The sequence below is a fragment of the Micrasema longulum genome, unplaced genomic scaffold, assembly GCF_059751315.1.
Source record: "Micrasema longulum isolate JH-2025_06_02 unplaced genomic scaffold, ASM5975131v1 h1tg001857l, whole genome shotgun sequence".
In the NCBI taxonomy this organism is placed as follows: Eukaryota; Metazoa; Arthropoda; class Insecta; order Trichoptera; family Brachycentridae; genus Micrasema; species Micrasema longulum.
The window spans coordinates 29,286-101,374 of record NW_028279031.1 but is presented as its reverse complement, the minus strand read 5'-3'; the positions used below and the strand labels follow the sequence as shown (position 1 = coordinate 101,374).

The 72,089-nt window shown below is 34.3% G+C and overlaps 1 protein-coding gene across 1 annotated transcript; it reads right to left on the bottom strand.

Moving 5' to 3' along the window:
• Positions 1-26,823: 26,823 nt before the first annotated feature.
• Positions 26,824-65,426, bottom strand: mahj (LisH and WD40 domain-containing protein mahjong). Its single transcript, XM_088238308.1, has 29 exons — positions 65,086-65,426; positions 62,193-62,343; positions 60,134-60,271; positions 58,548-58,672; positions 57,806-57,987; positions 56,099-56,281; positions 55,158-55,280; positions 54,096-54,181; positions 51,962-52,129; positions 49,821-50,066; positions 48,813-49,037; positions 47,871-48,031; positions 47,303-47,525; positions 46,007-46,129; positions 44,679-44,832; positions 41,731-41,876; positions 41,425-41,616; positions 40,627-40,769; positions 39,932-40,135; positions 39,019-39,208; positions 37,424-37,543; positions 34,989-35,080; positions 34,504-34,700; positions 33,961-34,058; positions 33,612-33,689; positions 32,276-32,399; positions 30,580-30,737; positions 29,188-29,257; positions 26,824-28,470 (listed from the first exon to the last, which is right to left on the bottom strand). Exons 1-29 carry the CDS (start codon positions 65,181-65,183, stop codon positions 28,034-28,036), a joined length of 4,635 nt encoding a protein of 1,544 aa, XP_088094434.1. The 5' UTR covers positions 65,184-65,426; the 3' UTR covers positions 26,824-28,033.
• Positions 65,427-72,089: the final 6,663 nt, after the last annotated feature.

The window sequence follows — 72,089 nt, the reverse complement described above, 5'->3', positions numbered from 1 at the left end:
GGATCTCGACATTTGTGCACCTATCATACATCGTTTTACCACACATTCGCCTGAGGGGTCGCATTTCAACAGCATTTAACCTACTTTCATCATCATTTTTCCAATTCCATACTTTGCTCCCATAAATTAGAGTTGGCACTAGAACTCCACTGTGAACTGCTGGTTTAGCCTCCTGCGATAAACATCTTTTGGCAAAGTAGATTTCAGTGCACCGTTCACCCTGTTCCCGGCACTCACCCTCCTTTCCATCCCAGATACACAAATTCTTCTACCTGATTCAGAATATCTCCGTTCACACTGATTTCACATTTAGTTGTACATATTTTCAAACCTTTCGAAAACCATCACTTTGGATTTATCAACATTCATAAGCAAATGGCTTTTCTTGCATACATCGTAGACTTTTGTTACCAAGAATTACGGGTCTCCTTTGCTGCTAGCAAGAAGCACGGCATCGTCAGCATACAGAAGACAGTTAACAGTTTTACCACTCATTTTTGCTCCCATTCTTAAATATTTCAGGTCTTTCATACAGTTATCGATGTATATGTTGAACAACCATGGTGACATTACACATCCTTGAAATAATTAATGAGAATAATGTTCCGGCGCCCTCCAACATACCCGTTAGAACAGTTGTTCCAATACATGGAGGTGCTGGATATGAGACAACTGTACCTAAAAGAAGCACACACTTCTGGTCGAACAATAAGGAGAGATCTCAGCCAAATATTCGTAGAGATGAGTTAAGAACTGGATTTTCCTTGGTAGGATTTGAGTGGGAAACTCCTTGATGATTTTCCGAATGTTTGATTTTACTGTTTACCATATTGATGTGCCATATATTTGTTTTAATTAAAATATATTTGTGTTTCTGATCCTATATTTGTGATGGTATACTCACGTGTCTGCGTCAACTGATTGCTCGTCCTAACTCAACACAGGACTTTTAGTCCCATGGAGTTGGGACTTGTCTGACAAATTTATAAAGTACCTAAAATACAAAACCGGTATTTCTTATGTATCAACTCTCGCTGCCTTCACCTACCATGGAATCACTTCTCTACAATGCCACAGAGTGTGTGCGGACCAACTACTGCTTCAGAAAATTATGTCAGGAATATTTGACTGTGCAGAACTACTTAGTTTAATATCAATACATGTGCCAGCCAGGATTTGTAGACGGTACCACCTGTTTCATGTACCAATATATAAAACATCGTATGGTAAAAATGATGTATTTCGTAGGACTTTTTCAGTGTATAATACAAAATTTAAAGATATAGATTACACAACATCACTCGGTCAGATTTAAAATTTGCACTAAAAATGCATTATGTAACTTAGTAGACATTATAATAATAAATATGCACATCTCCCCTCCTTATCCTCTCCTCAAGCATCCTTATCCTAATCCCGCCTAATCTACAATATCTTACTGTTTTTAAAAAATAAAATAAAAATTGATCATTGAAAAATATTTACGAGTACATGAAAATAACATTTTTATATGTATAAACTTATATGTATTTAATATGTAATATATTTTCTTTACTAACTTTGTGGAAATCTGTTATTGGTTCTGAGTTTACACTATATCTGTTGGTTTACTATAAATATGTATTTTTTTATATATTTTTTTTTATTTTTCTTTTATTCAGGAAACATACAGTACAGTTACAAAGTTTAATATTTTACACAATTGGACTTAATTCTAATGGACCAGTGAAGTTTCCATATTAAAAAGCAATTAAATCTAATGTTAATTATGAAAGTATAAAAAAGAGAAGGAAAAAGAAAACATAAATGAAAGTTGTTTAAAAATTTAAATTTAAGTGAAAAAAATATATTTTAAGGTTTGTAGTTTGTAGTGAGTATTTACAAATGGATGTAGAACTGTTGATTTCCCAAATAAAATAAAATAAATAATGTGTTCATAATAAACTGTCTAAAAAAATAATGCTTTTTTTTCCTGTAATGACTGTCTACAAAGAACTTTCACAAACAAATTTGAAAGTTTTGACATGTACATTTTAGAGAAGTATTTTGTTCCGTCTGTCAACTTTTGCTTGAGCGCTTTTAGTTGCGGATTTTTCCGCCAGGAGCGCTCGTGCGCATTTCCCGCTTTTTTAAAAACAAAATGTCACCCGCAGAACTCAAATCGCTATATGAACAAGAAATAACACGCCAGGGCTGGATCGGATGGAAAATATTTGTGCTGCATAACATTTTGTTGAGGTTTATTACAAAACTGATGGAGATAATCTTTGAAACGCGAGTATGGTCAATCTATGGGGCTAGAGATCTGTCATAAGCCGGTGTAAGCGTTGAGATATTAATTTATAGAGATATTGTTATTCTTAGAGGTTGGAGGTCAGTACAATTCAAGCTTCTGACGTCACTGTGACCTGTGAAGATCTATTGTGACGGGTCCCCGTGAATAGTTCGCACCCTCTAAGCCCAGGTGTATAAAGAGCCTGGCTACTGTGTGGAAGGCGAGAGTTTACATTTCGCCAAATCTCCCCTTCGATGCTCAGGTCTATAAAAACCTGGCTACTGTCTGGCAAAGAAAGTTTACATTTTGCTAAATCTACCCTTTGCTAAATGTCAGTTCAATAAAACGAACGCCTAGTTGCGAAAATAATGTCGCTAGGTTCTGTCCTATTAACGTATCTAGATAATAGTATCTAGGCGTTAAAAAATTTAAAAAAAATAATTTAGTTTTTATATTTTTTCCATCTGTTTTACTATCTTTCTGAGAGAACGTATCAAGAGTCGGCCTTGTAATCTTTCAGTAGATAAATGTAGACGATCGTTGAGCATATCGTTTTGGCAATGGTTAAAAGTCATATAAAAATCGTATTTAAGCGAGCTTTTTTGCTTGAATTGGAACTAACTGAAGTTTATAATCGCTTTGAAGTGGGCACTTTCTATCACAGAAGCCCATTAAAAATATAAATGAGAACTATTTTAAATGGTAATGACGTAAGGAACGCGGACTAATTGTTTGCGGTCATCCCATTGGCTTGTTTCGATCATATGATGTGGATATGGCAAGCAGGTAGAACATACCGAGGTAAGATACAGATAGTACAGAAGTTAAGTATACCGTTTCGATATATTCAGATGAAGATAGCGTTCATAATCGAGGCACAGATCTATAAAGAGCCTGTGGCTACTGGGTGGAAGGCGAGAGTTTACATTTTGCTAAATCTCCCCCTCCAAGCCCAGATCTGTAAAGTATCGGGCTATTAGGCAGGGGGCGAGCTCTTTAATATCCTCAGGTTTAACCAGTGGTCCCCCGATGATGAGGCTCCTTCTATGATATAGAGCATCACATTCATATAGAACACGTATAGGTGTTTCCTCGTCTGCACTGCAGAACCTACATCTAGAAGTTTAGGAAAGGTTCGTTCTAGCAATGTGTTGGTTCAATCTGCAGCGCCCTGGACGGGCTCTAGTGATAACCCTCACTTGATGAGGCTGGGCTTTGTTAGGTCGAAGGCAAACCTTTGCGAGTACCATTTCTGTTGTAATATGTAAATATTAACAGCGTCCCAGGGAGTTGATTACAGTCCTTGTCCAAAATATTTGGACAAACTCAAAATATTGTTGGAAATATATATAAATGACCGCACCAGTGCGCCGATGACGGGCTTCGTAATATTTTTGCAGCCATATCCGGTCCTGGTGGGCCCGGCCCGCTTTCCCTGATATGGAGAACGGAAGGGCCGAGGCGGAAGTAATAGCTAGCACAGCCCGGATGTAATAGGTGCACATATGCTTCTGGGGTGTTTCTTCTTGTTACTTAAAAACAAATGTGTATGTGTACACACTTATTTATATATCTGATGTTTTTTGCAGATACAGTAGAATTTCGTTTATCCGAATTTCAGTCATATGGATTGCCAAAAAATAAGATTTTTACCAAGAAATATATTTAATTTTTTATTTTAACAATGTTTTTAGTATCTCAAAACGTTTGCAGACTGACTGGATTACCTTCCTAGGGAGTTATTAATATCTAAATTTGTTGCAACGGAGAGGGAAAAGATTTTTAAGAAGGGAATATACAGGGCAAGGCATTTACAGGGCTTATGACCTATCATTGGCTGGTTTAAGTGGACTTAAAATTTTGCCTATACATACTCAAAACATTGTTGAATTAGCTAACTGGTAAAAGAAGAAGTATAAAAAACGGAAAATTGTTTTCAAGCGTTGCCTGGTAGGTGAATTGGTTCAGCTGGATGAATCTCAACCACATGATAAAGGTTTCAGCTCCTATACGAAAGTGAAACAGATGGAGAAAAAACAAAATTCCCTCAATTAACCACTCTCAAGGGGGATTCAGAATACCTCGTACGTTAATGTTTTCTACGGCCGCGAAAGCGTTAGGAAAATCACCCCAGGAGTGGTATTCTGAATAATCTTTACCGTAATATCTTTATATATTATCTAAAGTATCTTTATCGGAAACCTGTGATTTAACATGCCTAGGAAATACAAATACACACTTAATGTTTATTTATTTTATTTTATTTATAAATCATATAACACAAAGTATTTTACAAGTATAATACGTTGAATTACATTCCCAGAAGTTACAACAACTCAATTCGGGACATAAATAATATTAACATTTAGAAAATAACACATATTGAGAACAACAAAGAAACAAAGCAAGTTTAGCACCTTTATAACTAAATATAGCACAACAATATATACGCAAGCAGAAAATATATATTTAAAAAAAACGCTTTTAAGAATAAAAAAGTAGTGAATGTACTAAGGGAGATGAGGTCTTTAACATCACATGCCATGCAGATGATGCTGCCATAGTGATGATGAGAACATATCCATCTCAGTTAGTAAACATCTGGATACCTAAGAAATGTCGCATAGTACAATGAACACATGATTATTGGAAACATAATTCGGATATACAAAACGTGTGTCAGACCAAATCATGGTGTATACAACAGAGGCGAGGATAGATAGAGAGAAAATAAAAAATACGAAAAACTAAGTAGAAAAACTAAATAGAAAAACTAAATAGAAAAACCAAATAACTGCTCAGAACGTCAGAGATGAAAGTAATGAAGGCAATCGCAGGGAAACCCAAAAGAGGCAGAATCTAGAGTCAAGAAGTTACACGGATTCGCGATGCATAGTAAATAGATTATGGAGAGATTACGTCAATAATTCCATTAATGGACAGCTCCAAAATCCCCCATACCATTGCCTACGAAATCCCGGCCGTTTGCTGTCTGCCCAGAAGACCACCGAGGAGGGGGAAGAACATCTGAAACTCAAAGTCTCAGGAGTTGGCTTTTAGCTGATACCAAATTAATCGATCTTAACCGAGAAGAAGAAGGAGATTAAACTTTCAGAAATAATTTTCACTCAGATCTTCCAAGAAAATGTTTAGGTTGAAGTCCTTGAGAGCCACGCTTTGCAATTTACGCATTTCATTTTCTTTTATTTTGGTCGGTAGTTTATTATACATAAATTTAACTAATAATAAATAATTTAATATACAGTTTGTGAATTACATAATTCAATCATATAAATCTCATCCGCAAAAAAAGCTTTCAGCTCTTCAACTTCACAAACGTCAACAGATGAAAGAAACGAAGGAATATAGATGTTCAAATATAAGTATAATGGTGAATGTTATACAGTGTGTAAAGTGGCCACTTAAACGAGCCAATGACAGGTCATAAACCCTGTGGATGCCTAGACTTCTATATTCCATGTTCTTCATCTCTGTTATTATAATATAATAATTTCACTCCCAAGGAAGTTATTAAAGTTGAAATTTATTAACATATTACAACAGAGATGAATAACATTTTAAAGAAGGTAATATAGATGTCTCGGCATCTACAGGGCTTATGAGCCAAGAAACTAGCCAATTATTCCAGCTTATTTTTTCATACAAATAAGTGTACTATGTTTTGAATGTATTAACCCCAGTGCGGGTTTTTTCTCCTAGATTAAACTTGTAGATTACACAAATTATTTGAAGATTTTTGATTTGGAAAACAGTATTTCAAACATTGTTTCTTAAGGACTATTTTTCTTTGAGATGGTACTTTTGACGTAAGACCACAATTACTTTCATGCGTCATATTGCAGGACATATAGCGCTCCACGCGGCTGTTTTTAGCACTATTAATTACTAGAGCATTCGGCCAGTTGACAATTCAATTGAACACCCAATATCGACTGAATTCATAGTGGTATTTTTTATTTATTTTTTGATGAATTATATATTAAAGTAATGTATATAATATAATATATCACGAAGTAAGATCGTTTGAGTTGATTTCATGGATGAGAGTTGTTTTTTGTTTTTTTCCTGTAAAATAAATAAATGAATAAATATGTATTTATTTTCTTTATTTATTTAATTTTTTTATTCAGACAACAAATATAAATACAATATTACTACTAAATACAATTTTTAAATTAATTCAATACATATATTTACATTAACGTATTACATAATGAGAGGTGACGTCTTACAATAGTTTGTTTGTTTTATTTTTAATTGTTAATATTTTTAGGAAAACAAAAAAATATAAACGGTGTTTTTAATCAGTGCTACACAAAGAAGAATTATAAGTGCAACGTTTCACTTCTTTTTTAAATATATTGTATTCCCGACTGAACTTTTTATTTTTTTATTCATTTAATTAAATAAAAATATTCCTCTGTAAGTATAATGATGTTGTGCTGTAGTTGTTTTTAATTTGGCAATTAAGGTATTACCACCTGTACCAGGTCGCGTACTTACGTTTTGCGACCTAGAAACACTACAATTTATTTTGTCTTTATGTATTTGAAGCAAACAATTATTTTTATATAACAATTTTATGTCAAACCTTAATTTTTTTTAATAATTGAACGATGGGGAAAGTAGACGGTTATTTAAAAATAACTTTTGTAATTAATATTTGTATTTTTTTTATGGTTAAAATATTTGTTTTAAAAGCACCCTATCCGATTATTCCGTACTATATGGATTGGCTAAAGCAAAGTAAATTAATTGCGTTACAGTTCTCCTATAATTATTTAATGAACCTTTTAAATAGTTGAGATTCATCTGGCAGAATTATTGTGGCAGGTCAAAAGCCTTGTAATTGCCTAGACATCCTTACCACTTTTGAGTGTTTTTTTTATCTCTGTTGAAAAAAACGAAAATATTTTAATGATTTACAAACATGGTAAATGAGACTGTCAGTATATGTATATGTATATATATATATATATATATGTATGTGTATATATGTTTGTATTTCGTCATCTCTTTGAAGCCCAGCCGTGTGGAAGGTGAGATAAACTGCTGACAGAATACGCCATAAAGGTAGCTGAAACATATTATAACACGTCATTTTCATACAATCTGATACTGCCATACTTCGAAACCATCAAAACGGACAAAGGGTTTAGGTTCAACCGCACAACGTCCGTAGATCGACGGCATACACGAGCCGAATGATTTTACTAGAATTATAGTGTGTCGACCGAAGAAAGCAACTTAGCGTTTTCAGTTAAACAAAATACGTCAATAGATCTTTCAATAATACAACTGCAGTGCGCACATTGTACGATACACTTGGACGTATATATGCAGAAATGATCCACATCACTTTGGATCTTTTTTGAATTTATTGTAAAAATCGATAGAGAATATATAATTTACATTTGGACGTATACATGCAGAAAAGATCCAACTGTCAAATTACAGTTTTAAGATATTTGAGGAAATATAAGATCACCCTAATATAAAATTACAGATAGCTACTTGATTTGAAAAATTATTGTTAATGATGGAAATAGTATTTTTCTTGCCAATGGTGTTTCATTTGTTCAAAATTTACATTTAATTTTTGAGTTATATGCCTATTTATGGAGCTGGATCATTTTTGCTCGAACAGATTTTAAGATTTTTAAATGCAAAAAAAAGTTCAAACTACATTTCGTATAATTTGACTACTGGGTTTGTATGGAGAAAAATTTGAAAATTTACTCAAAAACCCTCTAAAATAATAAATAGTATAAATCAATATTGTATAACTCTATAGTAAATTAACTAGTTGGTCGTAGTGGTAGTCATGTTATTGTTTATTTTGCATAAAAATGTCTGCCTTAAAACAGGTTGTACCCAGTCAGGCAGACTAGACAAAATCCAGAAAAATCTATTACCTAAGTATGTATGTAGAAATTGTATTTTTTTGTTAATAAACCATGATTATCACTATTTTTATTATTATAATGGATTTATTATGAATAGTTAATAGACACGTCATTATATCAATGAAATATGCAATTATTTTATTTATTTGTCTGCCTATGCAGACATACAAATGTATTTGTAATTTATTATCTTATGTCATCATCATTCAATTTACACACCTAATTGGGCATAGGGCACTGCATTGGTACACCTATCGTAGCGTATCCAGGGATAATTTAGAATTATGAGCAAATCTTGATTGTTACACGAAGGTAAGATGATCAGTTTTATGTAATTATATGAAGTAGACGGAATTTTTGCATTTGCGCTATTCCTGATGCAAACATTTATTTTACATATCTTTTATACGAGAACATTTTTCAACTAAGTTAAGACCAAATATCATTGGACTCTTTGTGCAAAATGTAAAATTCTAGTATTGCATTATGGACCGTGTTTTGAAATTGAATGACTAAGTAAGTGTTTGTCTAACCGGATGGATACAAACACAAATCGAACACAAACAAACCAATGCGCCGTTTTCCCTTAAGCGTAGGCAGAGAGGATAGAATGACACTTCACTCTTTTTTTGCACACAGATCTTGCTTCCTCTACATTCATACATCTTCTAATGCACGCGCGTCGATTATTCCTGCTTTTGACATGGTCCATCTTCAAGTATTTGGTGGACTCGATCGTGCCATGTCTTTCTCGATCTTCCTCGTTTTCTGCATCCATCAGCATTCGCATCATAGATCATTTTAGCCGTCCTTTCGCTGTCCATTCGCTCTACACGTCCAAACCAACGCAGCACCCCTTTCTTGATTCTGTTGATAATGCGTGTCTCAGCCTTGCACAGTTCACGGATCTTGACATTTGTGCACCTATCAAACATCGTTTAACCACACATTCGTCTGAGGGATTGCATTTTGACAGCATTTAAACTACTTTCATCATCATTTAATTATTCCGACTTTTAACATGTCCATCAAGTATTAGTTGGATTTAGTCATGCCATGTCTTTCTCGGTCTTCCTTTGAATATGCATCCATCAACATTCGCATTGTAAATAGTTTTAGCCGTTCTTTTGCTATCCATTCGCTCCACATGTCCAAAGCGACGCAGAGTTCCTTTTTTTTATTTCGTCGATTGGCCTCAGCCTTACATAATGTACGCATCTCGACATTTGTGCATCTATCGTACATGTTTTTAACGCACATCCGCCTAAGAGATCGCATTTCGACAGCATTCAGCCTATTTTCATGCCCATTTTTCAAGTCCATACTTCGTTTTGTCCATAATTAAAAGCTTTAATAAAAATGCTTTAATAAAAAGCTTTAATAAAAATGATCTTAACAGTCCCAATCAGAACAAGCTCCCTCGGTATATTTGAAAATCTTAATGTAAAATCTATAAAACAACTTGATGTAAAAGCTCTGTTACTATACGCACACAAACATTATTCTCTACCTTCCGTTACAAATACAAGAGTTACTAGATACTCCACCCTGATGCTGCAAATACAATTAAAATTAATACAACCTTCGGTCAAAGAGGATTGGCCTACTACTCGGTTAAAGTGTACAATCTACTCCCATTATTCATAAGGACAATTTATAAGTTCTCACAATATGAAATTGCTATTAAGAAATGGATAGTGGAGGTGGGTTGCGCACGGATCGATAAGTGGATCAAGCCAAATAGGTAAAATGTGTGTACTGCTTATGAATTTTAGTCTATTGGTCTATATTTATTTATTAGTGATTTATTAATTACATTATGCATACATTTGTTAAGGACAGAGACACAGTTTATAGCTACACAATCAGGAACGACCCATGTCTGTGAACTTGCTCCGACTCGCTAGAAAATACGTGTTGAGTCGGGGCACTTGTAATGCATTCATAAGCATACATTCACACACATATATTACATATATATTCGCACATACATATTTATATTAAATTTTATACATACATATATATTAAGTTTATACATATCATTGATACCTTATACATTACATTGGGTTATATATATGGTTTATGTTTTTTATGATTATTTTAGTTTATATAGTTTATTATGTTAATGATAATTTGATTAATTACGTTTTTTAATTCTAATTATTATGTTAACTTTGTTAAATAGCTAATTTAAGACATGTTTCACATTTTGTAAAATGTTTCCCTCGGCACGGGACACCCCAGTGAGGGAACATAATTCTGTATAAAAAAAGAATACAAACAATGTAAAAGTATAAATAAATAAATAAATTAGCAAATTATTTTATCTAAAATAATTGAAATAGTTGAATCAATCGTAAATCAGGCGAACAATGGTCGTGAACATGAAATTCCTGACCATAATTCTGGTGTTAGATTCTAATTATAATGGAATCCCCGTGAACCGGCGCAGCGTTCGTTGGGGAGGCTTTCCATAAATCATCCCCCAAAGCGCGGTCTACTCGTGGCCACATAACAATGGGCCATCCTGGCCGTCGCGCGTCGCCACAAAAGATGGAATTCATATTTTCCTCATAACCAAATAACACAATCGAGGACCTTGCATGAAGATGGGGGCAGATCCCGTTTGCAAAACGTTTTGGAAATCAACAATGTTTTGTTTTGTCCAAATTTTTGTAGATAAGACTGGATCAACCCCCCAGTTATATTTATTTATTTACACCTTTTATCAAAAATACAATTTTACGTTCACTTTGCCCAGCTAACAAGGGTACATACCCCGTTCCAAGCTAGGCAATTACATTATAATATATGATAATAGTTAACAGACTGATAAAATATAAACTTACTCGTATACATACACACATACACATATATACACACATATATATATCCACACATATATACACATGTGCATACACACACACGTACATACACCCATGCGCATACACATACATACACACATTCATAAAATATAGACAATTTATTTATAATGCGAAACTTCATGGTTGCCATCTGTATTTATATATTTTAAAATTATTCTTTATTTTCGACTTCCAGTAAGAATATCAGCGCAATTCATATATTTATATAAATATCATGATATTCTCGAACCCCGAAAGCTCTCATCTACACTTCGTCCAGTTAAATACACGGAATGGAAAATCCCTGCCGATTGTACCGGGGTGTCTGCCGATTAGCGAGGAGATGGGTTACTCCGACACACAGCAAGGGGAGCCTCCGTCGCATTACAGCGAAAACCCGGTAACTATTCATAATTGGTTAATAGTCCGGAAACGTCAGATAACTCCACTTTTATAAAACAGGTCACGCGCCTAAAAAAGGGATCAGTTTTGAACAATATTTTTATACATTTTCTATATTTCTTCAGTGGTGTAGTGGTCAGCGCGTTTGCCTGCCATTCAAGAATCCTCGAGTTTGATTACCAATTCACATCACCATGTTGGTAATACTTCATGAATAATACTTCATTTTTTTTATTTTTTTTAAACATAAATTTCCTTATACCCAAAATTTATATAAAAAAATTAAACCTAAAAATTTTACAAGATTTTTATTTATAAAATTAACCTAAAAATTATACAGCATATTCAGCAGAAAGTTTAAATAATAAAACATTCTATAGTAATACAACAAGAAAATCATAAGTACTGTTTCATACAGCTGGGCAAAGTGAACAATTAACTGTATATATTATGAAATGCGTGAATAAATAAATATAATTACCATTCACCATCTCTGAAAAGGTTCAAAAGGTTTGTTCTATAGGAACAATACCCTACACTAAATATATCGGATACGTGGGAAATAACTATTGCCGAGTTCATGAAGTCTGTTTAATACGACATTACAAGTATACACTGTCCGTGAATTGTTGCTACAAAACGGTGGCACCTGTCTAGTCATTCTTCCGGGCACCCTGAAGTTGATGAGAGATAATAATTCAGGGCAATCCCATATTGAATTTACAATTTTGAATAAATTTAAAAGGTCCATAATTTTTCTTCTATCGTTAAGTTTTAACAAAGTTTTAGTAAAAAATCGTAATTTAAAAATTCATGACTGATTCTAAGTTAAATTTATATACCGTAAGAATTTTTTTTGAACTCTTTCAAGAGAATTTTGGTGACAGTTGTAGTAAGGAGTCCATATTGTAGAGTTATACTCTAACTAGCTTCCACTAATGAAGTATATATCAATTTCAAAGTGTCTATGTATATGTATGTAATGTGTCAAATAAATAAATATAACCCAGTACAATAATATTTTTTAAAGCACTTTTAATATGAAGCATATTATCCAACGGTTCGACTATACATTTAGCATTAATAAGCATCCTTTCAGGCCATTTACGACCTTATCAATGTTGCTCCCTTACCAATAGTACTTAAACCGCTCTGAATAAAGCAACCTTTGCATTTTATTCAATGCTTTTAAAAGTCATGCTGCGTTATCATACATAGCTAAAACGGCTATTTATTTCACATAAAACATAATATTTTTTCTTTTCTATACGAACACCTCACCGGGCATAACCCGGGTCGAGGCATTCATTTACATTATTTTTATATTATGTTCTAGTACATAATAAAAAAATATAATATAACTAGCTGACCCGACAGACGTTGTCCTGCCCAAACGTTGGCTTGCCTTGGAATTTTTTTATTTATTGATAAGTTAGTACCTAGGTTCTTGCTTGTGATTGAATTCCAAACTAAAAATAGTTCATATTCAAATATTTAATTTAAGTAGGTACTTGTTTATGGTTGAATTCCAAAACATAAAATAAATATTTTTTCAAATATAGCATTCTTTTTGAAAACGTCAAACTCCGGTCTTCTCACCAACAGAAGGGTGTACTTATGTAGGAATACGAGTTTTAAAAATGTACTGAATTTAATATTATTTTAGTGTTTCCAAAAATCCAATAAAAAGAAATAAATGGGTAGAAATTATAAGGAATTTTAGGAAAGAATCTGATAGAGATCCACAAAAAACAAATGATGTTGGTACACATTCAAAAACAAACTTTTTTTAATCACACAAAAAACCACATCTTTCCATTTTTTTGTAAATGCATTCTCCTCGACATTTATACTCCTAACTTTTTAAAAAAATATTCGATTAAAGATTTTAATATCTACGAACACGCACAACGCAAAGATCTATATTTCTCTGAAAACCGCACGTAAATCGGTTAAGCCGTTTAGGGGGAGTACGGTGACATCACACGTACAGAGGAATTATATATTTAAAGATAGATAACACTATATTGATATAAACATAAAACATAAAAATCAGACATGCAACAATAATTCCGAGTTCAAATAGACTACTCTTTTGGTGCGGTGATCATCTCGAGGCAGTTTTCAGAACCTAAATCCAGAAGCCATTTTTTAACAAATAAATTAAATTTCTGTTTATTTGTATTCTACTTTAAATCAAGAGGAAGAGTGTTGTAAATTTTGGGAGCAAGGTACACGTGACTCCTCTGACCAAACGATGTTGTCATTTTAGGTGGCACTAATAGTTGTCTCTTTTTTATCTTGTTTTATAGATTGTATTATATTTACTGCCACCATTTTTATGTGTGTGAACGAGAAGTGCCCTAGCGCACAGTTACCTGACGTCCAGAATACCAACCAGTTCAAACACCTCCGTTGTGGGTGTTCTGATGGGGACCCCGAGCAGAGCCTCGAGTACATACTTTTGTGCTATTTCCAAGGTATGCGTATCACTTTTGCTGGCTCCACCCCATGGAATTATTCCGTAATCTATAATGGTTTGACACATTGAGTAGTGAACTTGATTTAAAGTTTTTTTGTCAGGAATGTTTCTTACGGTATTAAATAAATAAACAGGTTTTTTTTTAACTTTCGCTGAAACATTATATATTCTGTCGTGCAGAGTATAAACTCCCACAATTTTATTGATACGCAATCAGCATTTAATTAAATTCAATTCAATTTCAATACAAATCATTTATTTAAAGATAGCACATACACATTATAAAAAAAGAAAAAAAAAATACATGAAAGAGACTCATGTCAAAGTAGTAGGAGAATCCTGCTCCGGAAAATCCCTTCGGATACATGGAACAGATCAACATCCAGAGCGATGTTATTCAGCGTAGCGATAGCCCTTCTAACGGCAGGGTGCTCCTGGTTATCGGAATATGAAACAATCTATGCTGACGCTGTCTTAGGTCATTATCAGGAACATACAAACCAATGCTCATCATAATCTCAGAATTATCGACCAAACCGCGCAACAATCGATAAAAATGTACAGTCAAATACACATTCCTTCTAGTCTCTAAACTGTTGTAGCCGAGCGTACCCTGTGGCTCAATCACAAATAAATATCGACGTGCTTTTAAACAAGCTAAGCATTTGAACTATCACAATGAACAATAATGAACATGCTTAAGTTATCGCAGTCATGAGTCAACGCGTGTGTAATCTCTAAGTCAACGCTCGTGTCGGTTTGTTTTTTGTTTTCCTCGTAAATAAATTCAGTTCATTGGCGAAAAATCGACGTTTACAAAAAAAATACAATATATTGCATTTGCAAAATAGTAAGGAGTATCTAATACAAAAAAGTGAAAATTAAATTACAATTACATTTCGACTGGTTTTCTCGACGGCTAAATAGCATAATAAATAATAAATAAATGAACAAAAATAGCAGTTCTGGAATATTTTCCAAATTTACACCGGTGAAATTCAAATATGTGATTGCGCAGCAGGATTATACGTCGCGAAACGTAAATATTTTGACATTTAATATTAGGTGTTCACAGATGGTTCCATTGTAAACGCGAATACGATAAACAACCATGGTGAGAAATTGTTATCACGTCGCTCATTAGCACGTCGATCATTAGCACGTCGATAGTTATTTGTAATTGAGCTACTAGAGAGTTATTAGGATTAAAACTCATTGCAACGGAAAAGAAAAAAAATTGAGTGATCCTTTTGCACAGTGTGTAACATTCGCCATTCGCCACGTGACGTCTTAAGGTTTCTTCCCCTTCTTCTCGATTGGTCAGTCGACCTAGCGTAAACCGGAAATCTATCACAACTCTCTTATCATTGGTTGATTCGGAAGTGTCATGCAAACAGTTTTTATTTAAATATATTTTTCATTCATTTCCAATTCAATTCAATTAATTTATTTAAATATAACATATACATTACAAACATACATTTAATACGTACATATTATAAAAAAGAAAAAAAAAATACACGAAAGAGATTCATGTCAAAGTAGTAGGAGAATCCTGCTCCGGAAAACCCCTTCGGATACATGGAACAGATCAATATCCAGAGCGATGTTGTTCAGCATAGCGGTAGCCCTTCCAACAGGCATAACCATAGGCTGGTTGGTCCTGAATATCGGAATACGAAACAATCTATGCTGACGCCATCTTAGGTAATTATCAGGAACATACAAACCAATGCTCATCATAATCTCAGGATTATCGTTAATACCGCGCAACAATCGATAAAAGTGTGTAGTAAAATGCACATTCCTTCTAGTCTCTAATCTGTTGTAGCCAAGCATACCCTGGAGAAACTCGGTCGGATATAGCCAAGGAATACCCGCACTCTCTCAAGATACCTCGCCGTAAAATTTAATACTCGTAAGAATACTTTTTTGAATCCAATTTCCCGTAGGGCTGAACATCCTCATTACTCACACTATGCACTTCAAAACTTTGAAGGTTTTGGTTCTACCCCACATCCAGAACTGTGTTTTTCGTTCCTTCCGAACAAGGAGATTTACTGATTTTAATGAGGCATTTAAAATCTCTTCACGTTGATTTTTATATTATCTCTTCCAAAGGCATTTGCATAAAGCTTTCATTATTAAAATCTGTTGATAGGCTGGCCCATTTCACACGCCTTGTTCGATTCCAGATTCTGTAGCGAAAGCTCGCTATCAGGTGATTAGCCTTACGCTTAAGATAATTACTGATCGAGAGAGTAAGAAAAGTGACTAAAAATATAGTGTGGAATATACTTAGGGATTTATGAATGAAAGAGGACGTATGGATCAAATATTTGCGCTGCGAAATATGAAACTTTTCCCGCGCTTAAAAATTTAATAAATCATAATTAAAGAAAAAATTGGTCGGTGAAACAAAATTTTTGACACTTTTAATGCGTAGATAAACGTATCAAGGGGTTCTAGACCCGTCGGTATAAACCGATGTATTTACATCAAAAACTTGATGGTAGGGGGTATCGGTAGTATACCTTTGTAGTCGGTCGGGAGATTTTTATCTTCAACTATGACGTCATACTGAAGCTATGTCATTTTAGAGCGTAGATATGTGTACCGTGACGTACGCTTCCCCTTGTTTTATATTGATGTACCTACCCAAAACTTGAAGGTGGGGGGTCGGTAGTATATCTTTATAATCGCTAGAGGGAATTTATCTTCAACTATACCGTCAAGATGAAGGTATGACGTCTTTATCTTCCCATCATAATCGAGGCCCTGATAGAGAAACGGATCTACTAATCACCTTACTTTTCATTTAACAAAAACGATACATATCATATAATTAATTAAGTTCCCTATGCACCACAGGGCGTGGATAAGGAAATTAAAATTACGTGTAATATTCTACATTTTTTAAATTATTCGATCTGTTGATTTTTTCTTGATAACTTTATTTCTTAGGGGGCAAAAGTCCTTGTCTACGAGTATTTGGACAGGCTCACAATATTGTTGATTAATAGGCTTTCTGACATCATTTTGGTCGAATCAACTATGCGCTTTATATGATAAATGTATTTCGAGAAAAGGGTCTTAAGGTAATTCATAATTCCTTACAAAATCTTCGTACAAGCTTCAAGCTAAGAATTCATTTTACAGGAACACGGTGCGTATAAAATAACATATTATTTGTCACATATATTATTGATTATATTTTATTTCAACAATGTTTGATTATGTCCAAATGCTTGCAGACTGGCTGGATTTCCTCCCTAGGAAGTTGTTCATATTTAAATTTATTTCAACAGAGATTCTCAAAAATTTTCCCTCTCTGTTGAAATAAATTAAAATATGAACAACTTCCTAGGGAGGAAATCCAGCCAGTCTGCAAGCATTTGGACATAATCAAACGTTGTTGAATTACTACCTGGTAAAAGAAGAAGTATAAAAATTGGAAAATTGTTTTCAGGCGTTGCCTAGTAGGTGATTTGGTTCAGCCGGATGAATCTCACCCACGTAATAAAGGTTTCAGCTCTTTTACTTCACAAAAGTCAACAGATGGAAGATTTGAGGAAATGTGGATGTTCAAACATGGGCAGAATGGTGAATGTTACACAGTGTGTAAAGTGGCCACTTAAACCAGCCAATGACAGGTCATAAGCCCTGTAAATGCCTAGACTTCCATATCCCCTTCTCAAAAAATTTCCCTCTCTGTTGAAATAAATTTAAATATTTTATTTCATTTAAGAAAAAAACGGAACTACAGAAAATATCTACGTAATATATAAAACCGCTGATTTTGTTGTAGCTAAAAAAGGTGTCAATAGCATTTTCACCGCATCCATATTGGATCCTCATTGGATTGAATCCGTCCAATCCAGGGCCTCAATTATTTATTTATTTATACATCAACGGTTCAAAGAACCTTTTACAAAAACATAATAATTTACAGAAATAATCACAGCAGTGCACAATAATCGTGTAGTTCATAGTATGAAATAATAGAATAATTAAAACTTAACAATTTAGTAAACATATAATACAAAAAGTTAAAAAGAAACATAACATTTCTAAATAAAGATAGCAATAACCATAAGAAAATCTTACGTACAAAATATAAATATAACACAGTAAAGTTGAGAATAACTAGATCATAATAATAAAAAAATAATACAACATTAGTACTTCAAAAATAAAAGTTTTTTAAGCAATAAAACAAAAATAAAAAAAATAAAAAGTTAAATTACTAAATAGTAATACCTCTATTTAGTGAAATCATCATCATCAGTTGGTTGGAAGAAGTTGCCATTTGGCAATAAATCCACCAATGTACAATTTAAAATTATGTCTAACATGTTAAATAAAGAAATAAAAAATCACGTATTCCAGGAAACAAAGTTATATTTAATAATATATTTAAAAATAAATCAATTATTTTTCTAAAAAATAACGAGTGAGAATTCGTTTTAATTCATGAACAGAATTTGTATTGAATATATCGAATATATGTTCTAATTCATTTCCATACGCATGTATCCAGGGTACTGGGTATAGGAGACATCAAAGTTGGTCAGCGAATTGTTGCAAAAAATAATTCCTTACTTCTAGTGCGCCTACCGGGTGGGTATTTGAATTTGAATCAGTTCAAGCAGAGCAGGGCTGTCAATTATCGATTTCATTATTTTAAATAAGAATAACAAATCAGCTATAACTCTACGATCAGACAATTCAAGTAATCTCATTTCATTTCTAAGGAAATCATAATTTAAGGATTCTACAGGTATTTTCAATTTGTAGTTTATAAAACGCAAGGATTTATGTTGTACCCTTTCGATAGCGTGGGAATGAATTTAATAGCAGGGAGACCAAACCGTAGAGTTGTATTCAAGTCTACTCCTTACTAATGAGCAGTACAATTGTTTTACAGTAAATACATGACGCTACTCTCAAAATAAATCCAAGCATCTTCATTCCATTGTTAGCCATCTGATTGATATGTAAAGTGAACACTAGTTTCTTATCAAGCAAAACACCCAGATCTTTTATTTGAGACACTCTTATCAAATCGATACAATTTAAAGAATTTGTCAATTTAATGGGGTTTTTACATCTACAGAACGTTATACTTTGACATTTACCTATATTTAACTGAAGATTATTTAAACTACACCACTTGTACAATCTATTTATATTTTCTTGAAAAATATAACAATCAGTAATATTCTTTATATTCTTATATATTTTTAAGTTATCAGCAAAAAGCAAAATATTAACTTCTTTAAAATTGTTTATTACCTCATTAACAAAAATACTAAATAAAATAGGTCCTAAATGGGATCCTTGAGGAACCCCACTTGTCACCAAAAATGATTGTGACACAAAATCATTAACTTTAACCTATTGTGAACGCTATCTTCATCTGTATATGACGGTATGCTTAACTTCTGTATTTTCTGTATCTACTTCGGTATGTTCTCATTTATATTTTAAATAGGCTTCTGTGATAAAAAGTGCTCACTTCAAAGCGATTATAAACTCCCGAGTCCCAATTCAAGCAAGCAAAAAATGCTCGCTCGAAAATGATTTCTATATAACTTTTGACATTTACCGAGACGGTATGCTTAACGATCGTCTGTCTTTATCTACCGAGCGATTACAAAGCCGGCTCCTTTAACGTCTCGATACGTACAATCAGGAAGATAGTAAAACAGACGGAAAAAATATAATAACCAACTATTTTTATAATGGCAACTTGAAAAAGGTAAACAGAACATTTTGTTCCACCGCACATCATCCTGATTAATAAATATGAACTTAATCAAGAAAAAGTGAAATCATTTTTCTCGAGTAAGAAAAAATATCTTGCGTAAAATTTTCCAACAATTAAAATTATTCTACCTGTCAGAAAGAGCTAAAGTGTTTTTATTTAAGCAAAATAAATTAGTCAAAACGTAAGCCCCTCTTGGCAAAGTTTTGCGGAAAAATTAAGCAATTCGTTTCTTACTCACCTTTAACACCAGCTCCAAAAATGCAGTTTAATTATTTACATTTATATAAGTATACCGTGCGCCCAAAGACAGCGGATAAAACTGGCCATTTTTACGGGTTTTTGGATAGTTCTAGTTCCCATAGTAAACCATTTATCAAAAAAACAAAAAGATTGGAAAACGCCAATTGTAAATATCTGGAGTGCGTAAAAAATCACTGCTCCAGTGCCATAACTGAGGGAGGAAATACGAGAATACGTGTTTGTGAAGAAAAGTCAGATCGCGTTTTCTCTTCAGATAAAACATTATTAATTATACTTACAAAAATTTGTTTCATAATGCTTTTACATCAACATGGAAGCAGGTTCGGTTTTCTTAAATAAAACCATTAACCACATAATGTACATTGAACCCTCTAAAATTATGACACTTAACATATCCAAACGCTCAGTCATGCTCGACGCCTATTTAGTCGTTATTTTCCGCCAGCCGGGTTTTGACGTGAGCTTGACATTTAATTCGAAACCGAAATGCCCGATTGTGTTTTGAGAGCGCGTAAAAATCGTTCGGATAAATGTAAAAGTGATGATGTAACTTTTCATTTGTAAGTAGGTACCTAGGTACTTGTTGATGATTGAAATCCATAACTTAGAATAATTAATTTTCAATTATACAATTCTTTTGCAAATGTCAAATTCAGCTCTTTTACAAACAGGAGTGCACTTTATGTAGGAATGTGATTTTCAAAAATGTATTAAATGTCAGTTAATATTATTTTATCATTACCAAAAGTCACGTAAAAATAAATAAAAGTGTAGAAATTTTAGATAAGCATCTGATTGAGATTCATAAAAAAACAAATGCTGCTTGTAGATATTCAAACACATTTTTTTAATATTCAAAAAAATAACATCCTCCCAATTTTTTTATATGTGCAATGTGCATTCTCGTCAAATCTAGCAAATGATGGATAAAACATTCATGCTCCAAAAATTACTTAAATTGAAGATTTTAAGAGCTATAAAAATGTACAGGCCAAAGCACATCATTTTGCCGAAAACCGCACGTAAATCGGCCCAGTAGTTTTTAGTCCATTGAAGACACACATATCGAGGATAACATTGCCTTTTATACGAGTATGTAGACTATAGTCCTTAAAATTTAGCTTGATTAAAATGACAGCTGCCAAACTAATGTCACTAGTGATGAGAAATTACTGATCACTGATCATGTACCGATCAAATCGAAGTTATCCGATTTTTCATGCAAACATGAAACTCTGTTTCCGAAAATTGATATAAAAACGCAAAAACAAGCCTATAACAGTGTGTTTAAGACAATTATTCACCAAACAATAAGACATTTATACTTTTTTCATGAACAACATCAATTGAATTATTTTTTTATTCGATCAGTTTACATTGATCAATTTGTCCCATCTCTAAAGTTTTTGTAAAATGATGTAACCTTGTAAGAACGTCGTTAATAATTAGGTTTATTTTAGTTTTTAAGCTGATTAATATATTTATGTTGATTTATATGTCAAGTATTGTATTAAATAAATAATAAATTAACATGCCAAATACGAATTATTTTTCGTGTGTCAATATAAATCAGTTCTTAGACGTCACTACAAAATATGTCGTCACTATTGCTGACTCTACTTCCATTATCCATAAGGACAATTAGTAAGTTCTCACAATATAAAATTGCTATTAAGAAATGGATAGTGGAGTCGGGTTGCGCACGGATCGATAAGTGGATCAAGCCAAATAGGTAAAATGTGTGTACTGTTTATGAAATTTGTTCTATTGGGTATGTTTTTTTATGATTATTTTAGTTTTTTTTTTTTTTTTAAATAATTTTTTAGAAAATTTTTTTTTCATTTATTTATTTTTTATTTTTTATTATTATTATTATTATTATTATTATTTTTTTTTTTTATAGTCTTTATTCAATAAAATATACATATTTTTACAATATTAATACATTATAAAAAAAAACAAATTAAGATATATTTTGTCATTTTGTCATCGGGTGCTCAGACATTAGTTTATTATGTTAATGATAAATTGGATGAATTACGTTTTTTTATTGTTATTATTTTGTTAACTTGGTTAAATAGCTAATCTTAGGCATGTTCCACATTTTGTAAAATGTTTCCCTCGGCACGGGACACCCCAACATTATTCTGTATAAAAAATAATACAAACAATGTAAAAGTATAAATAAACTGTCATTCTAATCAAGCTATATTTTAAGGACTATAGCTATAATCCGTCCGCGGCTTTGTTCGCGTGGTATTAGGGAGAAATAAATAAATTATATATTCATTCCGTTTTATGTGAATTTCTTCGATGGAAAAGGATCCTGTATCGATAGCCGATCCTCCAACTGTCGCTATGTAAAAATACGACGATCTGTTAGTCTCTCCCGAGGGAATGAGATGTTTTTTTTAGACGAAAAGTAGCCTATGTCACTTCTCGGCTTTCCGGCTATCCATATGCAAAAAATTACGTCGATCGGTCTTTCACAAAACACACTATCTCATTTATAATATTAGTATGGATAAAAAAACAGTTTGTCTAACACCTCGCGCGCCTGTAATTAATTACACTCTAACCCCCTCATCTCATCCCCGTTCTGATTAATGGCGCGACGTCACACCTGCCGTCGGTCACTAAAGGGTTTAATCAAGTGTACGTAATACTACACGCCTAGGCAGAATAGGCAATGAAGGGTTGAAGGCGGGTCAATTTCACCTTTAAACTACAACAGATGTTTTTAATAAAACGGAGAACAGGCATTTCCTTGTTTTATTGTTGATATTGCATTGTATTTACTGCATTTTGTGGTTACCTACCGTACTCGTATTGTATGGGACTCGTCGCACATTATTCATTCAGTGTGTATCAGTTCAATTTTAAAATAAAATGCTTTTTTTTCAGAATACGGTTTTGAAATTTAACATACTTTCAAAAAACACAATATATAACTATTAACAAATTACAACAGGGATGGAGAATACCTAAAATAAGGAAATATGGAAGTCTAGGCATTTACAGGGCTTATGACCTGTCATTGGCTGGTTTTAGTGGCCACTTTACACACTGTGTAACATTCACTATTTTGCCTATGTTTGAACATCCATATTTCTTCAATTCTTCCATTTGTTGAATTTAGTGAAGTTAAAGAGCTGAGACCTTTATTGTTGCGAAGAGATTCATCTGACTGAATTATTTCCCATACTAGGCAACGCCTGAAAACAATTTTTCATTTTTTAAACTTCTTCTTGGACCAGTTGGTTTCATTACAATATTTGAGTTTGTCCAAATGTTCGTAGACAAAAGACTGGATTTCACCCCCTTTGGGAGTCATTAAGATTAACAAATAACAACAGGGATGGAGAATACTTTCAATAAGAAGAAATATGGATGTTCAAACATAGGCAAAATGGTGAATGTTACACAGTGTGTAAAGTGGCCATTTAAACCAGCCAATGACAGGTCATAAGCCCTGTAAATGCCTAGACTTCAATATTCCCTTATTTAAGGTATTCTCCATCCCTGTTGTAATTTGTTAATCTTAATGACTCCCGAGGGGGTGAAATCCAGTCTTTTGTCTACGAACATTTGGACAAACTCAAATATTGTAACAATATATGACATTTCTTGATTTACATTTTAACAAAAAGGTTTCGAAAGTACGTATAAACTATTTTTTTTATTTTGTTTTTAAATAATCAATATTTTTACCAAGCTCTTTCTTGTACCATTTTTAATATGATTACAAGTTTTAAACTATTATTTTTTATACTTACGCACCCACACACACGCACCCACTACCTCATTCATTCACGCATACACACATTCACACACACATGAATGCAAACGTCACACACATACAATTACGTAAACTCTTTTCTTATATATTATGTGTCATTAGATTTACAGTGGATTTTTTTTAATCGGCTCAAGTATTGTTAATATATTTCTACTCATTTTGTTTATGTAATAAGCTGTAAAAATCCCAAATATATCAAATAAAATTTCCACGGGTTATTTTTGAATAATATATATTTTTTTAGAATAATTCCCCTTTCCGCACACGACGGTGCATAGGGGACTCCATTGATAACCAAATACAGCGCATCTAGATCATTTGTTATATGAAGGTAAGGTGATCAGACTTACGCTTAATTTATTTATGCTTTATTAAGTTAGTTCTCAACTTTTAATGATATTACAAATTTTTTATCAAAAATTCTCATAAATATATTTTTTCAAATTAATTTTTAATATTTTGATTTTTTCTATCTCCTTTATTTCTTCAGGTAACGCACTGTACAGCTTCAATCCCTTGTGCAATGAGTTTTGAGATTCAGTTTTTCTCCTCATTGCTAATCTTATCTTTTTTTACCTCTTGTTTCATATGTATGACATTGTTGGTTAAATTTTATTATTATTTTTATCTTATTCATCCCCTTAATTATTTAATGTACAAAAATTGCTTCATTAGAATAGTTATTTCTTTTGCCTCATCGCCTTATTTTGAAGAATTTGTATATTTTTAATTTCTCCTTCATTACATAAAAAAATAATGAAAGAACAGTAATTTATGTATGGAGATATTATTGTTTTATATATAAGAACACTACTCTTTTTATATATATTACATTTCATATTTTATATCCATTTAAGTGCCGGGCCAGGAGCAGTAGGCGAAACACTGCAGTGTAAATTTATTGCAACAGAGAGGGAAACCTTTTTTGAGAAGACAATATGGGAGTCTAGGTATTTACAGGGCTAATGATCTGTCATTATTATTATATTATTTGTTATAGGTAGGCAGCCTTTGCTGGGCTGGTATTCTGAACGGAATAGCGCGCGAAGAGATCGCTGTCACCGTGTATTTAGTACGTAAATACGCGTTAAAAGTGCAGATTCTACGCGCGCTTTTGCGTTCAGATTACCACCCCAGTAGCTCAATCACAAATAACTATCGACGTGCTTAAAAACATGCTAGCAATTGAGCGATCACAGTGAACATGCTTAAGTTATCGCAGTCATAAGTCAACGCGTGTGTAATCTCTAAGTCAACGCTCGTGTCGGTTTGTTTTTTGTTTTCCTCGTAAATAAATACAGTTCACTGGCGAAAAATCTGCGTTTACTATAAAAAATAACACACTATATTGCATATGCAAAATAGTAAGGAGTATCTAATACAAAAAAGTGAACATTAAATTACAATTACTATGGCGACTACTTTTCTTGACATTTGGCTCGCCAACCGGCGCACCGGCTAAATGCAATAAATAGCGTGATAAATAATAAATAAAAATAGCAGTTTTGGAATATTTTCCATATTTACACCGGAGAAATTCAAATATGTGATTGCGCAGCAGGATTATACGTCGCGAAACGTAAATATTTTGACATTTACTACTAGGTGTTCACGGATGTTCCATTGTGATCGCGAATACGATCAACAGCCATGGTGAGAAATTGTTATCACGTCGATAGTTATTTGTGATTGAGCTACTGGGCTGGTATTCCAAACGCGCTTGCAGCCGCATTATCTCGCGTATTTACTTACAAAATACACGAGAAAAACTGTTTTCTTGTGCCGCTAGAGCGGTTCAGAATAGCACCCCTGGGTGATATTCCAAACGGTATCGCGGCCGAAGAAAAAGCTTTCATCTCGCGTATTTACATACAAACTACGCGAGATTAGCGAGACTTAGTTAGATAGTTGATGATATTTGTTTTTTCATATCAGCTTAGTTTTGATAATTGTTTTTTTTTATTCGCTTAGTTTGATCGTTGATAATTTTTTTATAATTGGCTTAGTTTGATACTTGATAATTTTTTTATAATTGGCTTAGTTTGATACTTGATATTTTTTTTTTCAAAATGACAGTTTGATAGTTGACAAAATACTTTTTTTTTAATTTGCCAAGTTTGCTAGTTGTTTATTTTTAATGTCATAGTTTGATGGTAGATGAAATATATTTTTTTTTCAAATTGGCTTAGTTTGATAGGCAATATTTTTTTATTTTAATTGGCTTAGTTTTATAATCGATAAAATACTATTTTGAATTGGCTTAATTTGATAGTTGATAAAATCGTTTTTTTTTTTTTTAATTTTCCAAGTTTGATAGTTGATATTTTTTTGATTGGATTAGTTTAATGGTTAATAAATTATTTTTTTTCAAATTGGCTTAGTTTGATAGTTTAAAAAAAATATTTTTAATTGGCTTAGTTTGAGATAGTTAAAAAAAAAAAATTTCATTGGCTTAGTGTGATAGTTGATAAAATACATTTTTTTTAGGTTGGGTTAGTTTGAGAGTTGATTTTTTTTTTTTTAATTAGCTTATCTTGATAGTTGTTAAATATTTAATTTAGTTGATAATATACTTTTTTAAATTGGCTTGGTTTAATAGAGGATAAAATAAATATTTTTTTAAATTGGCTTAGTTTGATTGTTGATATATTTTTTTAATTGGCTTAGTTTGACAGTTGATATATTTTTTTATTGGCTTAGTATGATAGTTAATATATTTTTTTAATTGGTTTAGTTTGACAGATGACAAAATATTATTTTTTTCAAATTGGCTTAGTTTTTTATAGTTGATAAAATATATTTGTTTTTTCAAAATGGCTTAGTTTGTTAGTTGATAAAGTACTTTTTTTTATTGGCTTAGTTTGATAGTGGATAAAATAAATATATTTTTTAATTAGCTTAGTTTGATAGTTACAAATTTTAATATTTTTTAAATTGGCTTAGTTTGATGGTTGATAAAATGTATGCTCGCGATATACATAATACAGACAAATAAAAAGAAGGTAAATTAAAACAAATTATTTATTTTTATAAAAATGTACAATTTTTGGAAAATGTTCTCTCAACTTCAAGACTGAATTTTCACCACAAATTTCACAGTTCAAACATCCATACGAGTTTATCGTCTCTTTCGTGTCATTCTAAATCTGTATACAAGCAGAGGTTGGACCATATCGAGTTGTCTCGCGACAGTAATCAGACACTTCGTAGTTATGTCTAGTCTCAATGCCCGTACGCCCTGCCCTCTGTAATCAGGAGCTCTACTTCCTCAGCCTTGCCAGCGATCCGGCGTTTTTACCCACTTCAATGGAGTAATGTAAAGTCTGTTCATTATTACAAGAATTTCCAAATAGACACTCCAGCTGCATGATACCCGGCGGGGAATAGCCTATTTCACACACATCATCTTAACCTTTCGAAGCATCCAAAAATTACGCATGATCCGAACGGGGGGACCAAACGACCCCAGCGCCTACTTGCATATGGCGTCGGGAGAATAAAACGTTGGAAGTGTTTATGACCGTGCAATAATGTATTCATGTTTTCGTGTACACATATTTTACTCATTCGTGTGTTTTATTCATTTTTGTTAGTTTGCCGAATGCTTATGGACATATAGTGAAAATGACCCTGGTATTATTTACGTATTTTTTTGTTATGATATTTATGGATAAATATTAATGATTCTAGTTGAAAGAGTTTAGTTATATTTAATTGATTAGTTTGTTTAAAATTTCTCTAGTTGCTGTTAGATAGGGAAGGTCGTATACTAATTTTAATATTTTATTTCGCTGTCTTTGTAGTCTGTTTATGTCATTTTGATATCCTGTTCCCCATAAAATATAATTTTAAAGATTCTAGTTGAAAGAGTTCAGTTATTCAGATCTAAATTTGTTGCAACAGAAAGGGCATAAATTTTTGAGAAGGGAATATGGATGTCTGGGCATTTACAGGGTTCATCTTTAAGTTTTTTGGTTTTGTGAAAATTTACTGAATTAACCGGTGTTTTTAACTCTCGCAAAGGTTGACTGAATTAACCATTGTTTTTTGCTCTCGTGAAAGTTGACTGAACTAACCTCTGTTTTTGTGCTCTTGCGAAAGTTCACTGAATTAAAACACTGTTTTTTGCTGTGGTTAAAGTGACCGAACTAACCACAAAGATACGCTAAGCCTAACCTTCCGATTGTAATACAGATTATGGAATGGAACAAGGGACTAATATAAATAATTATTTATAAACAGTTTATTTTATATCAACAGCGTTCACTGCTTTCTTCATTATTCACTTCATTATCGTTTTCGCTCTGCGCCTCTTCGTTGCTCGGCTCGTCATTGTTGGGTTCGTCCTCGGCGTCATTGTCATTGGCCTCGTCGTCATTGTCATTGGCCTCAGCTTCGTCATTGTCATTGTCGTTGGCCTCGTCGTTGTCGTTGTCGTCGGGCTGCACCTCGGGCGGCTCGTTGCGCCGCCTCCGGCTGCGCCGCCTCTGCAGCCGGTTGCGGAAGGAGCGTTGGCGCGGCACGGGCGGCACCCAGTTGCGGTCGACGTCGTCCTCGTCGGCCGAGTCGTAGCTCGTGGTGCTGTTGTCGTCCGAGTTGCCGTCGTTGTTGGCGTCGGCGCCGCTCTCGTCCGAGGACGCGTCGGCGTCCACGAGGTCCGCGAGCGCGTCGTCCTCGAACAGCCCCGACCCTGAAAGAGAAATGAAAAAAATTAAATAACTTAAAAAAGGGTGTAAATTAGGCACCCTGAAAATTTACAATAGCGGAATAATTTTTTAACAATTGAAGAGTTTTCGCTCGACTGTTGACAATATTTTTGTTCAGTATGTCCGAGAAGTAGCTCGTTATAAAAGTGAATAAATGTACGGAGAAAAGCACAAACTGAAATGTCAACTAATGTTTTCTCATTATATCCGAGATCTGGCTGTTTCCGTGATTGTTATAACCAAGTTTGACTGTATGAGTTTAATATTGATAACGATCCTAGTTTATTTTCCATAATATATTAAAACGGTTTCTCTGAGTAATAATTATCTAGAGAAGCCCTTACGCACTATCGAATAAAATGAAGGCGTTTCAAATTTTTAGTTTAGTTTTAGCTCGGTTTTTGGTTTAACAACAAACGTGAAATGGACGGTTTCGGTATGCGCTCGCAATTCTCAACGCATCTCAAATTGTATCGCTGTAATCCGTAGCTTACTTCGTGGTCAATAATTAAAAAACTGTTTTTCTCCGTGCGAGCGACTATTAGGTTATTAATCTAAGCTGACAAGATGGTATAAAATTGCTTTTTAGTTAATTTCTGTGTTCATAGTAGCAATACAATATTATTGATGTATAAGAAAGACTAGATAGTCTAGTACCGAGTGACTGATCGTAAACCTCAGCGCACCCTCCTGCTACGTACCTTCATTATCAGAACCCGAGTCAGATCCTTCATTGTCGGAGTTTCCGACTTCCTCTTCTTCGTCTTCTTCCTGAAAAGTAACAGAATTTCATAAATAAACTCGGACAGCGTGAAAAGCAGAACGAAAATATCCTTTCATTTGTAAATTTTTATTTTACACGTTTTTCAGGGCCAAACTGCGAAACTTCAGAGGAATATTCCTCGCGGTAAGCATTTAAAAAAATCCTAATAAAATTTTTCCAAAAAGTCATTTAAGAAAAAAAAAATTATAATCTCAAAATGGAGTAAATCTTTAATTTATAGGACTAGCATCCCTTCCGCAATCCCCAACCCCTCCTCAACAAAAAAAATTGAAACAAAAACGTATTTGACCAACGAAGCGATACGCACCAGACGCGGACAAGTGAAGTGGCTGGGTGGGAGAGGGGTATGGGTTTGTGGAGGGACTGCTTGTCTGATAAATTAAGGATTTATTGCATTTTGAGGTAATATTTTTTTTTTTAAATGTGACTTTTTGGAAAAACTTAATTAAGATTTTTTTAAAGCTTACCTTGAGGAATGTTCATCTGAAGTTTCGCGGTCTGGCCCTGAAAAACTGTGTTTATTTTCCTGGGTTCTTATCCAAAATATTTAAATTTAAGGGCCATTTTCAACGAGTCGTAAACAATTTTTTGTTTTTTTTTTCTTTATAAATAACATATACATTCCAAATTAAAATTTAATACGTACATATTATAAAAAGACAAAAAATACACAAAGAGACTCTTGTCAAAATAGTAGGAGAATCTTGCTCCGGAAAACCCCTTCGGATGCATCAATATTCGGAGATGAATAACTCACTATTAGAAAAAAGAAATAAAGTTGGAATAGAGTGGGATTCGAACCGCAGACCTTTGATCGGTGACATGATTTGATTTTGAAAACCACTAATTCTATGCAATCTATATTTTTATAAAAAAGGGTTAAACCCTTAAAAGACTGCGGTAAATAATTCCTTTGTGCGCGATGATGTAACATTGTGTTACCCCAAGCAAAAAACATTCTAAAGTTCAGACATTGAAAAAAAAAAACATGGAGACACTGTTTGAAAATTCCTTTTCAATAATTTATAAATATAAATAAATATTCCATATTTATAAGTGGCCAATGACACGTCATAAGCCTTGTTAATGCCTAGACTTCCAAATTCCCTTCTCTAAAATGTTAATTTTTAGGGGTAGTGACTTGATAAAAATAGAGAATATATTTTTTTTTGCAATTTGCCCGCCCTTATATGTATGTATATAAAGTGTTAGATAAATAAATACATTTTGAAAGAATGACGCTTTTAAATGGCAAAACTGTATGATTTCTGCCATTTGTCAGTGGCGCCGGCCGGAACGGTGGACTTACCGCGTCGTCATCTTGGTCCCTGCGTCGCCCGACCTCATAGACCTTGAGCAGGCTCTCCTGGATGGTCTCGTACTCGCTGATGTTCTCCGCCAGGGCGATCTGGCCGCCCCAGCCCGCCACGCCCAAGGCCCAGATGTTCCGCTTCACGTCGATGGTCGCTGCGGATGGAAATTCATCAAATGATTGGACAAAGCACGGCCAAATCAATCACCCAATTATAGGAGAATTTACTTACTGATTCTAAATATTAGTACACCCTAAGGGCAATAACTCAATTCTTTGCCAAATTCCCGTTTATTTTCGATCATAAGGTATGTATAATATTAATAAGCCAGCATGCTAGATAAACAATCAAAAGTCCATAAGGAAAATCGTTATTTGTTGCTAATTTATTTATTTATTAACAGACATTGTCCATTTATACAATTTATAGGGTTTAAATATTACAATAAAATAATAGTTTAAAACATTTTAATAAAAGAAAAGAAGCATTGACAAACATAAGGGACACCGAGACAAGATCTGGACTATTTATTTAGTGCTCGTTTAAATCCTTGTAAACTTAAACCAAAAGAGTCCAGATGATCTTGTCTTCAGTTAAGACCATAGTTTGTTCTGTGATGATCGATGAACAGTACTTCATTGTTTCTCAACCTGCGAGTCGGAATATGGAATTTTACTTGTCCCAGTAATGATGGAACATCGATTATACCATTTAGTATGCCGAACATGTATATGGAGTCAATATTAGTTCTACGTTTTTGTAGACTAGAAATATTTCACATCGACTCGATATCAGCATAAGAATAATGACCTCTCTCTAGTCCGCGCTACTTTTCAAAGCGAGCGGTGTTGGACTGATTCAATGTGATTTATGCGATTGACATAGAATGGAGACCAGACCACTATTCTAGGAGGCATATTCTAGAAGAGGGCGAACAGTCGAGCAAAAAAGAGTTTTGATTGTACGGATATTAGTAAAATCAGAGGATATTCTGTTAATGAAGCCGAGTAATTTCCGTGATTTATTTACTGTATTATCTATATGCTCGTTGTATGTCAGTTTATAGTCCAAAACAACTCCTAAATCTCTGATGGACTTGACTAGATCAATTTTGGAGTTTTTTATTAGGTACTCGAAAGAAATCGGTTGTTTTGTTCTATGAAATGACATTATTTTGCATTTTTAAATATTTAGTTCTAATTTATTGACTTTACTGGTGTAAAGGTTAAAAGAGTTGATGCTTATGAACGAACGTAATTATAATTACATGAATGTCGGAATTTTTTATTGAATTTGTTTTTGATAAAACCTCAAAATGTCAATTTTGGACTTGACTAGATTCTCACCCCGACCTGGGAATTGATTCGATCATTTTTGGAACCAGTCTTTGATTGATTCGATCTTTTCAAATGAACGAATGACACACGCCTGTTTCAAATGCAATCGGTTTATTATAAGGTGTGCAAGATGTAAATTCACACAAAATGCAGTTATAGTGCCCGTTAAATACTTTAAATGCCTATATCGAGTCGCCCCTTTCTCACCGTTCCCGCAGTGTTGCAAGACCGAGAGTCTCCGGTCAGGCTCAGCGACAGCTTCGCCGTTTGTCTCCGGTCCTTATCCGACGAGTCGTGAAACCCAAACTCGATATCCTATAAATGATTTGAATTAAAGCCAAGAAAGGAGGCTCACCGATGCTGGAGTAATCGTAGGAGTCCAGCGTCTTGAAGCTGGACTCGTACTGGCACGAGTCTTGATCCTGGTCTTGCTCCACAAACAGGGAATACATCACCCCGCCCAGCGGCGAAAAAGTGATCTGCAAGGGAAAATATATTTATTTTATTTATTAAACACTTTATATACATATAAGGGCCGGCATATTGCCTTAAGGCAATTTCTTTCTACCTACCCAAACCGTTCAGTTTTAGAAAATTACAAATACATGGACATACTAAATCTTACAATTTTATACAAAATTTAAAAACAAAGATTAACAAAATAAAAATATATAAAAATGAACACTACACTATGAAGAGAGGAGAGGAGATGGGAAGGAAAGAAGAAAGATAAAGAAACAATTTAAATATTTAGATGGTGACATTTCAATCTTGACTTAAATGTGAAGGCGTCTCTAACATCAGTGGGTAGATTATTCCACAATCGAGTGGCTACTACTGTGAAAGAGGAGGCAAGAAAATTAGAGCGATGACAGGGTATTAAAAGGGTTCTCTCGTTACTAGAACTAAGATATAGTCCGTGTTGTGATAGAGGTTGGAAGAGCTCTCTCAGATAAACAGGCGAAGTGGGATATTGTGAAGAAGTGATAGAATGTGAATGTTTCTTCTATGCCTGATGCTGAGCCAGTGTAGTTGCGTGCGATACTCGGTTATGTGGTAGAATTTGCGAAGATCAATGATATAACGTATACAAACATTCTGCAATTGTTCCAACATATCAAGCAATTCAGGGTAAGCATGTGGATAACATACATCCGCATAATCAAAGAGTGGAAGAAGTAAGCTCTGGACTGGTGTTCGGTTGACATTAATTGGCAAGAAATTCTGATGTAAATGACAGTTGAAATTTTTTGGTGCCATACTAAAAAAAAAGTGATATTATATAAATGAAATTTCCCAATATTTAGGGAAAAAGTTGTTGTATGCATTTTATGCAAATTCAACTTTTTATTTTCGTGTTTTTAAGGTTAATTACCTAGATAACATTATTTATGCTTTTTTTTTAATTCAATAAAAAATAACACATTGCATTATTGTTTAAAAAAATACAAAATATTTTTAATTATATCATTGGTAAATATGAATCATGACAGTTCTTACAATTTTTCAGCAGTATATTCAATATAACCTTTTAAAATAATTATATTTAAATGAAATTTAATTTTTTCAATACATTTTTCATTTCTTCAGTTTTACACTTTTTTGTTGCTCCCTTGAAAAACGTAAAAACAGGGGTTTTACTGTAACTACCCCACCCCTCATAACAATAATAATTAAAAATCAAACATCACCTCGGATTTGTTGAGTGTTGGAACCGTTCTCAGCAAATGAAATGTTCGCAAGTCCCAGACTTCTGTATTAGAAATTATCTAGAAAAAAGAGACAAAAATATTAATGAAATACAATTATTTGCTACCTAGCACTGGAACCGAAATTTCGGTTTCTGTTCTAGTTTCAACCGGAACCAAAATTTACAGTCCGAAACCTTTGCAGATGTCAATGGTATTTTGGTTTCTCATTTCAGAGAGGTGGCGATTTCCATCTTTGCTTTAACACGCATCAAATTAATGTATTCTAAACTCCGAACAAATGGGCTGTAAAACAGCATTTCGATTAATTAAATAAACAAATAAATCTTACTTCGAGTCCATTCGGGTGGAAGACGCCGCTTAAGGATTGGTTTAGCTTGTCGAATTTGTGGATCTCTTTGCCACCTTTCATGTCCCATAGTACACCATCTGCCGGAAGAAAAACACCATTCTCGTATTAATAAATCATCATTATTTTTGGCGTTTTTTTTTTGGAATTCAATCATAAACAAGTACCTAAATAAAAACGGATTTTCACGCTTTCACGACACAATCAGGCATTGTGGTTTCGAATGAAATATCAAGCTCACATCAAAACCTGGCTGGCGGTTAAAGAAAGATTAAATACGCAAGTTAAGTGTCATAATTTTGAAGGGTTCAGGATGTGTATTAATAGGTCGATGGTTTTATTTAAGGTCGCCTGTTTTTCTATGTTTCTTATTATATTATATAAAAAGGTTTTGAAAGAGGATTCCAGACAAAAGCTTAGATAAAGGATAAGAGCTTCCGCTTTAGGAGTCGCCTACGATCGAATACTATTTAATAAAATAAAAGTTATTTTTAAAAAATTTGATCGATAGGATAATAAATTTACCCGACAGCACGAGTTCGTCCGTGGGGTTGAAGGTGGCCCGGTTCTTGGAGTACTGGTTGCTGAGGGCGGGCGTGAGCGTGCGCAGCAGCTTGCCCGTGTTGACGTCGTACACGCGCGCCACTTCCCTCCGCGTGCCGATGATGCGCTCCTCGGCCAGCTTGCTGAACTCCACGTACTCCTCGTCGTTGAGCGAGAGCCTGCAAGCGGTCAGAAAGCGTCAGTCGTCGTCGTCTCCCCGGCGACGCACAGAGCCGGTCGGTTAACATGGAGGTATTAAGATTTATATTTGTTGCAGCAAATTTATAAGGAAATACTAATATTAATTACAATTCATAGTTAGAGAGGAAGTGTCTGAAGCATGGAAAGAGTTGGACTCTCTTGGTCGGCTGTTCAACAGACCGATCATCAGACATTATCAATGGTAAATTTGTCCCGCATTCTGGAAGAACAAATGGTCTGCAAACCTTTTCACAGAGGATACTCACTCGGACGTATAGTGACGCATGTTCCACATGCCGGAGAGGGGCCTCCGCCAGGTGGAGGATGAAGCCAGAAGGAGAGAACCTTGCCGATTTGCCTGGAATAATTCATTCATTTTTATTTAATTAAGTGAGAAATTAAAGTGGCCAATTTATTTATTTAACAATGTTTATAGACAGGCGTTGGGTTTATTTAGATCTAAATTTCTCCACTCTCTTGGGAAACCGTAGCTCATTGGTAGTCGGGATAACAGAGAAAAACATGTTTTTAGTTTGACAGCTGCCCAGTTTGTTTTGGAGCAAATTCCCATCATCCTTCTAAATGGTCGTTGGGGCAAATTTTAAACTAATTACATCAGCAAACTCTCATCCACACCTGATGGTGTATAGGACACCGCATTTGTTAAGTAAACGCGGCTTTTCTCAATCACTCGCTACTTTATTTATTTATTTTAAAGAAACAAACAGTCGACAATGATACAATAACATTAAAAAAAAAAAAACAGTTTAAAGACAGACCAGCAAAGTTTCTAAATAAAAATCATACATATTATTAAATTGTGTTACAACAAAAGGATGCGTTTATGTGTATTTGTGTGGGAGTAAGTGTTCAGGAGGGTGCATCATTAAATAGTAAGTGGGATCGTATCGCAGTTAGAAATAATAAGTCTTAATTTATTTTTAAATAACTTAAGGGGTATGTAAAATATATCAATAGACGAAAAAAAAACATTATAGTTAGAGCAAGGACGATAGAGGAAAGAGTGTTGTGCATAGTTAGCGCTACAGACTGGCAGACGGAATAAATACTTATTTCTTGTCACGCGAAAGGGGACATTAAGATTAACTTTGGAGAGTAGGTTAAAAGAGTCTACTTTATTATTTAATAATTTATGTTATTTATTTATTTAAAATGTTAGGCTTCATGTTGCGTGCGACTAAGGAATTAAAAAACATAGGCACTTTGAAGTTGATGTATACTTCATTAGTGAGAAGCCAGTTAGAGTATAACTCTACAATATGGACTCCTTACTCCTTACTACGACTGTCACCAAAATTCTCTTGAAAGAGTCCAAAAAAAATTCTTACGGTATATAAATTTTAAACTTAGAATCAGTCATGAATTTTTAAATTACGATTTTTTGCTAAAAACATTAAATTTGTTAAAACTTAACGATAGAAGAAAAATTATAGACCTTTTAAATTTATTCAAAATTGTGAATTCAATATGGGATTGCTCTGAACTATTATCTCTCATCAACTTCAGGGTGCCTGGAATAATGACTAGACAGGTGCCACCGTTTTGTAGCAACAATTTACGGACAGTGTATACTTGTAATGCAGTATTAAATAGACTTCATGAACTCAGCAATAGTTATTCCCATGTATCTGATATATTTAGTGTAGGCTATTGTTCCTATAGAACAGACCTTTTGAACTTTTTCAAAGATGGTGAATGGTAATTATATTTATTTATTCATGCATTTCATACACAATTTTTTGTTCACTTTGCCTAGCTGTGTGAAACAGTCCTTATGATTTTCTTGTTGTTTTACTGTAGAATGTTTTATTATTTAAACTTTCTACTGAATATGCTGTATAATTTTTAGGTTATTTTTTTAAATATAAATCTTGTATAATTTTTGGTGTTTTTTTTTTTTTTTTTAAATCTTGTTTTTAATATTCATGTTTTTGAAAAAAAAAAAAATATATTTTAAAATATGTTAACATTATTTTTGGTACGTGTACTTGTACACACACAAATCTGGATTTTCTCCCAAGGGGGAGTAGGTATATATTTTTATTTATATCCCTACAGAGATGAGGTAGAATTTTTTTCAAATTCAGGATTTTCAATGACAGGTCATAAGCCCTGTAAACGCTCGAATATCCATAATCCTGAATTTGAAAAAAAATCTACCTCATCTCTGTAGGGATATAAATACAAATATGTTAATATTATAAATATTTGTAAAAGGCAGATTTGCCGTTTATGTTAATAAAATAAAATAAAATAGCATAACTCAGATACAGTGCGTCTATTTTTAAGGTTAAAAAATCCATTTTGTTTGGCAGATTGGCTGTAAGTGCAAAGCGTTTTATTGTTTTTATAATGTAGGTATTTTAAAAATTTTCGTTGAACATTTTCAATCCTTTCTATGTTTGTTATGTACTGTGGGCTCCACACGACGGGTGCAAACTCCAAATTACTGCGTACAAAAGTGTTGTATAAAGTTTTTAATGTATTTGGTTTTTTAAAAGGTTTGGAAGTTCTTAAAATGAAGCCCGGCATTTGGTAAGCTTTTTTAACAATGGAAACAACTTTAGTTGAGACATCCTCTTTAGACGAAATCCCAAGAGGGTATATTTCAGGTATTAGTTTACGAAGATTCGGACACCGAAATAAAATATAAAAAAAGTTTATAGTTTTCAAGTATCACCTGCATATGGTAAATATAGGAGTCGTGAAGTTGATATGTTCCTTCCTCTTGACCAGTGGATAAGTTGTATAGTTTTAGGTCGCCAGCGGACGTCCCGGCCAGGATCAGTTGTTGCGTCGGCTAAATTGAAGAAAAACACCAAAATAATTAAAACCTCGGACTAATTATTCTCAGAGTAATAATTGCATGGAAAAAAGCGGGTAATGGATGGTTTCGGTTTGCGCTCACAATGAGGAATTCCACTGTTTTCTAATTTATTTTTTCTATTAGCGTACTATTTAACTAAGCAAAATTATATATTTTTATTTACAAAGATATGATTTTTTAAGGTTACATTTATCAAATACCGCGCCAAATGACTGTAATCAGTGTGTCACTTTTCAGTAGTGACGTCATGAAACGGTTGGCGTTCTTACTTATACCGACCTGACAAGAATCTATGGAATATTGCTTTGATTACTTCGTTTAGTTGATCGTAATTTGCTCATTTCTATGTTATGGTTGTATTTACGAACGTTTCGATTTAGAAAAACCTAGAAAGTTGACATAGTCTCTGGTTGAAATGTCAAATTATACAAATTATACTCTTTTTTTTCTACGGTCAAAACGTTGCGGGGGCTTAAAGCGGAAATACTACACGTAGATATAAGGAGTGGCGTCATTATTTACGACTTTAAAATGAATACTATTTTTAACATTTTTATTTATTGTTGCGTGCGTTTTTGAGATATTTCATTCTACTCCAAAATTTTTAAATATTCACGTGTGCACGAAAACATTTTTTAAATTTAATTCCGGGTTGGGCTGGAATTCTTCATTCTCTACGCAAGTCTGTCGTATTGCGCTAATCTGCCGTCAACTTAATGTTCAATAATCATAGAATGGTTTCTCTCCGTTTGGGCGACTCTATCAGGTATTAACTCTAAGATTGAAACACATTCAGAGACATCTTAAGTTCAAATATTATTATTGTTCATTATGGACAGGCAGCCGCTGCTGATAGCGCCTATATCATATCATAAAAAGGCATCCAAATGGCTTTTGAACTGGTTGACCCAAATGGAATGGACAGCTAGGCTTGGCAATTTATTCCAGGCTGAAACTACCCCGCTGGAAAGGAAGTTTATCTCGGGATTGGGGACAATAGAGCTTCTAGTTAAGACCCTGTAAATTTGTGTTGGGATTTAATGAAAACATCTCGTGCAGGGGGCAGGCATAGTAATTATTGAGTACAGGTAAACGTCGATTTGCGCCGGTTCAGCCGACACCAGACGACAGTAGGCGCCGCGATTTTAATAGCAGACACACTTTTACACGTTGTTTTATCCTATTACCGTGTACTATATTCTATTCTATATTCTGTTCTCAAAAATGTTTTCCCTCTCTGTTGCAAAACATTTAGATATAAGGGAGGCCAAATACAGTCGTTCACGAGATCGACGTTTGCAAGCTAATGGTCGGCATTCTCCACCCGACCCTTGCGATCGATGATGATGCAACGCCCTCGCCTGATTTCATCACTGTGACTCAGTCAGTTCCATTCCACGCTTCGCTTCCATACGCCCGTCTCGCTGCCCGGCCCCGGCGGAACTCACGTGGAAGGCGCAGCAGGTGAAGTAGCTGTCGTCGTCGGGCAGGCGCAGCGTGCGCGCGGGGTAGAAGTGCGCGTGCACGCGGCGCACGTCGTGGCGAGAGCGCGGCGCGCACATGCCGGCCTGGCGCAGCGGCAGGCGCGCGGCCAGGTTGGCGGGCGCGCCGCGCCGCGCGTCCGGGCACTTGTGGGGCCTGCGAACAGAGCGCGGTTTAAAATACACGTATCGTCGACAGAAATTGAAAAATTTTCTAGGGCACTATCGGTCTGGAGCAAAAATGGATGGTTAAAGGGTTATAACAAAAACCAGAGCAGGATTCTCCTACTATTTTGACAAGAGTCTGATTATGTATTTTTTGTCTTTTTATAATATGTACGTCTAAAATTTGTAGTTTTTAATGTATGTATTATTTCAAATAAATTAATTGAATTGAAAAAAAAAATATTGAATTGACTTCAAAGTGTAAAAACATTATGTTAATCACAGCGTATCTTGATCATTTTTGTTACATGAAGGTAAGATGATCAGTCCTACGCATCAGGTGCCAGTCCAGGGACTATGACATATTCTAGTGTAAAAACACCCTTTTAAATAAATATATATTCAAATTTGAACAGTCACAATCAAAGTTCAAAATATAACCAAATTGTGACGTATTGGCCGATGCAATGAACCGTTTTTGCGGGAATTAAAAGTCATAAAATAAAAGATTTTTTTTTTTTACTTAACCTTCATTAATTTAAAATTGTAAAAATTGGGTTATATTTCAGTGTTGCCGTTACTAACTGTGATTTAATAAAAAAAGAGGTATTTTTTTTATTAAATCACACTAGATTTCTTATGTAAAATAAACAAATAAAAAAATTGCTTCCATCGTCGACCCGCTACGGATATTAACAAGTCTGGTTCCACTCACTCGAAAAGGTTGAACTGCGGACAGGTGGCCATGGGGTTCTTGCACAGCGCGTGCTGGTTGGCCAGGTACTCGGTGATGATGGAGTCCAGGGAGACGCGGGCCTGCGCGGGCTGGCCGGGGGCGGGGCCGGCGGCGGGCGGGGGGCCGGCGCCCTTCTGCAGCGAGCGCCCGCGCTCGGCGCAGGCGGGCGCCAGGGGGCAGCGCCTAGAGGCAATTGAAGTGTGCGAGTGCTTATTTTAGGTACAGTTGTCTCATATAAATAAACCAAATTCATCCGCTTCAGTATCACAAAAAAACAGTAGTTGGTCCGCACACTCTGCAATTATGCTCTAAAAGATCAAAAATCTTCATCTTAGAACAGGCTGAGCCACGTTAGATGGAGACTATCCTAAACAGAGAACACTCACTTTCATTTTCTATTCATTAGTTTTATATAGATTCCCTTAAATATAATATAAATATGTATTACTAATTTTATGCAATAAATTTATAAAATAAAAATAAATATCCAGCACCTTCATGTATTGGTACAACTGTTCTGACGGGTATGTATGTAGTATAAATGGAAAATGTTTGTAATTAATTAAATAAATGAATGCCTCAATAATTCCATCTAGAAAAAAATATCTATCACAGTATTCACCAGTCTATGTTAAGATATCGGCCTCATTAAAATTATGAATAATGTTAATTACCGTATTTTGATCTGTTGGGAGTTGGGAGTGCCCAGGCAAGAGGCGTCTTCCGAGGGTAAGCAGCCGTTTAGTATCGGCGGCTGGGGCGTGCTGCTGCACTCCATGGAGCTCGTGCTGGCGCGATTGTGACTGAGCATGCGAGTCTGGAAAATTACCTCACGGACATTAGATAATACCAAAAAATACCAAATGCACCCCCCGCCGTGACATCCTACATGCGCAAAGTGGTCGCGTAATGTTGCCAAACCGCGAACAACATATTATCCAGAGACCAATGTACGTATAATGAGCTAGAAACTAGCTTAAATATATCTTTTCTTTAAGACCGTCGAAATAAATCCAACCTCCTAGTCCTATTTAAAATTCTCAACTCAATCTCTGATCAATAAAATTAAATATCCCAACTAGAAACCTCAGACAAAACTGACTCTTTCCTACCGATAACCATAGAACAAACTATGGTTTTCATTCCCCTATGCCCAGAATTCTCAGGTCTGCCAACAAACATACCAGTCTTGATTTTTTTCAAAAGATCACTGAATCAAATTCAATTATAAACACTTCTCTCCCGCTTCCACTCCCACCGAGTCTACTATATACCATTGTGTCTCCCTAATTTCCTTGATAATAATTTTCTATGTATAAATATGTCCTTAAAAATGTCCATTGGGCGTATATATAAAAAAATAAATCACATCAAATCATATAATAGACCCAGGTTAAAACCAATTCCGTGACAATTTTAGTGCTGCTCAGTGTGTGTCATAAAGTGTACGTCTGCAATAAAATGCGAGTTACCCTCTGGGGCGTGACGGGCTGGTAGACAGGCGGGGGCGGGGGCGCGGGGGCAGGCAGCACGGGGGCTAGCGCCGCGTCGCAGCGGAGCGCCTCGGCCGCGCCCGAGAGCCCCCGCGACAGCAGGTGCTGGTACACCAGCTGGTAGAGCTGCTGGTCGTTGAACGTGATGTGCGTCTGCGCCACCACGTTGGCCTGAAAGGAGATAAAATAATTAACCAGATAGTTGCAGTTTTGTGCCCACAAAATATGTCATTATTTTGGTTGCCGACCTGCATGGCTGTCAAATTGTTCTAGGATCCCACTCACCCGATGTATGTTGTAGAGCGACGTTTCGAACTCGGCGCCCGAGGGTTTCGTCTTCCCGGAGACGCGCTCCATAAGCTCCAGGGCGTACTTCTGGAACATCACGTGCTCCTGACGCTTCTCCTGCAAGATGGGATCGCGCATCAGACCTAGAAAAGGGATAAACGTTTGTTGATCATTACTATATCTGATTAAAGCAACAACTTTAGAATGATTTTTGACCTTGCAGTGCGTAGACATGTATCCAGCGGGGCACCCAGATTTATCTGAACTCCAGCCATCCGGATTACCAAATATCCAGATCGATTCAAGATCAAAATCAAGAAAGGAGCTCTGCGCCGGTTTGGACATGTAGAGCAAACGGACAGCGAAACAATGGCTAAAAATATCTACGATGCAAATGTTGATGGATGCAGAAATAGAGGAAGACCGAGAAAGACATGGCATGACCAAATCCAACAAATCATTGTAGACAGACATCAAAAGTCGGAATAATCGGCACGCGGATTATTAAATATTTTTTGTTTCCTTTTTAATTACTATAAAATAAATAAGTACTTTATAATCTTTTACAGAATATTTCCTTTTCTCTTTCTTATATAACACCTGTCTATTTATTATAGGAGCAAAAATTCATAAAACATTTCTTGTATATCCACGAACAGGCAATATTTCATTTTTATGTAATTATTTTTTATTTTTTAATACTCTGTTTTACCTCTTATGTATAGTGTAAAAAAAACAAAGAATTTTTTAAAAAAAAGGTAGAGTGACATGGCTTTCTATCCTCTGTGCCTACCCTTACGAAGAAACGGCCTGGTGGTTTGCTTTCGTTGATATCAGGAAATAAAAAAATAAGATGTTCTAAATAAGCGCATAGATTTTCACGGTCACCATTATCGAAGCGAATATTGTTTTCATTTAAAAATTAAATAAATATTTATAAAATGGACCCATGAAAGGAAAGTATTTCGAGACTATCAAGGGGATCCAAGCAGCTTGTACTGTGGCGCATTCGATGCCTGGAAAAGTCAACGCAGGAGGAGCCTATTTAGAAGAATTTTGATGTGTTGTAAGGAAAAGTTCGATAAATTCTTTGTAATCGACTCACTGACGTTACTTTCCGGACACACATGTATACTATTGAGCGTGTTGTCCAGGTGTTTATTCAAATATGTTTTAAATTTTAATTTTTGCTATTGTTTAATATATTTATTTAATTTTACAATACGCCCAAGGGGCATTTACAAAAAATATACAGGTAAGTACAAACATAGTGCGTAAAAATTTAAAAGATAAACAATGCTTTTTTGTATACATTTAGAAACAATAAGAAGCATACTGCCATGCAAAATAAAAAGTGAAACTTTACATAGTAAAAAAGAAAAAAAAAATTAAATGGATATAATAAAAGTAATTGAATTAAAAAGCAATTTGTAAATAACTTGTAAAGAATTCAAACAAAAAAATAAATACATTTTCATATACTTATAAGTATAAAAAAAATGGTATCAACAAATTATTGTTAAAAACAAATAATGAAAATTAGTTAACAGTAAGTATATGTGTGAAAATAATATAATATACGATACACAAAAATATTTGATAAATTAATATCAGAAAGAGATAAGATAATAATAATACACATCAAAAACAGAGAAAGAATTGTATGAAAAAGAAAGTTTTATTACGACATTAATAATTTGTTTCAAACAGTGCATTTAAGAACATTTTAAAATTGATAATTGTCGTATTAAAAATGTCTATTTCACATATATAATATATATGCAGAAAAGTATTTATGCAGAAAAGATCCAACTGTCAAATTGCAGTTTTGAGATATTTGAGGAAATCTAAGATCACCCTAATATAAAATTACAGATAGCTACTTGATTTGAAAAATTATTGTTAATGATGGAAATAGTATTTTTCTTGCCAATGGTGTTTCATTTGTTCAAAATTAACATTTCAACTATGAGTTATATGCCTTAAACGGATTTTAAGATTTTAAATGCAAAAAAAGTTCAAACTACATTTTGTAAAATTTGGCTACTGGGTTTGTGTAGAGAAAAATTGGAAAATTTACTCAAAAACCTTCTAAAATAATAAATAGTATAAATCAATATTGTATAACTCTATAGTAAATTAACTAGTTGGTCGTAGTGGTAGTCGTGTTATTGTTTATTTTGCATAAAAATGTCTGCCTTAAAACAGGCTGTACCCAGTCAGGCAGACTAGACAAAATCCAGAAAAATCTATTACCTAAGTATGTATGTAGAAATTGTATTTTTTTGTTGATAAACCATGATTATCACTATTTTTATTATTATATTGGATTTATTATGAATAATTAGTTAATCGACACGTCATTATATCCATGAAATATGCAATCTTTTTATATTTGTCTGCCTATGCAGACATACAAATGTATTTGTAATTTACTATCTTATATCATCATCATTTAATTTACACACCTAATTGGGCATAGGGCACTGCATTGGTACACCTATCGTAGCGCATCCAGGGATAATTTAGAATTATGAGCAAATCTTAATCACTTTTGTTACATGAAGGTAAGATGATCAGTTTTATGTAATTATATAAAGTAGACGGAATTTTAGCATTTGCACTATTCCTGATCCAAAAAAATATTTTACATATCTTTATACGAAAACATTTTTCTACTACATTAAGACCAAATATCATTGGACTCTTTGTGCAAAATGTGAAATTCTAGAATTGCATGATGGAAAATTTTCTAAATTGAATTACTACATAAGTGTTTGTCTAACCGGATGGATCTTTTCTGCATATATACGTCCAATTATGTACACGCTTCCACTTTCCATTATGTTGTATCCCAACTTGACGCGGGGCTCTCGGCCTCATAGAGTTAGGGATAGGTCGGCGATAACATATGGCAAAACTGGCTCGGAATCAGCGAGTCCTACCTTGTATCTGGCCGGTGGTGAAGAGCGGCAGGTTGGAGATGATCTGGCGGACGGTGGGGCAGCGCGCGAGACCGGCCAGCGCGCGGCACGCGAGCCCGCGCAGGCAGTCGGCGTCCGTGATGGGCGACTTCACCATCATGAGCTGCAGCAGCACCTGGGAGACAAAGAACGGCCGTATATAAAATGCGCTTCTCCAATTTGGTCTCCATTCTAAAGGACTCGCATTGACCACATCGAGTCTGTCCAACACCGTTTTCTAAGAAAAGAGGCACATTTGTTCGGATTGCAAAGGATTAATGATTCCTATTTCAATCAAGGAGCAATCTCTCAAACTGTGTTCATTGGAGACATAGAGAACAGAGATGGACTTAGTTTTTTTTTTAAATACAAAATAATGTATTTACTTAAATAAGTGATGTCCCATCTCCGTTGCAATCAATTTATTTTCATGTTTCTAACCAAAGTCGAAATCTGCTATTTATCAAATCTTCTAAGAGCAACTTTTGTTTTTATGCCCCAACGTCCAGAATGAGTAGATTGTCAATTTGTCACACAACTGGGAATTCTTAGGGATAGATCTTTTCGCCACTAACACAGTGTGGGATGAATTGGCATGGCTTACCTCGAAGTCTTATGTGTTGATCGATTTAAGAATTCATTGTTTAGCCTTACAGTAAAAACTGTTTTACGTTTTTCATGGGACCAACAAAAAATTGTAAAAATATAATGTGAGGAAATTAAAAATGAATAGAAAAAATATAATTATTGTACAAGACTATACGTTTTCTTGGATACATATTTTTGTTTATTTATTTATATATAAATTATACATTTGTGGATTTATTGTCAAATTCCAACTTCTTCCAAGCTACTGATAAAATAAAGGTGTTATTAAGATTATTTAAGTGTTCATATTGCTCCAAAAAACATATTATTTATAAAGCATTATTGTAGCACCTATTACCTAGCTAAATACTAGCCACTTTATGTTAAATTGTTCTCAATTTTACTTTGTTATATTTATATTTAGAACGTAAGATTTTCTCAAGTTAATTGTTATCTTTTATTTGTCATCTTAGATATGTTATGTTTTTTTTAAAAATATTTTACTACTAAGTTGTTTAGTTTTAATTATTCGACTATATTTCATATTATTTATTACATAATCAATTTTTCACTGCTGTGATTATTTCTGTAAAACTTGTTACTGTAAAAGGTTCTTTGAACCATTTATATATAAATGAATAAATATTAAAGAAAGGTTATTTCTAGTACTATTCTGTCGTTACATCTATTAAAGCATAATTCATTATCTCAATCTCTCTTACCATGATTCCATTGTTGGTTCGTACGCTTTCCCAGACCTTCTGTATAATTTCTTCGTAAGATTTGAGGTTAGTTTTCTTCTTAGAAGACCCCGCAATGGAGAACCTCGCAGTCGTACCGCCAATCTGAAACCGGGGCAGAATTCAACTTTTCCCTACGACGAATCTATTGCCAGCAATGTCTATGATTAATTAATTAATTATGGATAACTTATATAGCGCCATTTTCGTAATAAAATACCTCAAGGGCGCTTTACATGGTGATTCTATTGCTAAGTTAATTTAATTGAAGCTTTTAAATTTGTAATTTAATTAAAATAATTTATTTTGTTGTCACGTGCTACGGATTTATTCAAATGATTTAGAGAACAAGTGGGTTTTAAGTTTTTTTCCGAAACATCACTTCACTTTCACAGCCTCGCACCTCTGCTGGGAGAGCATTCCATGCCATAGGGCCTGCGACCGCAAATGCGCGTTCACCAAATTTAGTGCGCTGTTTGCGTATGATATGTTTTTATAAGCCAACATTTATTATTTTTTAAAATTAATAGATCTAGTCAAAGATTAAATAGTTTACTTGACATTCCTTATTGTAAATCCAGACTCGAGCGAAGACACTCATTTTTCATAGCTCCAAAACTGTTTGATGCATTTCATAAGGACAATATGACAGAGATTATTTGATTATTTGAATTCTATTCGTCAAAAACTTTTGTTGAAATTATGGATAAAAAAAGCAGATTTAAATACAGTCAAACTTGGTTATTACGATCCAAAATCCAATCGCCATTGCATATTGTCACCGAGTTAGCAAAAAAATATACGTATAGTTTATCGCGGGAGGCTAAACTTCACAATGGAGTTCTTAGTGCCGACTCTAATGTATGGGATTGGAAAAATGACGATGAAAGTAGGTTAATGAGAAGATGAATAATGTAGAGGAAGCGAGGTCTGTATGCAAAGATAGAGTGATATGGCGTTCTTTCCTCTCTGTCTACGGTGAAACGGCGTGATGGTTTGTTGTATGCGTATGCTTTTTCTGTAATTTTCTAGCACTTATATTTTGATATCTATCGTATTCTTGCAGTGACCTTTAATGAAATTGAAAATAAAATGTATGGCCACACACAGGCCATGCCTTTGTAGGATTTGTTTTTGTGTTTATGTATTAGTTTTTTTTGTATGTAACTTATGTAAAATTTATAACAATAAAAAAAGGTTGTCCAGGGCTCTCCGGCATCTATTTGGCGAGCATTTTATTCTGCTGAACATCAATGATAGTAGTAGAGGAGTAGTTACCCTGTGCACGGGCGCGCAGACGCAGTTGACGAGCACCTTGAGCGCGGCCTTCTGCACCTCCGCGTCCGGCACGATCTCCCCCTCCGCCGCGCCCAGCACGATGTTGGTGCCCACCGTCTGCCCGTCCTCCGGCATCTCCACGCGCTCGCACAGCGTGAGCTGCGCGCGCGGCGCCACGCAGCACGCCGAGATCACGTCCAGCGCCGAGCGCACCGTCTCCGCTCTGCAAAACAATGTTAAGTACTATTTATTAAAACTTTTTTAATTTCATGGCGATCGGGGCCCAGGGTGCTATAATCCAGCACGATGTTAGTGCTAATCGTCTGCTCACACCTCCACGCGCTCACACAGCGTGAGCTGAGTAATTATGAAAATTGCGGGGTCATAATGAAAAATGCAATATTTCAAATATTAATGATTTTTTTTCTGTAACTTATGGCAATGACAATTTGCGTTCTAGATACACCTCATAATGTTATTTTTTTGAAGATGATCCGGAGATTTTATATACAACCTTTGTTAACGCTACCATAGGATTACTGTAAACCCGTGATGCTCAAGAACTCACCGGCCGTTGAAGTTCCACTCGTAGGAGAAGGCGATGATCTGCAGCAGCAGGGTGACTCCGCCGAGTCTCAGGAGCTGGTCGCAAGGGGCCCAGCGCGTCCAGGCCGCTGCCTGCAGCCGCTCTATCTGCTCCTGGATCTCTTCGGGCGACGACTTGCAGGCCTAGAAAGAAAGCCGATTATTTTGTGTTCTACCTCTTCTAAGAACACAAATATGTCTTATTTATTTATTTTATACAATTCATAGGGTAATAATATTACAATATAAGAATAGTAAAAAAAAGAAGCATTGACAAACATAAGGGACATCGAGATAAGATCTGGACTATTTATTTAGTGCTCGTTTAAATCCTTGTAAACTTAAACCAAAAAAGTCCAGATGATCTTGTCTCAAGTTAACAATACGACAGAGACAGATCATTGGAGAATTAAGGCCATAGTTTATTATATGCTGATTGATGAACAGTACTTCATTGTTTCTCAACCTATGAGTCGGAATAATGAATTTTACCTGTCTTAGAAATGATGGCACATTGATTTGGAGTCAATATTAGTTCTACATTTTTGTAGACTAGAAATATTGAACATTGACTCTATATCAGCATGAGAATAATTACCTCTCTCTAGTCCGAGCATCCACGCTACTTTTCAAAGCGAGCGATGTTGGATTGATTCAATGTGATTCATGCGATTCACATATAATGGAGACCAGACCACTATTCTAGAAGGCATATCTAGAAGAGGGCGAACAGTTGAGCAGTTAAGAGTTTTGATAGTGTGGACATTAGTAAAATCAGAGGATATTCTGTCAGTTAACGAAGCCAAGTAATTTCAGTGTCTTAATCTCTCCGGCTGGAGAAAACTAAATTCAATCTAAGCTCACGGAAGCATTTGGCAGAATTGTTGGAAAGGTCGAGAGACTCGTCCTCGGACGGGTCGCATACCTTGTAGGCGGGCTGCTCGGCCTGCAGCTCTCCCGGCTTGCCCTGGCGCCGCAGCGCGCCCGCCTTGTGGTGCAGGTGGCTCTCCAGGTACCGCTTGAGCGCCACGCACACGTGCCGCACGATCTGCCGCGCCGCGCACGACTCGTCCTCCGACAGCCGCACGTCGTCCTCCACGGACAGGATGGGCAGCGTGGAGATGACGTTGTACAGCTTGCGAAGGCCGTCCTGCGATAAGAGATAATTTATTAGCACACCGGCTTTATAATTTATTTATTTATTCATTTAAGTTACATATTGGAAAAATAATACTCTTACTCAAATGAAAGAGATAACCCCCAAAATACAGCGCATACAAATAATATAATCACTAGATCCTCAACACATAGACAACTTAAACAAATACAAACTGAAACCACTTTTGGACAAAGGGATTTTGAGTATTATTCAATTAAAATCTATAACCTACTTCCGCTATCTATTAAAACAATTAGTGATAAGAAAATGTTTAAAAAGGCTATAAAAAAATGGATAGTGGAGCTAGGTAGAAGTAAAATGGATTGTCTCATTCGCCCATACCAATGCTGAATCAACTGCTCCACAACTGTATAGCTTATGTTAGGTTTTTGCTGTTTTCATTGTGTGTTTTGTAATATAAATAATATAGATGTACATAAATACTTTGTTTTCAAAACTGTCTGAATATTTGTTAATTATCTTTGTTTTTAAGTTAGTCTTCTTTGTTTATTCTCAAATGTAATTTCAAAAAAGTATATTGATAAGTGTCCTCGGCACGGGAAACCCCAGTGAGGTCACATTATTTTTATTATCAATTATAGTTTGTAAGCGAAAAATATGAATAAATACATAAATAAATAAATAATAACATATCCCTAACAAGTCATACGGCAAAATTAAAGTGGCAATGGACAGGACAGTGGCTTTATAGGTGTGACAAAATGATGGCAGGGCACTGGCACGGGAAAACGAAAGAGATGTTAGAAGACCTACCTGGCTGTCGAACTCCTCCAGGATGACCCGGAACTGGAAGGAGAAGCCGAAGAACATGGTCGCGTGGCAGCGGCCCGAGTCGTGCGAGCACTCCAGCAGCCACAGCGCGTAGCTCACCAGGTCGGCCAGCACGTGGCGCGGCAGCAGGCACACGCGCTCCATGGCTTCCTCGCAGTAGGCCAGGTAGTACATGCAGATGGACACCCCGGTGGCGGCCACGGACGGTCGAGGAACTTCCAGGAATCGCTGGGGAGAGACATATCATAGTGACGCTTTGTATTTTGTTTGAATTACTATATTTTTCCTACATTTCAAGAGGGACCTGGCATTCATGGCCACAGTCACAATTTGCAATTATAATATTTCTTTTAGTAAAGTAAATGTTTTTTTTTTAGTATTTTTCCATAGGTAAAATCTACTACTGTACATTCACGGAGACTGGACCGCTGTGCGCGCGCAAACCACGAGCCCACTGCATGATATCGCATGATGGGCCCATTTCTCACCACGACATGATAAAATACAATACAGTGGATCAATATTTATTGTTTTTATTTGATGCCTGGCAAACGCAAGAACCAGTACGCCACGAGACCGACAATCTCCAGTCGATTTCCTTTTGCAGGATTTTTGCCTGAGAGTACTCGCTGAACTTAAATAATGATTTTGATAAAATAATCATTAAATTATCTTCGTTTTACTATATTATTTAAATCGAGTTGTGGTCCCGTGGCTAGTGTTGCGGACTCACGGATCAAAGGTACGAGGTTCGAACCTCCCTCTACCCCAACTTGGTTTCCATTTTCTAATAGTGAGTTATTTTATTTAATATTAGAAAACGGTCACCAAAATTGAGATATTTGGGTAAATTATAAAAACGCAAATATTTATTTTTCTAAATAATAAAATAAATAAAACAACTTTGTTTTTAACCACAAATTTTTATTTTTCACCGACCGGTTTCAAAGCAAACTAGCTTCTTTGTCAAGGTTTACGTAACTAATGAATTAATTCCTTTTTATTTAATTTCTATCATGTTCACTAAATACTACACGTGGACCCAATAAATCAAGTGTTTTTTTTTCTTACACGGGTGGTAATTTGATATCATTATTTTTGAAGTAAGCCAGGAGAGGATTAAAAGAAATATTGTTTATTTGGTTATTAATTATTGTTTTCTTATTATGAATCGCTTTTTTAATTTCTAAGATTTCTAAGTTGTTTAATTTTAATATTTTATTTTCAACATGAAGTACTTTTAATCCAGTGTCTTTATTGAAGTTATGATTATTTTCTATCAGATGATTTGCGAATTCAGAAAAATTATTATTATTTCAGCATCTTAAGTGTTCTTTTACTCTAATATTAAAGTTTCTTTTAGTTTTCCCAATCAATCTACATTGGAAATTCTAGTAATAATTAACAGATTTTATAAAACATTAGTAAAATATAATGGTAAGCTGCACATAATCACTTATATGGACTATTCGCCCCTGTGAGATAGTCAGTGTCAAGTTTGAACAAGTTGCGAATTGTCAGTAGGCACCCAGAGCCGGAAGAATGAGGTTGTGTTTGCTGTGTCTGTCCCGCATCGTGAATATAAAAAAATAATTTGCAAATTTATTTATATACTCACCCAATGGGCATTTTTAAGGACATATTTATACATAGAAAATTATTATCAAGGAAATTAGGGAGACACAATGGTATATAGTAGACTCGGTGGGAGTGGAAGCGGGAGAGAGGTGTTTATAATTGAATTTGATTCAGTGATCGTTTGAAAGAAGACAACTTGTTATCAAAGGAATCAAGATTGGTATGTTTGTTGGCAGACCTGAGAATTCTGGGCATAGGGGAATGGAAGCCATGGTTAGTTCTATGGTTATCGGTATGAAAGAGTCAGTTTTGTCTGAGGTTTCTAGTTGGGATATTTAATTTTATCGAGTTCAGTAGTTCAGGCGCATCAAAGAGTGAGTTGAGAATTTTAAATAGGACTAGAATGCTGTAAACTGTGGCTAACTTTGTGGTTGATAATCATAGAATGGTATTTGTCCGTATTATTACTTTAAGGTTATATCAGCCTACTGACGATATGCACATGCATACTGAGGAACAGCCTTCGAATACGGCTCGCTATTTACCTGCAGGCCGTTCATGTTGATGAACTCTATGGAGAACTTCTTGTGGCAGAGTAACGCGGCCAGGTATTTGAGGGCCTCGAAGGCCAGTCGCGAGTCCCTCGACTCACGCAGGTTCACGTACGCCAAAATCAGTTCCAGGGCGTTCTCCGCAAACACGTGGCTCAGAAACTGGAACAGAAAAAACATGATCATTAAAAGGCAAGATCTAAAACTTAAAATTACAATCAAAACACAAAAATGGAGGCAATTAAGCTTCCGTACGTGAAAAGGGGCTTAAGTCAAAAAAGTCGATTTTTCAGGAGAGCTAATCAAAGTTTTGAGTGTGTCTAAAAATCGAGAGAACAGCTGCCAAATCATAAGAATTCAACTGTTTTGAGTATTTATGTAAAAAATACTTAGAAAATTATTCTAGACATTTTGTGTTTCTTAAATTTTGCATTTAACAAAATTTTTTTTACATGACTCGAGTCTTTTGGATCACAAAATCAAAAAATTTTCTAGACTTTTTGACCTGTAATGCAACGATCGATAAGTATCAACAACTTATAATAAATACACCAATGCGCAAAAAAAAATCGCTTCATAACTGTATACTTAAGACATTTTGACCATTTTATGACTTAAGCCCTTTTTCCCCGCATCCTTTTTTTCACTGACTGGGATTTAATCGATTGGACATGATCAATTCGCCAAAATAATTACAAAACTTTTCAAAAGCCTCAAAATCCTTTTTAGAAGCCACCAGATCTGTATGTCCGAGAGGACCTATAACAGGGCCACGGATAGTAGCGAGAAGCTCCATTCGGTAATCATAGAGAACGGGAAAGGGACAAGACCACAGGATGTGTTCAGAAGGAAGAAGAACACAGACTAAAAGCTGAACGCGAGATATAGGCGCATGTAACTTCAGACTGTCGAGCTGTCAGCTTTCAGTGCGGATTGCAAATTTTTATGACGTGAATTGCAGGAAAAAAATGTAAAACTGGGTTTTAGATGTGCTAAAAAATTCGAAATTCAATGAGACTTAAAATATTATACGATCGCAGGAAAAAGCGCATTGCGGGGACGTAATTCCGGGGTTTGCCTATAAATAAATAAATAAAACAATTTATTATTATAAATCAAATTTCTCTTTTGAAATTTTGTATTACTACTAAAATCGCTTTAATGAAATTTTATCGACTTCTCTTGGTTTAAAATCTTCTCCTTATATTGCTTTTTCAAATTTTAAAGATTACTTGCTATACTTGTTATTCCTTCTTTATTTTTTCTTTTTTCTCTGCTGCCATTGGCATGTTTTTATACTTTTAAACTACTTTTAATTACTTATATTATATATGTTAATAAAATCAATATATTGCTGCTCTTACTATAATGTGTCATTAATTTTGAAGATGTTTTTTAAATTGACGTAAATTTAAATTTACTGAATAGGTGCGAAGGTTTTCACGGTCACTGTTATCAATATTATGTATCTTTTTTGGGTGATACCGTGTATGTTGGATTTGATCCGACGTTTCGGCTACCATTGCAGGAGCCATCTTCAGGGAAAACACAGTTTTCCCTGAAGATGGCTCCTGCAATGGTAGCCGAAACGTCGAGGAAGGAGCCGAAACGTCGGATCAAATCCAACATACACGGTATCACCCAAAAAAGATACATAATATTAAATTTACTGTCTTATATTTCACTTAAAGATTCTTCTCATCGTTTCTTTGAATCCCTTAAAATAAATATGTGTTTATGTTTTTCCTTTTTTAAAAAAAATGTTACATCTGAGCATGTTTTTCATTCTTTATTTCCATTCTTAATTTTTAATTACTCTTACAAATTTTCTTCATTTTTAATATTATTTCCATTTGTAAATACTCACTACAAACTACAAACCTTAAAATATTTTTTTTTCACTTAAATTTTAATTTTGAACAACTTTCATTTATGTTTTCTTTTTCCTTCTCTTTTTTATACTTTCATAATTAACCTTACATATAATTGCTTTTTAATATGGAAACTTCACTGGTCCATTAGAATTAAGTCTAATTGTGTAAAATATTAAACTTTGTAACTGTACTGTATGTTTCCTGAATAAAAGAAAATAAATAAAATAAAAATAAAAACACGAGCCCAGTATTACCTCTTGGTACTCTCCCATGGGAGTGAGATATCTCAAGATGAGCATCTGTCTGGTGGCATCTGTCGGCGGGTGAATCTGAATATTACCTGCAAAAAAAACAATCTTTATATTTATTTATTATTATACGGCACAAGTGCTTTTTACAATATAAAATATAATGAGTTAGTTAGATGTACAAAAATTAAAAACTAAAAAACAATATTAAAACATGGGTATAAAAAGAAAAATAACAAGAAATATATATATATACATTACAGTGGGCCGATGATGTGTGAAGTTTTTTATTTTTTTAGACATCAAAGTGAAAGGGGTCTAAAAGGTTGCATTTTGGATCACAGTGAACGTAAAAAAAAATTAACAAAATATTTCATACTACTTTTGGCCCTCAACCGAGGTTTGAAGTTGATCACTGTTTGTGAACATTTTGTCAATTATCTATATTGGTAAAATTATTTTTCATTAGTAAAGATATAACTTAATCACATTACAAATTTGAACACGTTTTAAAACTACCGAAACGCAAAAAGTTTACACTCCACGGAACTGAATCCGTTGAGCGCCTGGCTAATATTGACGAAAACAATGGCTCATCAAAACAATGCTACCCATTTATTACAAAACAAAGTGCAACTCACGGCCTTAGATGCTTATTTAATAAGGTTTAATGCACATTATAAAATTTAATTGGACTGATTTTCTTACTTAAACCGACCAGAATTTGTGATGCTACGGCAGTGTAATTTTGAAGTTTCGTTAGGGATTTTCAAAATCATTCCTTTCCACACCGAATGGTGCATAGGGTACTGCATTGGTACACCAATCGAAGCGTGTCTTGATCAGTCATCGCCAGTCTAGGGACTATGAAATATTCTAGTGTGGAAACACCCTTTTAAATAAATATTTTCATGTCGGGAATCGAACCAGAGACATCTTGCATGGTAGGCGAACGAACTGACTGCTATAATAATAGTCACTTTAACAAACATGTTTTTTTTTTTAAAACTATTATACTTTTTTTCAACAGCGCAGAGGTTCTTTGCATGACGCGAATGTGCGACTCACCGATGACGTAGGTCTCCATCTCCGCCCAGGAGCTGTTGCTGGCCGAGTCGGGGGGAGGCTTGGCGGGAGTCTGCGGGAGTGGGGGCCCCCGGGGCGGAGACATCATTCCCTCGGCCAGGGGACCTGTGTGCATACAGCGGTGTAAAAGAGTCTCCGAACAAAATATTTATTAGGGAAAAGTGAATACGGTAAAACCCCCTTTTTAAGGTTTTCAAGGGAGCAAATGAAAAATGTATGGAAAAAATAGGATTTACATACAAATAAAATTAATTTGCTACACTATAGTGTACATATACTTCGCGGTCGAAACGCGATCTCTTAGACGAATGTGTGGGAAATCAATGAATTTGAGTCTGGTGTAATTGTACATAATACGTAGAACGAATGGACGACGAAAGAATGGTAAAACAAGTATATATGGCGAAAATGAACGGTAACGCGAGACGAGGACGACCGAGGAAGACGTGGCATGATCAGATAAACTGAAATCTTAAGTCTGGTCATGTCAAAGGCAGGCAGAACCGAGGGGCATGTATGGATGTGTAAGAAGCTAGGAATGCATGTCAGAATAGACGTGTGTGGCGGTCCATTCTCTCTGCCTACGGAGAAATTGCATAATGGTAGTAGTAGTAGTCTTACTCTCAAATATCGACGAGGATTGGAATTGAAAATATCAAATTTCAACTCACCAGTTCACAGCACAATTCCATTTTTCCGCTGTCCACAATTTTTTTTTATTTTTTAATACCAATCTTTTCTGTTTATTTCCTTTAGGTAGCAATGGCTTTCTTCTTGCAACATAGTCTTAATCTGCCCGGACACAGACGTCACATAATATTAAAAATAACAGGGGCTCGAGAATGGAACCCTGCGGTAAACCACATGTGAAATAAAATCCTATACCCCAACTAAATCATCAAATATTGGGCAGTTGTACTCACTTGCTGCGTTTGAATTGATGATGCTGTCATTGGACACGGCCGCCTTATCATTGGTGGCCGTTTTGGAGAAGTTGTCGGTGGAATTACGCTTGATCCCATTATCCGGACCGGCCACGGCCGCCTGCTTGGTGGGCGGTCCCCCGGGGTCCTCGTCGCTCGCCTCCACCCCGCCGTCAAACCTCACTGGAAAGGGAACACGGGTCGTGAAAGAGTAAGAACTATTAAGAAGGGTAATTTGGATCTATAAATAGACCGGGTGGATTTATCAACAATATTTTGTGTAAAGTGGCAACAGTGTGCAAAGTAATCACTTAAACCAGCCAATGACTTTGTTTACTCTTTAGCATGACACTTAACGAATTTACTACTATGTTTATTTTGGTAAATCTTTTGTATAATTATTGGTATAATTTTAAGTTGCTAGAATTTCACTCGTCCGTGCACTTTGTAGCTGCAAGACGATTAGTAATCTAGCTTCAAAAGGTAAATGTTATCAACTATCAAATTTAGTAAATGGGGTCTAGAATTCCAACCGTCCATGCGCTCAGTAACTGCAAGATCTAACTTCAATTTTTATAAATTTGTTTTTTAAAATATCACTAAAAATCTAAACTTTATTGTCAAATAAAAAATGTAAATAGGGGCTGGATTTCTTATTGTCCATGCGCTCTGTAGCTCCAAGACGTGCTGTAATCTAGCTCCTATATATCTTAATTGGAGACGAGGAACTAGAATCCCAACCGTCTATGCGCTCTGTAGCTGCAAGACGTGCTGGGATATTTATTTATTGTACAGTGCCCTTGAGATGATTTTCACAGAAACTGCGCTGTATAAGATATCCAAATATATAAATGACAGGTCATAAGCCCTGTAGATACCTAGACCTCTAAATTACCTTCTCTAAAATGCTCTTCATCTCTGTAACTATTATTTATTTATTATTGGACCTATTCAGTCCATAAAAAATGGCAAACACATTTCCAAATTTATTTATTTATTTTCATCTAATCTAAATTTACATAGACAAAGACAGGATTTCACATTTTACAAGAGATATGTAACATTTTAGATAAGGAATATAGAAGCCTAGGCATTTACAGGGCTATCTCCATTTCTGTTGTAATATGTTAGTCATGTAGGGCTCTTAGTCCATAATCGGTGACACATGCTAAAACATTTCACCTGAAATAGTGCGATGACCGAAGAAAGCAATGTCATCATTTTGTATAGAATCTAATACAGCATTATATTGCAACTCTAACAGTATTGCACGTGAAATTGGGGGCATCGTTCTGCAGTAAATTCACATCGTCCCTACCATGAAGAAATTAACTGCAAAGGAATGTGGTCTATAAAGAGACCACAGGACGCAACGCCAGTCCAACAAGTTCAGTTCAGTAACTTCAGTCCACCTCGACGAAGTCACACAGTTCCAGCATGTAATTCAAGTGCAGTCCAAGTACACAACCAAGTGCTGTATTTTATTCGCCATATAATAAATACGCATTAAACAGCAACCTCGTGTCTTCTGTCTATCTCCAACTGGGGTAGGAACTCAAACCAAAACTCAACAACCTAATCCTACAGTCATAATAACTCCCTAAGGGGTGGAATCCAATCATTGACTACAAACATCAGGACAGACACAAAATACTGTCAATTATATATGATAGTAAATAATTCTTAAAGTATGGGAAAGGCTCTCACGTCGCTTTCTGTTGCCCTCCTCCGGGGCGGGGTGGAGCGGCAGCGCGGGCGCGAAGCGGGCGAAGTGGCGCGTGGGCTGCTGGCCCCCCGCGCCCGCGGAGGGGGGGGGCTCCGCGTGGCACTTGCGCCGCAGCTGGTGCAGGCGCTGCAGCATCAGCGGCACCAGGCGCGCGTTCTGCTCCCTGCCAACACGGAAATAATCATTATTGGTAGCTGGAACGTAAGCGAGCCTTTTAATGATTTGTTTTTTCAGAATTAATAAAAAAAAATATATTGATTGATAAAATTACATGATTGATAATTTTTGAATGATATTTACTGTAACTTTCCAAAAAAGAGACTAGCCCTTGTGCTCGGAGAGTTATATAATTTTGAATATACACGAGAGAAAAAAAAAAAAAAAAACAATAAGAAAAACAGAATATGATAATGCAATACTAATTAAAATAGAAAGCTGTTTTTACTCTTTATTATTATTGAAAAATTATTTCAATTTACTTAAAATATAATTTACTGATATATTAGTTTAATAATCTAATCAATAAATGTTTCTATAATATAAATGAATATTTGGAAGATGTAATAGAATAATGTAAAATGTATTTAATATAATTAATGTAAGCAATAGACACCATAATCTTGTGTAATGTTTTTACTGTTTGTGTTTTATTTTAATTTTATTTTTATTATTTATTTGTTTTTTTATACAGCAGATGGGAGTTTACATATTGGAGGGACTGACCTGAAGAGTGAGGCGATATCTTGGACCTCCATGGCCGCGGCCAGCAGCCCTGTGGCGTACGTCTGGAGGGGCTCCACGGAGTGCTCCGCCCAGGAGTACAGGCGGTGAATCAGGCCTTCGTTATCCTGAAAAAAAGGAATTTTGGTCAAGTACAAGAATATGAGCTGAAAGGCTTAAGAATGGGAGCAAAAATGGGTGATTTAAATGTCAATTGTCTTTTGTATGCTGACGATGCCGTGCTTCTTGCTAACAACAAAGAGGAACTGCAATTCTTGGTAACAAAGGTCTACGATGTATGCGAGGGAAGCCATTTGCTGATCAATGTCGATAAATCGAATGTGATGGTTTTTGAAAGAAATGAAAGTATGACTAAATGTGAAATCACCGTGAATTGAGTTATACTAAAACAAGTAGAGGAATTTGTGTATCTGGGAAGTATGTTTACTAGGGATGGAATGACTGAGATAGATATTGAAAGGAGGGTGAGTGCTGGGAACAGAGTGAACAGCGCACTTAAATCGACCTTGGCAAATAAATGTTTGTCACAAGAGGCAAAATTGGCAGTTCACAACGGAGTCCTGGTCCCGACCCTGATGTATGGGAGCGAAGTATGGACTTGGAAAAACAGGTATGAAAGTAGGCTGAATGCTGTCGAAATGCGATCTCTCAGGCAAATGTGTGGTAAAACTATGTACAATAGATGCACAAATGTTGAGATCCGTACATTATGTAAGGTTGAGACAAGCATTATCGACTAAATCGAGAAAGGAACTCTGCACTGGTTTGGACATGTAGAACGAATGGACAGCGAAAGAACGGCTAAGAATATTTACAATGCGAATGTTGAAAGACCGAGAAAGACATGGCATGACCAAATCCAACAAATACTTGAAGATGGACATGTCAAAAGTCGGAATAATTGGCGCGCGTGCATGAGAAGATGTATGAATGTAGAGGAAGCGAGATCTGTGTGCAAAGATAGTGTTGTGGCATTCTATCCTCTCTGCCTACCCTTATGGAGAAACGGCGTGATGGTTTGTTGTTGTACAAGAATATCACGGTGATGGTATCGTTTAAAGCAGAGGTCCCAAACTTTTTTGTCTCGAAGACCTCTTGCGATTTTTTCTGTTTTGCGTAGACCCCCTGATTTCACAATTTTTTTTTAGAAATTCAACATTAAAGGTGTTTATGAAGCTGACGCAGAATTACTCTCGTTTGTAGAGGTGATTTTCACAAAAATGGCAGTACATAAATTATCCAACTATAATAACAAGCAATTGACTGGGCTGTGGTCCCGTGGCTTGTGTCGCAGACTTATAGATCAGAGATCTGTGGTTCGAACCCCACTTTATCACAACTTGATTCACATTTTCTAATAAGAGTTATTTACATATCGTTGAAAATGGCCTTAAAAAAATTAAATATTCTTATTATTATACTAAAAAAAGTTTATAAATAAAAAAAATAATAGAAAATAACATTGAGGTTTTATGTCAATCTTGACAACTCCAGTTCCTGCCTATCAACATTTGGGTACGCTTAAAATATTATTGATCCTCGGTGATACAGCTAAAGGTGGAACTCACTTGGAAGACTACGGACATCTCGAGTCCGGGCATCAGGTCTAGGGTGAGGCGACACGCGGCAATGTTGAGCTTCCGCACGTCGCGGCCGCTGATGTTCAGCCTGCTGTAGTACGTGTCCCGGACATAGTCATTCACGAGCTGAAATCACGGAATAAAAAACACCGTAAACAGCCATGGGAAGGACATCCTGATATAAACGGTGAACGGCTAAATAAACGCAAACAACTTCACAATATATGCATTAGGGAAATTTGTGAATACTTATTTTATTATCGTACTCCTAGCCGTTCCCCTACTGTCCCAAAAATATCTGCGGGTTACCGTGCCGTATAGTCATTACACATGCAAAAAATGAGAGATTTTAAATCGGAAAAATAAAATATTATTGGGCAATTGCTTGCTAAAAATTATTTATAGTTGAAGTCAAAATTGATAATATTTTTAATATAATTGCTAAAAACATAAAAAAACCATTAGCTCACGCTCGCAGCGCAAAGAAACCGCCCCTGCCAAAATTCGGAGAGCTACTAACGATAAATAAATAGAATAATTCGATTCTCAGTAAAAACACCAAAATTAAACGCAGAGCACCGGTTTTCATCCCCGTACATTTTTTCGCATATTGCTATCCTACTCTTATAACATCACTCCTATCACTCCCTCTCACTTCTGTTCAATGTACTTCATAGTCCTAACGCTCCTGTATACTCTTCGTTTTAATTCTCAAGGCACTCTCTTAATACCCATCCACAATTCCTCTTTCTTCTCTAACTCATATAGTGTCCATGCGGCTCCACTGTGGAATCATCTCCCATCCACCATCAAAGATGTTACTACATTATCTCTGTTTAAATCACGTCTGAAGAAACATCTCCTTTCTCTTCCTTAATCTCTCCTCCTTTCCCTTTTCCTCTTTTTTCTTTTTTCCCATTGTGTAATAGTTTTGATTTAAGGTAATTTATAAACATATACATTTATTTCTATTTTTATAAATCTTAAGCTTTTTAATCCTTTTTTTCTATCGAATATGTTCTGTAACTTGAATTATAATAATTAAACTTTTATTTTATTGGTTGGTTGGAAGAAATTGCCACTTGGCAATAAGCCCGCCATTGTACAAATAACATTATGTACAAAAAGTTAAATAAATGATTAAAAAAAATAAAATAACATAGTTACGTATTAACAACTCATCTAACATGTGTAGTAGGTTTGCATACACTCGTATTCTAACGCGATGTCCCCGCGCTCACTCATGCCCCGCGAGACTCCTAAATTTGTCACCCCTCCTTAATTTTGGCCTTTTTTTTATTTATTTTTTTTGTTTTTTTACAATAAACATAATAATAAAACAGAGTATTAAAAAAATAAAGCATAATTACATATCAATGAAATACATATTAATAGAAAAATAGTAAACAAAAAAAAACCCACAAAGGCATGGCCTGTTCGTGGGTATACACGAAAATGTTAATGAATTTTTGCTCCTATAATAAATAATGAACAGTTATAATATTTTTGTATAACATAAGAACGAAAAAATAAAATATTCTGTAAAAGATAATATGTTTTTTTTTTTAATAGTAATTAAAAAAGGAAATAAAAATATTAAAAAAAAATCACAAAAATATTCCTTATTATTAAAGGGCAACAAAATAAATCATAGAAAAAAAGAGTTCATATCTTTAGTTTGAATCCAAGATAGTGCGTGTTTTTTAAAAGAAGGAAAATTTTGAAAGTTTGGAATCAATGAAATATTATTAGTAAAAAAATAATTTAAAATTTTTGGGCCTATAAAATATGCATGTCTCTGTGCGAGCCTCGTTTTACATGAGGTATTTCTCAAGAGTCGTTCAGTGACATCGCACGTACGGAGGAATTATTTATATTACGATTAAACCAGATGTGATTTTTTGTGATTTCTCTCAAATCTTCTTCCTAGGTATTCTGTGCTGCAATTCTCAACTGTGTTTGGGGCTCTTGGTCTGTTGTGGAGCAAAGAAATAGCCATTTATGGAACCTATTTTGTCGACAACAATATACCCATACACATTTTTACCTTGGTCATGAAATTGTCTTTTTTGAACATGACTTTAAGCGCGTGCCCGAGGGCGCACGATGGATCCGTACGCGACGGGTGTCGCTCGTCAAACGGGTCTGGATCTTTTTTCATGAAATTCTCCGTCTCCGCTTCTATGATCTCAGCCAATCTAGGAATAAATAGTAAGTAAATATATTTATTATTATTTTATATTTTTTTCAAGTCCATTAGGCTTTTACATGCATAAGAGTTATATAAACTAAGACATAGAGACAATAAGTTTTTAAGATTCATGAATTTCAAATAAAACATTCCAATTGAAGAGCTTAACTATAAATGTTTAATGAAGCGGTTAAAATTAATATGTATTGGTGATAGAAGGGAAATTTCAGATTTAGTGCTGCTTTTCGAGTTATTCAATCATGTTCTTGACAGTCCCGAACTTTTAAAATGTGTGAATTTTTATGTGAGACAGCGTTGGACGAGACAAAATACTTCTTTTGCTGTTAATTTGCATAGTTCAAACGATGCCAAATACTCACCTATTCCACGGTTCCACATGTTAGCGAATAAACATGGAAACATAGATTTATTTCATTTATCTTTATGCAAATTAAAATCACTACTTTTTAATCACTTCTTTTCTAAATTATAAAAATTGTGTTATACTTGTTTTACTGTTTATACTGTGATACGTCGCCTCTGTTACTTCAATACTTTTTATATTCAAACCCATAGAATTAGGAATAGTCTAGAAGGAGCGTAGAATCATTTTTTTAATTAAAAAAATAATAATAAAAACCTTTATTAGCATAAATAAACAATTAACAATACATTCAGTATAAAAATGGGACACGTAAGGTTGAACTTGAATTGAGAAAATATAACACTAGAAAATATAACACTAAAGAATATTAAATAAAAACACAAAATTTATAAACACAGGAGCATATTAAACATACATCTCCATTTTCAAAATACAGTTAATGTTAATTATGTCAAGAAGCTTTTCTTTAATTTATCCTTAAATTTTCCGTAGTTTATTTCTTGACGTAGATTTGTGGTAAATTATTGAAAAGCTTCCGTCCTATGTAAGTATAAAGATTTTTGGCTGTGGTAGTTTTAGTTCTCTGTAGAGCGAGGCATCCTGTTCTTAACCTTCCCGTAATACGGTCCGATGGGAGGCTCTCTTTATGCACCTGGAGCATACAACACTTTCATCATATTTGAATACATCGGGCTGTGTCCAAAAAAACCCCTATTTGCCCCACTTTCGCCGCGTGCATGCGTGAAGTCGCCGCGTAATGTTGCCAGATTGCGAAAAAGATAATAATAACACATTACGTAAGATAATTTTAATTTTTTTTAAAGTTCTCTAAAATGTTATTGTACACGCGGAAACATTGATTGACACAACAGAGTAGACAAGGAAAGGGTCATTTAGTAAGAGTAATTAATTTTATGAAATTTGAACTCAAAAAATGTAACAAATTTTATTTTGCATAAAGTGGATATTTTGATGTCATGTTACATGATATATGATGAGCAAAGTAGCATAAAAAATTGACTACCCTGGCAACACACATTTGCTACTTATACATGAAATGTATTCCCATCCTGTTTTTTTTATCCCAGCAGTATTTCTACACTTTAAAACGGCAAAGTTGAATTTAAATCGGGAGTTGCGTACTGAGCGACGTCTCTTAAGAAACTGATGGTCAAAACGTAAAACTACTCCTTTAAGAGTAGTTTAGTCGCCTTCTTTTTGATGCGCGTGTGCGGTTTCTGGATTATTCTTAATTCTATGTTTAAACCCTTCATTTATTGTTAATTTGCTGCATACCTATGTTATCATTTCTTATTTAATTTTCCTTTATTATTTCTTTATTTTCTGCTGATTTAATTTTATGTATCTATATTTTCTATACTTGTGCGCAGGTGTTTTGTTTTATTATAATTGTTTTTCTATATTATGTTATACTTTGTCAAAGGCATAAGCCATCGAAATAAAAAAATAAATAAATATTAACATGAGTCCGAGTTGCCTCTTCTTTGAACCCGGGGGCTCACGCCGTCCTGGAAGACCGTCGATGACGATCTTCCGACTTTATTTGGCGGAACTAAGGGGCGCTGGATTGACATGGGAGGAGGCTGGCGATAGGGTCTCCCGGAGGCAACTGGTGATGTCCACATGCTCCACTTAGGAGCGGATGTGGAAAATAAGAAGTATTATATTACGAAAATGGCGCTGCATAAGATTTCCATAATAATAATCCACATGCTCCACTTAGGAGCGGATGTGGAAAATAAGAAGTATTATGTTACGAAAATGGCGCTGCATAAGATTTCCATAATAATAATATTCTTTTGAAGTCTTACATAGAATTAATTCATTTATACACACACATATTGCTAGTTTAGCTCGATAATTGCTTCATTTCGGTTGAGTTATCAGTCTCTTGAAACTAAAAACATTTTTTTATATCGCAATGCGTCTTTTGGTTTAAAGCATTTGATATTTTTGGATCCAGACGTCACAAATTGGCCGTTTATAAGAACTGAATCATATTCGATAATTTCGGGAGGAATCTAGATACGAAATTATTAAATTATAGTATAAATGCCATTTTATATGCATTTACGGTGTAACACCTCGTCAATTCTTCGCTTTTTTAAAAATGAGTACAATCGCGCGCCTCCCACATAGAAATTTAAACATTAAAAAACAACAACAAATATAAACTAAATTAAAGGAAAATTAACGTCAAATCAACGCCTTGATTGTATTTGGTAGTTTAACACTAAGAAACAAGCTGAAATATGCGTAATTATCTTTATTTTATTTAATTTAAAACTCTGTTTGACAACTAAGATGTTTTTTTTTCTGAGTATATGTATGCATATGTTTTACCTTGTTAATGTAGGAATTGGGTCATAATTGGGGCTTGAATGCAGTTCCTCCCATTGTCTTAATAGATCTGTTACTTCTTGGGAGGGCTGTGAATCCATTTCAAGACTGTCAAAACGTCTCGATCATAAACTTAACCTCAAAGTTACGAGCTTAGTTACACAGTAGCGTGGCTCACGGTGTGTTTTCGTGTGGCCAGCTGTCAATAATATCTCAATTACAATGGATTCCACACATTTGTAACACAAATAACAGAAAGTTTTTAACAACCGCGCAAAAATGCATCGAATCCCCAGTCCCACGTTTGCGGCGACCAACAACTCAAATTTTCAATATGCATATGCAATAATGTTGGGGCCTTCGGGCAGAGAGTTGGAATTGCGATAGTCGATTATCATAATCGAATATTTGAATAACCGAATTCAATCTCAATACCTCAACCTTTATTGCAATAGGGTATTTTCACAAGTTGGGAATAACGTTGAAATAGCGCTATACTGACAGAATGCATTGTCAACAGTCTTTATATTTTTCAAATATTTTTTTATATTGCTGCAAGAAGTTGATTTCAAATTTTATACAATGCCTAGAATAAAGATTACTCCTTGAAACCTTGAAAGCTTTAAAACAATAAAATAAAAGAAAATGGTGGGAGTAATAATGCGTTGAAAGAATAAAAAATCTTTTAATGCGATTATCCTGCAACTTGTTTAAATGAAAAAATGCATTCTATCAGTAAAGCCTCGATTTATAAACTAGAAAAATATGTCTGATTAACTCAACGTTCTTTTTTCTCAATAGCTGGTTTAACGTGAAACTTCAATATAATAATCGATCTTAATATTCACCATGTACAACACTATTCACAACTGGCAAATTCTAAATAAAACGCCATTTTTTTTCAGCTCGTAAACTCATAAACGTTTGTCAAACGATCATAAAATAATCTCGAAAAACACGGATTTTTCGACATTTTTCTTATTTGTTTGTAAACACTTGTCAGCATTTGTTATTCTTTTTACCAAAAGACCATAAAATATTGTAAAATGTAGGTTTTTAAATTGAGTTTTGGAATAAACGAAAAAATGACGGTGACCGGTGACATTCGTTAAAGAGTTTTCGAACAATGTTAGACACGTTCGTACTTGTTTACAAAAAAATCCATGAAATTATTAATTATAAATCGTTTATCACGTTTATACAGAAAACTATAAACGAAGTTTAAATTATGACCTACCTACCTTCCCAAAGAAAACCTGTTTCTTCTTAAAATTTATAAAACTATACATACATGTATAAATTTTGACAGTTACAATCTTAACAAAGCGCGGCTTCTTTTAAATAATGTGTAAGTTTAGTTAGACCTACCTACTCTTATATGTATTTTAATAATAATGTATAATTTATATTTTAATATTATAACAATGGGAACATTCAATGTGGAACTTCAGCCCTACGGGAAATTGGATATAAAAATGAGGGTAAGTATTTTTTTTTAAAATTTATTTTTTTGTTTTTTAACAATATACATAAGAGGTAAAACAGAGTATTAAAAAAATAAAGGATAACTACATAGCAATGAAATACATATTAACAGTAAAAATAGTAAACAAAAATCCCACAAAGGCATGGCCTGTTCGTGGGTATACAAGAAATGTTTATGAATTTTTGCTCCGATAATATTTTTGTCTAATATAAGAAAGAGAAGAGAAAATATTCTGTAAAAGATAATAAGGTATTTTTTTTATTTTATCGTAATTAAAAAAGAAAATGTAAAAAAAAACAATAATATTCCTTATTATTAAAGGACAACAAAGTAAATCATAGAAAAAAAAACAGTTAATATCTTTAGTTTACCCAGGATAGTGCGTGTTTTTTAAAAGAAGGAAAATTTTGTAAGTTTAGGATCGATGAAATTATTATCAGTAAAAAAAGAATTAAAAATTTATGGGCCTATAAAATATGCATGTCTCTGTGCTAGCTTCGTTTTACAATATGGTATTTCTAGTACACGGTTCCTTCTTTGACTTGATCTATTTGGAAAGACAGAAAAGTTCGATTTTTGTGAAGCATTATTTTTAATATAAATTTTTGAACAGTTTCTAATGGTTTAGTATGATTGTTGTAAGTGCCCCCCCATCCAATTATTCTATAGGAAAGCGATGACTGTACAAGTGCATAATATACCATTTTAATCGTATTTAGCTGGGCGTAAATACTTAACCTTTTGAACACACAGATTAAATATCTTAAACATTAAAAGCAAACTTAGAAATCTCTACCAAAAACAACTATAACTAACAAAATAAACTACGATTATAGGTACATAAAAAATAATAGAGTAATTCAAAATTGTTTCTAAATCTTGCAAAAACATATTTCAATTATTCTTGACACCGCAAACTTAGCATTTTCCATTGAGTTAGTGAAGCATAATTACAAATCTCATAATTCTTTTTTAAAAGTTTTTAAAAAAAAAATATTCAGAAAAACAACAGCAATTTAAAAAAAACATAAAATAAAGCCAAATCAGTTTTCCACATAAATACAATTATACAAATCCAGTTCAGTTAGTTTTTGTGTGTGAGGATGCGTGAGTAAGTGAGTGGAGTGTGGTTTTGGTAGGTGTGTGAATATGTGTGTGAGTGTAAATGGGTGTGAGGGTGGGTTTATGGACAGGGTAAGTGTGTGTTTGATATAAGTGAAAAAGAAACAACTTAAATTAATAATGTAAAAATATATTTTTTTTTTAATACAGAAACATATTTTTTTTCATATAATAGTTTTTTAATTCTTGTTTTAAAAGTGAATTTACTGCATGTAAATATATCCATGTTATTTAAAAATACAAAAAATATAATTACGCGTCAAGCGAATCAGAGGAGAGTTATGTGCATAGTTGGTGCGAACTGTAGGTACATGGAAAAGAGATAGATTCGTGTGACGGGTGCGGTAGCCTGGTACATTAAGGGCCAGAACAGGACTATCAAGACGTCCATTAAGAATGTCATGTAAACTTTTTTTAAATCTTGGTTTAGTTTAATAGTCTACTAACAAATAAAAAATATATAAATAACCGCTGAACGTCCTCAATGCCTCGTTCGATTTTTATTTAAATTTCGTGCGCCGATTCAAATCACACGATGTTGTAATTGTTTAAACCAATTAAAATCTGGCTAATGGAAAACTTATGTCCGTCAACCAATCACGCGAGACCGTCTCGTGAAGATAAAATATAATTATAGGCTCTTTTGCGTCTGTTATTGTAATTGGTTTATATAATCGTTTATTTGATCCCAATGACCATGCTATTATTTAAACTCTTCGGGGCTCTGGTGTCGCACACGGTACTTAGCGTTTTATCCTCATAAAATATTTTAGGGTATTATAAGCAAACATAGAAATCTCCATTAAAAACGGAAAATTATTTATTGATGAACCTACCTACCTAATTAATAGCGTAATTCAAAAACGTCTCTAAATCTTACAAAAACAGATTTCAATTATACTACTTGACACCGCAAACTTAGCATTTTCCGTTGGGTTGGTGAAGCATAATTACAAATCTCACAATTCTTTTTTTAAAGTTTTTCGCAAATATCTCAGCAACTCCTTCAATTCAATGGAGATTTCTAAGTTTGCTTTTTATACCCTCATTTTCTTCGTCTTTGTTTCTGATGTTGATCCAAAGCAATACGTACCTACCATAGATTATTGTGTTCGAAAACGAAAGATTTCTATTGAGTCAAAGAATTCATTATTGCCATTCAAACTTCGTGATTTTTAGCTGTCCGAATTTTGCTGGGAAGATATTCAGGTACGTTTTATATTAATTTAAACACTTCATATGCATAAAGCCCTCCACTCAAGTAGTGAATGCCGAATCAGAATCAACTATGTTGTCACAGATTGGTTTGAGGTCACCAAACAAAATATTAAAAAAATAAATTAAGAAGCAAAAATTGACTAAATATCTACACTTTACTATGAAGAGAGGAGAGGGCAAAGAGTGATGGAAAGAGGTATGGAAAGAGGGAGGGAAAAGGAAAAAATAAATATTCATAAAGTGACATTTCATACGTGATTTGAATTTAAAATTATCGTTAATGTAGGTTAAGTGTAAATAATCGATGTAATTTATAAGAACCTGCTGACGAGTTGTATGTACGCAACTCAGCAGGACTTTAATTTAAGACTATTTTGTAAATATTTTTGAAAAATAAATAAATTAAAAAATGTAAATAAAGAAAAGGGGCGTCTCTGAAATTAGTGGGTAGATTATTCCATAATCGAGCAACTACTACTGTGAAAGAGGAGGCAAAAAAATCGAATGGTGAATGGTTATTGAAAGGGTTCTCTGTTACCAGAACGAAGAGTTGGCCCATGCTGTGATGGAGGTTAGAAGAGCTCTCTCAGATAAACAGGCGAAGTGGGATATCGTGAAGAAGTGATGGAATGTGAATGTTTCTTCTATGCCTCATACTGAGTGAATAAATAAAAACATGTGTTTGGTGACCTGATCTGACCTAATAAAAATTCTGTCATTATCTTATTTATCAAAGTGCTTTTGTTTATTTTTTTTCAATCTAATAATGACTCATTAAATAAATGCCTCGTTTAAACTTATAATATATTTTTTTATTACGCTTTTTTTAAATAGATTAATAGTTAAAAAAAGCCTCCGGTATAATAAACGAAACAATCGACGAAAGAATACGACGGTGTCACAATTTACTTTCTTCTTTTGCAATTTCCCAAAAAGTCGATTTTTTGAGCTGAGTCGTTTTCGTTTTAAAGGTGCGATATAAACAATAGTAAACAACGACGAACATATATATATATATATATACATATATATATATATACATATATACATTATATATATATATATATATATATATGGATAATTTATACAGCGCCGTTTTTGTGAAAATCACCTCAAGGGCGCTGTACAATAAATAAATATTCCAGCACGTCTTGCAGCTACAGAGCGCATGGACAATAAGAAATCTAGTTCCTATTTATTTATTTTTATTTGTCAATGAAGTTTAGGGTTTTAGTAGTATTTAAAAATAAAAAAAAAACAAATTTATAAAAATGGAAGTTAGATTACAAGTCTTGAAGCTACTGAGCGCATGGACGGTTGGAATTGTAGACCCCATTTACAAAATTTGGAAATTTAGAATTGGACGAGTAAAATTTATTTATTTATACCAATAATTATACAACAAATTTACAAAAATAAACATTGAGCATACTAGTAAATTTGTTAAGTCACTAATATACATGATTTATTTATTTATTAAGGGAATCATACAGTCTTTATATAAATACAAGGTACAAAAGAACAATGCAAAAAAATAAGACCAATTACAAATTTCACATTAATTTATTATGAATGCAGGAGGAGAGGGGAAAAATATATTTTTTTGAAAATGTATGAAAATATAAATATTAAATAAAAAGTACATAAAAGGAAGAAGACATTGTATAGCTCCAACTCTACTTTCCTTCCCTCTCTCTGCTTCCATGAACATTTATGTTTCTTGGTAGAAATGCACAATCAACAATAATGAATTAGATGCAGGTAGTGTACATATGAATAAGTGAAAAAAAAAGAGTTTAAATGAAAAGTTAAAATTGAAATTAAAACTTAAAATTAAAAGTTTAAATTGATATTAAAAGTTAAAATTAAAAGTTAAAATTAAAAGTTAAAATTAAAAGAGGAAATTAAAAGAGGAAATTAAAAGTTTAAAATAAAAGTTTAAATTTAAAATTAAGATTAAAAGTTTAAATCAAAAGTTTAAATCAAAAGTTTAAAGTAAAAGTTTACATTAAAAGTTTAAATTAAAAGTTTAAAATTAGAAGTTTAAAGTAAAAGTTGAAATTAAAATTAAAAATTAAAATTGAAAGTTTAAGGTAAAAGTTTAAATTAAAAGTTTAAAGTAAAAGTTGAAATTAAAAATTAAAATTAAAAGTTTAATGTAAAAGTTTAAATAAAATCTCAAGTCTACAAAAGCGTAGAAATAATATCGACTCCATATTTATGTTCAATTTACTAAATGGCTTAATTGATTTACCATCGTTACTGGAACAAGTGGCATTCAATGTCCGATCTGCCGGTCGCCAAATAATGTGCTGTTCCTCGATCAGCACATTAGCACAAACTATGGCTTGCGTGCACCGATGTCCCGATTGTGTCGCATTGTAAACTTAAGACAAGATCTTGACTTTTTTGTTGTTAGTTTTTCTAGGTTTAAACAATAACTAAGATAGACTAGATCTTGTCTCGAGGTAGTATTATTAGATATATATTTTTTTGTTCTAGCTTTAATTTTCATTAGCAGTTTTTTATTTCAATTGTATATGTATGTATTATAAAGAAATGTGTTAGCCATTGTTGAATGGACTGAATAAGTCCGTAGATAAATAAATACATAGAGAGAATAACTATTTCGTTTATTCAGATTTGTTTCTAGGTAATGGCGTTCGAATATTATTCAAACCTCCCGCCTTACTCGGGACTGCCGCCATTTTGTGATGCCGGCGCTCGACAAAATGGCCGCTCGCATAACACCAGAAAATATAACATTCATAAAAATAACTCGTTTGATTGGAGAGCCTCCCCGCGGCCTCAAACGCCAAAGGAAAAAAACTCTTGCTACAGCAAGGCTAAAAAGATTGCACGATCGATTATCCCTTGGAGTATTTTCACAGATTTTTGCAACGAAACCTCAATCCATGGATTTAATCATATTGTCGCCCCAAGAAGTCATTTTGTTGAGAAGTAAGTTTTTATCATCTGTCTTCCCCAATTACTACTGAATGGTGCATATGTCACTGCGCCCAGGCATAATGAAAACCCTGAAATACATTTTGTTTTTATTAAATATAAACACGTCTAGTTATATTTAAAACTAGCAGACCCGACAGACGTTGTCCTGCCCGAACGTTGGCTTGCCTGCTATTAGCCTGGAAAAATATACTTGTATATACTTGTTTATGAT

Bases quoted from the DNA above. Each gene is read 5' to 3' on its own strand.
- mahj (XM_088238308.1), bottom strand. From the start codon at position 65,183: ATGGATTCACAGCCCTCCCAAGAAGTAACAGATCTATTAAGACAATGG. The intron at 49,038-49,820 runs GTAGGTCTTCTA...CTCTTATCGCAG, and splicing joins TGGAGGAGTTCGACAGCCAG to GACGGCCTTCGCAAGCTGTA. The intron at 47,526-47,870 runs GTGAGTTCTTGA...ATTGTTTTGCAG, and splicing joins GAGTGGAACTTCAACGGCCG to AGCGGAGACGGTGCGCTCGG.